This window comes from Heptranchias perlo, chromosome 20 (genome assembly GCF_035084215.1).
Source record: "Heptranchias perlo isolate sHepPer1 chromosome 20, sHepPer1.hap1, whole genome shotgun sequence".
Taxonomy (NCBI): Eukaryota; Metazoa; Chordata; class Chondrichthyes; order Hexanchiformes; family Hexanchidae; genus Heptranchias; species Heptranchias perlo.
In genome coordinates, this window is record NC_090344.1 from 40,761,846 (window position 1) to 40,832,168 (window position 70,323).

At 50.2% G+C, this 70,323-nt stretch overlaps 3 protein-coding genes across 5 annotated transcripts in view; 1 reads left to right on the forward strand and 2 right to left on the reverse strand.

Moving 5' to 3' along the window:
* Positions 1–973: 973 nt before the first annotated feature.
* Positions 974–30,415, reverse strand: LOC137335737 (cytoplasmic polyadenylation element-binding protein 2-like). Its single transcript, XM_068001064.1, has 8 exons — positions 29,156–30,415; positions 21,439–21,529; positions 18,370–18,537; positions 15,279–15,368; positions 12,709–12,827; positions 8,328–8,442; positions 7,296–7,477; positions 974–4,949 (listed from the first exon to the last, which is right to left on the reverse strand). The coding sequence occupies exons 1-8, from the start codon at positions 29,855–29,857 to the stop codon at positions 4,722–4,724; spliced, it is 1,695 nt and encodes a 564-aa protein (XP_067857165.1). The 5' UTR covers positions 29,858–30,415; the 3' UTR covers positions 974–4,721.
* An 11,673-nt stretch (positions 30,416–42,088) lies between these two features.
* On the reverse strand, positions 42,089–54,136 carry LOC137335740 (E3 ubiquitin-protein ligase MARCHF5-like). The gene is made up of 6 exons (XM_068001068.1): positions 54,020–54,136; positions 52,221–52,423; positions 50,106–50,236; positions 47,673–47,856; positions 45,819–45,985; positions 42,089–43,544 (listed from the first exon to the last, which is right to left on the reverse strand). Exons 1-6 carry the CDS (start codon positions 54,052–54,054, stop codon positions 43,386–43,388), a joined length of 879 nt encoding a protein of 292 aa, XP_067857169.1. The 5' UTR covers positions 54,055–54,136; the 3' UTR covers positions 42,089–43,385.
* A 224-nt stretch (positions 54,137–54,360) lies between these two features.
* Positions 54,361–70,323, forward strand: part of LOC137335738 (beta-centractin) — a 25,622-nt gene continuing 9,659 nt past the window's right edge. The window contains exons 1-6 of one of the 3 annotated variants that reach the window (XM_068001065.1): positions 54,361–54,512; positions 61,243–61,307; positions 64,117–64,192; positions 65,704–65,829; positions 69,175–69,299; positions 69,991–70,207. In XM_068001065.1, coding sequence (XP_067857166.1) covers positions 54,465–54,512; positions 61,243–61,307; positions 64,117–64,192; positions 65,704–65,829; positions 69,175–69,299; positions 69,991–70,207 — 657 coding nt within the window. In that variant the 5' untranslated portion in view covers positions 54,361–54,464. Of the gene's footprint in view, positions 54,513–61,242; positions 61,308–61,764; positions 62,001–64,116; positions 64,193–65,703; positions 65,830–69,174; positions 69,300–69,990; positions 70,208–70,323 lie in introns of those variants that run through there. The other 2 variants (XM_068001066.1, XM_068001067.1) reach the window with 2 other exon arrangements.

The window sequence follows — 70,323 nt, forward strand, 5'->3', positions numbered from 1 at the left end:
AGATCGGGCAGGAAAGTGGATTTGAGGTCGAAGATCAGCCATGGACGGCGGAGCAGGCTCGAGGGGCAGTATGCCCGACTCCTGCTCCTATTTCTTATGTTCCTAAGGCATCTGATATGTACTACTCGTCCAACCTTTGAGTTTCACTTCCCCTCCCGGCACAGGCACGGTGGGCCTAATGGCCGCCCTCTGTGCCATACCAGACCATGATTTAATGAAGTGTTTGAGCCACAACACACACCACACCACACTGAAGGAAATTTCTCACAGAAATCAAGCGTTTATTTGGCAAATTTTCATTGTCAAACATTTCACCTTAGGACCTCATACATTTCAATTTTACAGTGTGCATACTGTTTTTTATATATATATATATTTATTTATATATATCATATGTTATCTCCCAACTAAACTAAAAGATAAATTATCTGTCAGTCTTTTGCAGAACCGAAATATACTTATTTTAGAGAAAAAAAAATAAGATTTTAAAATTGAAAAAAAAAACTGAGGTATCTACTAGATATCTACAGAGCCACATGTCCATGTTTAACATTACATACAACCATTAGTAATAGAAAAACATCACTGGACAATAAAGTTGCAATACAAAAATACAAAAATCATGTGACTCTTCAGTAGAAAAAGCAGCATCTCATTTATTGATTTATATATTTTCTTTACAAAACTGCTACAGTCTAGTTCAAGTGTCAATTATACCAAACACTGGTAGTTCAGTTAAGGGGGTCTGAATCATTAGTCAGGTTAATGCTAGAGCAGATGTAACAGCTACTGTACAAGAAATATTACATTTCCCCCGCGGGCCCCCCCCCGCCCCCGCCCCGGTTACGATGTTGCTGCCTCTTCACCCCAGGCCCTCCATCACTTTTTTTTTTATTTTCCGCCCCTCCCTCCCCACCATCCCCCCCCCCCCCACCTCTCCCCCCCCCCCCCCCCCCCACCTCTCCCCCCCCGGCTTTCTCCCCCACTCCCAACGACCACAGTACTTCGAGGGTACCGTCGGGCACTTGTACACACCTCACAGAGGCCATTTTCTTAGTTTCACCATCCACAACTCCAAATTTCTCCTCCTCCTCCCTCCGACACACTCTTTAACTTGTGCTGCAGCAGGTCCACGTGCACCAGCTCCACCTTTTTAAAGTCTCTCCTGTGACCGTTATTCCCCTTTTCAGCGCGTGGAGCCGTAAATGGCCGCACAGTGGACAGTATCACAGCTCAGCCCGGTGTTCTGCTCAGCCCGACTCCCACGCTTTCTACCGCACGTCACTCAGTGCTGCTCGGGATTGAGGAGCCCTGGTTGACGTTTCCCCCCTCTCAGTCTTGAGCGCTAAGGCTGCCTTGAGATCAGCCAACTCGACACGAATGGGAATGCCAGCTGAACCCTTCCTGGTCTGCGCAGCTCACTAACCCTGCTTGGTGTAACAGCCGAGGCCAGTAGAATGCCTCTACCTCGCCAGAGTTAAAACCAGCCGCACTGAATCTTGCGTTGACTCATCACCTAACCAGCAATGGGATAAAAAGCCCTTGGGTTAGAATCTCAGCTGGACTACCATTCATCGTGGGAAAACCAATTGGGCACAAACCAACATGATCCTGTGAACCTTGTTACCAAAAGGAGCCCTAGAAATAGCCTCGATCTTTTTCACAAAAGGACAATGCAAAGCACCTTTTTTTAAAACGGGTAAGGACATACAAATGGACATGTGGCCTCAGCGCACATCCCTTGCTTTGCTTGTTTTTTTTTGTCAAGACATTTAATCAGAAACTTCATTCTAAACTTTGGTATCTGTAAACAAAAATCTGAGAAAAGAGACACTGCCAAACCCTACACAACCACCGCAATGCCAGGGTAGAATTACATACTGTGTGCAGCAAGAAACAAGCCATTTGGACCAACTGGTTTATGGCGGTGTTTTTATGCTTCTCACGAGCCTCTTCCCACCCGACTTCATCAAACCCCATCAACATTTCCTTCTATTCCTGTCTCCCTCGTGTGTTTAACTCGCTTCCCCTGAAATGCACCTCTGCTATTCGCCTCAACTACTCCTCGTGGTTGCGAGTTCCACATTCTCACCATTGAGTTGCGCCCAGCAGAGACCCCGAGCAGAGGCGACGGCGGTGGCTTTACGAGGGCTGGGAGGGTGGACAGAGAACAGGGGGCCATGCCTGGCAGCTTCTCCTGCCTCTTCCTTGGCAGTGTCAGGGTAGTGGAAAGGGGCTGGGGCTGGGGCTGGCATAACAAAAAGATGAGCAATAATTAACCAAGAAAATAAGGAACAAAATCTCATCGACGACAAAAAGCAAGTTGAAACCAAGTGCTTGTGAGTCATTGCACTCTGCCACAGCCATGGGGAGGGGAAGCTTTGATTATTTAATTGAAAAGGGGCAAAAGTGCTATCTGTGCAAATTGAGACCAACTTCGCACTATGTTACCAACCCATCACCTGGAGCCAGACGCTGGGCCAGTGTTCTCTCTGCTCCAGTATCTCCTCCAAGTGACCGTTCTTCAAATGAACCTACAAAAAATGACCAACCTGCTGCTCGACCCTATTTCTCCACCACCCCCCCCCCCCGCCCAAAACATATCAAGGGCACTTTGCATCTCAGATCGGGGAGATGGGAGAACATTTTTATCCGCCCGTCCCTGTCCGAATGCACTGCAACGGTATAATCTCTGGTCAACACAGAACGTTGTCCACTCTCTGTCGCCCCAGGACTTCTGCTTGCTGTCCACCATCGAAGAAGAATCCTTTTGGATTCTGCACTCAGCAAGGTGAGAGATGTTGGTGATGAGGAAACAACATTTCAGGCCTCCCAGCATCAACGTCAAGCACTCCTCACGTCAGGTGTGAGGCGGGAAAGATGCAGAGTAAAACACTCTCTGTTGCGTCACGGAAATGTGCTTTGGGCTCAAAGCTCAAAAGCATCTCTACTAGTCCCAGGGTTCCTTTTCCCGACCAACTATCCTCTGCCAACTTAGTGCCGAATTAGCAGTTTTGTGACTTTGGGAAGACTATCTAAAGACACGCAACAGCAGGCACAAAGCTCATGGCCCCGACTACCTGCTGAGGCAACGTCAACATTCGAGTCTTTCTTGACTACATTCCAAACGTTGGGTCCTTTCAATGAGACAACTGACCTGCCGTCACGTCATGAAACTCACCCCTGCGTACGAGCACATGTCCCAACGCCCACGAGGAACTGGATTGAGACTTCCCCTAACTCACTACACAAGACCCTTCTCACCAAACGCAAACTTTCAACCCACCACACGGAGCTGGAAGTGAAAGGCCAGTGTCTTAGCACACTGCAACCCCCAGTTCCCTCGAAGGTCAGAGTTGAGCAAGATACAGCTGCTGCTTCACTTGCAAGGCCTACTCCCCTTTCCCTGTCACCGCTGCCTTTGGGAAGACTATCTAAAGACACGCAACAGCAGGCACAAAGCTCATGGCCCCGACTACCTGCTGAGGCAACGTCAACACTCGAGTCATTCTTGAATACATTCCAAACGTCGGGTCCTTTCAATGAGACAACTGACCTGCCGTCACGTCATGAAACTCACCCCTGCGTACGAGCACAGGTCCCAACCCCGAAACCAAAAACGTTTGCTACACAAGGGGGAAAAAAAGCAAACATAATATTCCAGAGATGCACAGCAGGTCAGTCATCGAGAGGAAGATTCTCTCCATTCTCAGTTTTACCCAACCTCTCCTGAAGGTGCTGAATCTTGGGTACAGTCTCACAAACTGTGTGTGTGTGACATTGGGCTCCGATGAAGTGTCCCACCCAGAATAGTCACTGTTCTCTCACCATCGGCCCCCCACTGGGTATGCCCAGCATCCCTGGCTTGGCTTTTTAATCTCACTGGCATGTGGAGGAGATCCACCCTTCACCCAGCCATTTAATATTGGGGGAGGGCGGGGGTTACGTGAAGCGAGTGCACAGCAAGCACATACACGGCCTGCACTCTGCCACCAAACCCCCACCCCCCCTCCCCCCCTCCCCCCCTCCCCACAGCGCACGTCCCCACTACACCTGCTGAATGGGCTTGGATTCCCACTGAAGGGGATAACACCACAGCAACCCCATCCAGACGTGCAGCCCCCATCCAGACGTGCAGCCCCCAACCCGAGGAATGGCCCAACCCCAGCCACCCCCATCCAACAAGAATCACCCGAGAGCTGCAGCACAGACGGAGGCCGTTCGGCCCATCGCGCCAGTGCCGGCTCTCTGAAAGAGCTATCCAATTCAGTCTCACCGCCACATTTCCGCACTGCTCAACATACACAGCCTGCACTCTGCCACCAAACCCCCAACCCCTCCCCAAAGCGCAAGTCCCCACTGCACCTGCTGAACACGAGGGCCCTGCTCCCTGCGGCCACATCCTCAATCCCGTCCCCAGATCACGCCTTTCACCCGCTCGTCTACAATTAAATCTAGTGTCCCTGACCAGCGATGGCCAGAAAATTTTCATGGGTGGAAAACCCGAAAACACTTATTACACCTTCATTTTTATACATCTGCAATAACAAGGTGGGCGAACAGGCAAAGTCAGATTTTTTTTTTTTTGAAAACAAAGATATATTGGGTAGGAATTCTGTGCACAAAACACTTCTAGATTAAAAGAACGGCAGGTTAACAAATAGCGACTAAAATATCGATGTGCGGGTCCCAGCTTCACCGACCAAAAGCTCGGGCTCAGCTCAGCTCCACCGAAAGGGCAGCTGTCGCAGCCTCTCCCCGCCCTCCTTCACCAGCGGCTTGTGGTACTCGCGGCCAGCCTGGGAGTGGATGCTCGTCCAGCAGTAGTCGCAGTAGTACTGCAGGCACGTGATGTTGGCGCAGAAGAAGGGGGCAAACTTGCCGTTGCAGTGGGCGCCCTGGCACTCGTCGCACAGCTGGTCGACCAGGACGTAGGGTTTCACCTCCACCTGTGGGGCGAAGAAAGGGAAAGGAACTCGGCAACGTGTCACAGTATGTTGCAGCACAGGAGGAGGCCATTCGGCCCATCGTGCCGGTGCCGTCTCTTTGAAAGAGCTGTCCAGTTAGTCCCACTCCCCCTGCTCATTCCCCCATAGCTCTGCAAATTTTTTCCCCCTTTCAAGTATTTATCCCATTCCCTTTTGAAAGTTACTTCCACCATCCTTTCGGGCAGTGCATTCCAGGTCATAACTTGCTGCGTTTATTTTTTTTTAATTTTTCTCATCTCGCCTCTGGTTCTTTTGCCAATCACTTCAAATCTGTCCTCTGGTTACCGACCCTTCTGCCATTTGAAACAGTTTCTTCTTATTTACTCTACCAAAACCCTTCATGATTTTGACCACCTCGATCAAGTCTCCCCTTAACCTTCTCTGCTATAAGGAGAACAATGCCAGCTTCTCGAGTCTCGCCACATAACATTGACCTCCACTGCCCCCCCCCGAAGGTGCTTAACGCTTTGAAACAGGTCCTTTAGGTGCCACCTGCTGTGCAGTAACTCACCTGTGGCCCATCTCTGTAGTGACATCCACCTGTCCACATTCTGGCGACCTGTTTGTTTTTTTCTAAACCCTGAATATCCCCACATCTGTACTGTCCGAAAGCTGTCATTGGATCCTCTGGGGCAGGGATGGTGCTGGGCATTTTCCTTCCCGAACCACAAAGGGGCAACTGTAGGGGTCCCGGCTGCTACCAGAGGACTTGAGACTCTCCAGAGAGAGCAAGAGAATTGCTGGGAATTATCAGAACGCTGGGATCTCTCGTGCAAAATCTCATACTAGATGCAGGATAGAATAGGCAGCCCTGGTTAATGCACCGTTCTGGAAATAAATCGGTTTGTTTCAATGGACAACCGGGGAGAAATTTTCACCACAAATCCGTCCCCAAGGCTTTCCATCCCCTTTTGATGTTCTGTCGCCCTCGAGCCACAAGCTGATGGCTGAATCGGCCACTGCTGCAGAATTTAGTCCCCATAATGTACGGACCTTTTACAAAGAGGCTTCACCTACAGGTGTCCACCAGAGGGCAGCGTGTACCAGCACAGGACTGAGAGCTGCCAAAAGTGGCAGCAGTGCTCGTCCTGTCTGACAGCACTTTCGCACACACACAGATAGTTCTATTAATATAACACCTTATCTGGACTCGAGTGGTTGGCATATAACGAGTTGTACTGAAGTGCAATAACTGTCGGCTGAGCAAACAGCAGCCATTGTGCTCACGGTACCAACCCACCAACAGCGAGGCGACTGCCTGGTTCATGTGGTTTGAGGGAGAGATGATAACCTGAACTCCCTGCTCTTCAAGTACCACTGTGCCATCCAGCGGTTTAGCATCTCATCCCAAAGAATGGTGCATGGAAGGCAGCACCCGCTCTCTACTGCCCTCTCCTGGCAGTCCACAGTGGGTGCTCCGATCGTGGAACCTTCGACCTTTCGACTCGGAGGCACGATCACGAGTAACTGAGCCGAGCTGACGCCGAGTCGGTGGCCAGCGGAGGATTGTGGCAATACAATCAGGAGCCACAGGAAGAGAGGAGGTATAAACAGGGAGGTTCGGCGTCAAGCTGTGATGGGATTTTAGGAGGATGGAGAATCTTTGCAATTTTGATATTTTCCATTTTGTGAAGGATTGGTATGTGGTGCAACATGACAAGCTCGGGAACCGTGGGAACGTAGAATCATATAGCGGAAAAGGAGGCCATTCAGCCCATCGTGCCTGAGCCGGCTCTTAGAAAGAGATATCCCTGCTGTTTCCCCAGTTCTGCAAATTCCTCCTTTTCAAGTATTTATCCAATTTGAATCTGCTTCCACCACCTTTTCAGGCAGTGCATTCCAGATCAGAACTCGCTGTGTAACAAAATTCACCTCATCTCCCCTCGGCTCTTTTGCCAATGACCTTCAATCTGTGTCCTCCAGTTACTGACGCTCCCGCCAACGGCAACAATTTCCCTGAGACGTCAAACCGAGGCCCCGTCTGCCCCCTCAGGTGGACATAAAAGATCCAATGGCCCTGGCCAATATTTATCCCCCCCGACCAACACCACTAAAACAGATCATCTGGTCATTTATCTCATTGCTGTTTGTGGGAGCTTGCTGTGCACAATTGGCTGCTGCGTTTCCTACATTACAAGAGTGACCACACTTCAAAATGCACTTCATTGGCTGTAAAGCGCTTTGGGACGTCCCGAGGTTGTGAAAGGCGCTATTTAAATGCAAGTTCTTTTCTTCCTTTCTTAATATACAAACTTCTATTAAGCCTCCCCTCTGCTGTAAAGAGAAGCCCAAGCTCGGGGCCCTTACCCGTTTGTCGATGTCCCGATGCTGCAGTTGGATGAACCGGGCACTGATGGCCGCGATGTAGCTCTGTTGATTGGCGAATGCCACCCTGCCCGCTCCTTTGGGGTATTTCAGTTCAGGGTCTGTGTCGATCCCAGCATAGCAAACGCCTCCGTACAGCTGGTCCATGATCATCGCCAGCTCCACTGCAACGGGAAGGGGTGCGGCGTTACCAGGGCAACCCGCAAACTCAACAACCACCATCCCCATACCCCCACCCCCTCTCAAACCACGTCCCACTCCTCGCTCGGGGAGGAAACGAAAAACACACCACACAACAAAAGCAGAATGTGAGACTGAACGCTGGCTTCGTGTGTTGGTGCACGAACGACCCTCAAAGCGAGGGTCAGGTGCCCGGTCCGTACAGTGAGCTCCTTCGCTGTGACCAGCGTTAGGGGGGGATGGGAGCACGGTGGAGGAAGTTTCGACTACCAGCTGCACGAACGGCAGCAACCCGCCAAGCTTGCTGTCGGAGCACCTGCCCTTCCCCCGCGCCCTCGACCACCAAGGACCACCGCCAGCAGCAAGTTCATCGCAACAGCGCCACTTCCAAGTCACAAACCACGCTTGGACGTAGATTGCCGTTCCTTCAGTCGCTGAGGCAGAAGCCCCTCCCTCCCCTCCCCAACACCACCATTGTGGGGGCACCACCGATCACCAGACAATGGCTGGGCAGGATGTCGTAGGTCAATGACTGCGAGCTTCCAGTTCAGAGGTCGCTGGAACCGCGGTGAAGAGGGGAATTGGATGACCAAAATCCCAGCCACGCCTCAGAATTTACTTCGGGGCCTCCTGAGGCTTCGGTTAACGGCAGCTACCAGACCCTGAATCCACGTGACCGGGTCTCGTGCCCTCTTTCTCTTGGGCTCTGCTCTCAACACAAGCCGAGGGTAAAGGGGAAGCTCCTTCTGAGCTAACGGGGTACAGCCTGTTGAGGCAGTCGTGCAAAGGACCCCCCCCCCCCCCCTTAAATAAACTAAACATTCAGTCACCCACCAGCTTTCAGCGGTCTGGGGACACCTCCCACAAAGACAGTCTTCCTGGGATCCAGAGGCTGTGAGCCGTCCAATACAAAGTCACTGTCGCTCAGGCTCCAGGGCCTGATCTGCACCTAAAGCCAGAGAGGAAAGAAAACTGATCAACCAAAGCGCCAGGCGGGGTTCAATTCAGTGTCGTGGTGCTGAGACGAGCAGATCAGGAAGATCCCAAATTTCCAACCCCACCCTGTGCTGAGTTAGCAGCTCGCCGTCGAACTTATAGAGCTTTACAGCGCAGGAGGACGCCACTCGGAGCAATTAAAATCTAATCCCTGCTCGGGTGGGAGCACGGGACACTACGGGGAAGGTGGGGCGGGGGGGGGGGGGGGGGAAGAGGCAAATCCATTAGCAAGGTGAACCAGTCACTGCTCCCCCCACAAAGCCGTGTTCAACACTCGCTGGGTGTGTGTATGAAGAATGCCCACTTCGGGGGGGTTACTGGAGGATGGGACCGTTTCCTGGAGGATGGGACCGTTTCCTGGTACGCTTCAAGAGAGGAATACTGGGGATCGAGGCTGGGAGGCTGGGAAAGGCTCACCATTTCAGAAATGGAATTTGACTGAATTCAGAGCAGAAGCCACTTTCAAAATAATATTTCACTGTGCTTAATTGTTGGATCATACAGCACAGGTGAAGGCCGTTCGGCCCATCGTGCCTGTGCCAGCTCTTTGAAAGAGCTATCCAATTAGTCCCACTCCCCTGCTCTTTCCCCATAGCCCTGCAGATTTCTCCTTTTCAACTATATATCCAATTCCCTTTTGAAAGTTACTATTGAATCTGCTTCCACCGCCCTTTCAGGCAGTGCATTCCAGATTATCGTAACATACTGCATTTTAAAAAAAAAGTATCTACATCTCCCCTCTGGTTCTTTTGCCACTTAACTTAAATCTGTGTCCTCTGGTTACTGACCTTCCTGGCAGTGGAAATGGTTTCTCCCTATCTTCTCTATCAAAACCTCTCATAAATCCGCCCTTCACCTTCTCTGCTCTAAGGAGAACAACCCCAGCTTCTCCAGACTCTGCACGTAACTGAAGTCCCTCATCCCATTCTAGTAAATCTCCTCTGCACCCTCTCCAAGGCCTTGACATCCTTCCTAAAGTGTGGTGCCCAGAGTTGAACACAATACTCTAGCTGAGGGCTAACCAGTGTTATATAAAGGTTTACCATAACTTCCTTGCTTTTGTACTCTCTGAAAGAAAGACGTGCATTTATATAGTGCCTTTCACGACCTCAAGGCATCCCGATGACATCCCTTTACGGCCAATGAAGTACCTTTTGAAGTGTAGTCACTGTTTGCCTCCATTAATAAATCCCAGGATCCTGTAAGCTTTTGTTAAACAGCTTTACTAACTTGTCCTGCCACCGTCAAAGATTTGTGCATCTGAACCCCCAGGTCCTCCCTGTTCTCCCACCCCATTTAATTGTTATTGTCCCCCCCTCATTTTTCCTTCCAAAAATACATCACTTCTATAACGCCCTTAATTCTTACTGCCTGACACTTGCATAGAACAGATGGAAACCACGGGCAGGAAGACTGGCTGGTCCATCGAGTGTGTCCCACACTATCATGGTTCAACCTGTGCACTGCCCCCCAACACACCAGCCGGCCACACCATCCTCAAAAATAATGGGGTAGGGGAGTCACACACCCAGGAGCCAATGTAGGAGGGAAAACTGGGGGAATTCCTCTCGGACCCCCAACGGCCATCAGACAAGTTCCAGGAGCTTGCTCCCCCGATACCCCACCTACCATCTATGCGAGGTTATGTTGGCCACATTCAGGAACATGCAGCTCCCTTTTGAATACTTTTTCAGCGAGTCTGCACAAGCCACTAACTTACTTGGTGAAAAGATGTGCCTCCCAACATCTAGCCTAGTTCTATGCTTCTATACCTTGTACTCGTGCCCCCAGGTCTCCTGCACCCATCTAGCTCGCATCCCTACTGCACCGAGTATAATCCTTTCATTGTCTCGGAAGACCTCAAACAAATCAAAGTCTCGGGTTTTCTCGAGTTTAAAAAGCCCCAGCTCTCTAAACCTATCCTGGTAACTTAAGGGCTTTTAAACTTGGTTATCAATCTCGTGGCACCCTTAATAAAACCCTCCCAGGGCGTTTATCACCCACCATGTGTGAGGAATTAAAACTGGACACAATGTTTCAGATCAGGCCTGACCAAGGTCTTTCTCGAGGACATTTTTTCTTATTTGTCCTGGCAATACATCTTGAAACTCTCTTTGCTTTCGCAATAGCCTGGCACGAATGGTGGTGCCTGCAATCTAACTTTCTCCTTTTAACATCCTTAAACCAAACACAAGTCTTCATATCAGCTGTGAAGTCGCAGACAATTCCCCTCGACTCCTTCATCCAGATCACTGATGCAGACCGAGAGCCACTGTCCCAACACCAATCCCTGCAGGTCGCTGAGTGACCCGTCTCCACTGCCATTAATGACCAACCACCTTCTCTCCACGGGACTGTAACCAATTCCTTCTCCTGAGTGAGTTACTGCAATGTAACTCAGGGGATTGTGTATCATCAAGAAAACAGAGGCTCATAAGAACAGAACGTAACCAAAACAGTCACAAGAACTACGTCAGCAAGGACTGATTTGCGGACATCAAAGTTGGTTCGTTTTTAAAAAAAAAACTTATATCAGGGAGGCCACTATTATCTGGAGTCAGATTTCAGAAAGGAGGAGTCTCCATAAGTCGCACATCACCAGCTGATAAACACGTTCGGCCAAAGGAAGTGGAACGCAATGAAATGTCGAGTATTTCAAAACAAATCCATGTTTTTTTTAATATATATATATAAACAAAAAAGAACAGGCCTTGTGCCCCGGGCCGGGGGGGCGGGCCCCATGCCCGGGTTGGAGGGAGGGAGGGGGGGGGTCCGGGGCGGGCCCCGTGCCCGGGTTGGAGGGAGGGAGGGGGGGTCCGGGGCGGGCCCCGTGCCCGGGTTGGAGTTTGGGGGGGGGGGGGGGAGGGTTCCGGGGCGGGCCCCGTGTCCGGGTTGGAGTGGGGGGGTCCGGGGCGGGCCCCGTGCCCGGGTTGGAGGGGGGGTCTGGATTGGAGGGAGGGGGGGGGTCCGGGGCGGGCCCCGTGCCCGGGTTGGAGGGAGGGGGGGTCCGGGGCGGGCCCCGTGCCCGGGTTGGAGGGAGGGGGGGGTCCGGGGCGGGCCCCGTGCCCGGGTTTGAGTGGGGAGTGGGGGTCCGGGCCGGGCCCTGTGCCCGGGTTGGAGGGGGGGTCTGGATTGGAGGGAGGGGGGGGTCCGGGGCGGGCCCCGTGCCCGGGTTGGAGGGGGGGTCTGGATTGGAGGGAGGTGGGGGTCCGGGGCGGGCCCCGTGCCCGGGTTGGAGTGGGGAGTGGGGGTCCGGGCCGGGCCCTGTGCCCGGGTTGGAGGGGGGAGTGGGGGTCCGGGCCGGGCCCCGTGCCCGGGTTGGAGGGGGGGTCTGGATTGGAGGGAGGGGGGGGTCCGGGGCGGGCCCCGTGCCCGGGTTGGAGTGGGGAGTGGGGGTCCGGGCCGGGCCCTGTGCCCGGGTTGGAGGGGGGGTCTGGATTGGAGGGAGGGGGGGGTCCGGGCCGGGCCCTGTGCCCGGGTTGGAGTGGGGGGGTCCGGGCCGGGCCCTGTGCCCGGGTTGGAGGGGGGGTCTGGATTGGAGGGAGGGGGGGGTCCGGGCCGGGCCCTGTGCCCGGGTTGGAGGGGGGGTCTGGATTGGAGGGAGGGGGGGGTCCGGGCCGGGCCCTGTGCCCGGGTTGGAGGGGGGGTCTGGATTGGAGGGAGGGGGGGGTCCGGGCCGGGCCCTGTGCCCGGGTTGGAGTGGGGGGGTCCGGGCCGGGCCCTGTGCCCGGGTTGGAGTGGGGGGGTCCGGGCCGGGCCCTGTGCCCGGGTTGGAGTGGGGGGGTCCGGGCCGGGCCCTGTGCCCGGGTTGGAGGGGGGGTCTGGATTGGAGGGAGGGGGGGGTCCGGGGCGGGCCCCGTGTCCGGGTTGGAGTGGGGAGTGGGGGTCCGGGCCGAGCCCCGTGCCCGGGTGGTGTGGGAACTGGCGAAGTCACTCACTGATGTAATGGGAAGCACCCTTCTGTAATTGGGCTGAGGCACGTCAATGGGGTCTGTAGTGGAAACCTTTATTCTGCGACTAACCTGTGCTGTACTTGAAGTTGAGGCTGGCACTGAGGACCTGAAATGGGCACGATTCCATTCACCAGCACTAACCTCTTGCTTGGGAGTGGGTAAAACTCATTCTATAAATGTTATAATTGGAACAGCGAGCACCGTTTCAGAGACCCAAACACGCACAGTGCAGGTTACAAACGGTTCCCCACACTCCTTGTGCTCACCGGTTTGTCCTTGACCGTGCGGCTTGAGACACACAGGTAGAGTTTACCATCATCTTGGAAGCAGGCATCGATCAAAACCTGAACCGAACTCTCCTCCTGAAACAGCAAGAAGGCATAACCTGCAAAACAAGAGACTCTCAGTCAATGAAAAACACTCTTCACCTAGCTCATTCCTTCAGCTCCAAACTGACCAATTCCAAACTCTGCAACTGCTTTCCTCTACAGGATTGTATGCTTGACATCACCCACAACCATTTACTTGCTGGCGTATCGTTACTCCTCTCCTATTTTACTCAGCCTCGCGAGGGTCCTGACCTGGGGGGGCCTTGGCTCCTCACCCGGGTCCATAAGAACATAAGAAATAGGAGCAGGAGTAGGCCAATCGTCCCCTCGAGCCTGCTCCGCCATTCAATAAGATCATGGCTGATCTGATCCTAACCTCAAATCTAAATTCATGTCCAATTTCCTGCCCGCTCCCCGTAACCCCTAATTCCCTTTACTTCGAGGAAACTGTCTATTTCTGTTTTAAATTTATTTAATGATGTAGCTTCCACAGCTTCCTGGGGCAGCAAATTCCACAGACCTACTACCCTCTGAGTGAAGAAGTTTCTCCTCATCTCAGTTTTGAAAGAGCAGCCCCTTATTCTAAGATTATGCCCCCTAGTTCTAGTTTCACCCATCCTTGGGACCATCCTTACCGCATCCACCCGATCAAGCCCCTTCACAATCTTATATGTTTCAATAAGATCGCCTCTCATTCTTCTGAACTCCAATGAGTAGAGTCCCAATCTACTCAACCTCTCCTCATATGTCCACCCCCTCATCCCCGGGATTAGCCGAGTGAACCTTCTTTGTACTGCCTCGAGAGCAAGGATGTCTTTTCTTAAGTATGGACACCAAAACTGTATGCAGCGAACCGAAACTGTTAGGAGGACAGGATGAGGCCGGACTGAACAGTACTGGGGAGGTAAAGGTCAAGGGAGGTCAAAACTGCTAAGAGTAATCCTCAACTTGTGTAAGGAGGTGCGAGCATCCTTTTGGGGCAGTGCGTGACACCTTCCAGGTAGTGGCCTGTTTCGCTAACTTCACTAATTGTATGTGACATCAAGTTCAAAAGCTGCCACAGTGTGAACTATTGCAGCATTTACGTGTCCCCCCGCCACCCCCCCACCTCCTGTGGGTTTATTGCATGTGTGCTCAATGGCCCCCCCTAGCACCTCACTTAACCATTATGAGCCTGCAGAGTGAGTGTCACCAAGCTATTTGTTGGTAGAAGCGAGTGGGCAGAAGTGTGGCAGATGGGAGTTCGATGTGGGCAGGTGTGCGGTCACCCACTTGGGACCCGAGAAGGAGAAGTCAGAATGTATTGTTAACGGTGAGACTGTGGAGCAGCAAAGATGATTTCGGTGTCCGTGTACAAAGCGAGTGCACAGGAACAAAAAGGCTAATGGGATGTTGACCTTGATCTCAAGAGGATTGGAATTCGAAAGTGAGGAAGTGGTGCTTCAGTTGTTCAGAGCCTTAGTCAGACCCCATCTGGAGTATTGCGTTCAGTTCTGGGCACTGAACCTCAGGAATGATGCCCTGTCCTTGGAGGGGGTTTAGTGTAGGTTCACCGCGAATTATACCAGGGCATCAAGGGTTAAATTATGACGACAGGTTGCATAAGCTTGGCTTGTGTTGCCTTGAGTTTAGACGGTTAAGGAGTGATCTAATCGAGGTGTTTAAAATGATTAGATTCAATAGGGTAGTTATAGAGAAACTATTTCCTCTGGTGGGGGAATCTAGAACAAGGGGGCATAATCTTCAAATTAGAGCTCGGCCACTTCGCAATCAAATCACAAAGCAGTTTTTCCCACACAAAGGGTAGCAGATGTGTGGAACTCTCTGCCCCAATAGGCTGTGGGGGCCGCGGGTCAATTGAAATTTTCAAGATAGAGATCGATAGGTTTTGGTTAGGGAAGGGGATCGAGGGATTGTAGAGTTGAGGTGCCAATCGGCCATGATCTAATTCAATGGCAGAGCAGGCTCGAGGGGCTGAATGGCCTACTCCTGTTGCTAAGGGGACCCCTGGACTAAGATGAGCGAGAAGTCCAGCTGATTTTTTTTTTGTTGCCCTCCTGATTCCAAGGTCCTCCAGGCCTACCCGAATGGGGATCAACAAACACACAAGCGATCATAAGAACATAAGAAATAGGAGCAGGAGTAGGCCAATCGGCCCTTCGAGCCTGCTCCGCCATTTAATAAGATCATGGCTGATCTGATCCTAACCTCAAATCTAAATTCATGTCCAATTTCCTGCCCGCTCCCCGGAACCCCTAATTCCCTTTACTGCTAGGAAACTGTCTATTTCTGTTTTAAATTTATTCAATGATGTAGTTTCCACAGCTTCCTGGGGCAGCAAATTCCACAGACCGACCACCCTCAGGGACCCAACCGAGACTCTTCCTTCTCTGTGTGGCTCAGTATCTGCATCGGACTTGCCAATCCGTTAGGCCACAAGCTCTGTAAAATCACACAAATGTACAGTTCACGCCAACACGCCAATTCCGTCGAACATAATTGCTCACCTTTGGGTGGAAAGTAGGATTTACTCCCCGACTTGTGCGGCCAGTCAACCATCAGCTGCCCGAAACAGCAAAAGGTAGCGACTATCTCATCTGCACAGAAATAAAGGGGGAAAGCATCAGATATATTTACCCCTCGTCTCCGCTCCTGCGAGTGAACGATTGTACCAAAACACGGAGTAAAACCAGGCCACAGTTAGACCTGCACCTCCTGAGCTCTTCGTCCCCGTGAGTCAAAGGACACGCTGGTCCGCTTTTAGCTACGCACTCACTTTTGATCTTTGATGTGCAGAACACACGCTGAGATTTGCCGGGCTAGAAGCAGACAGTATTGACCCGAGGGTGCTCCCCGAGCCCCTTGCTCGTATAATTAACAGCTCACTGGGGTCTGGGATGGGGGGGGGGGAAGCCCAGGCAATACGAATGATTAGGAAGGGCAGTAATGCCAGATCTGGGACATGTTCTTGGCCCATTAGTTTGACTTCAGTTATAAGCTGGGCGGACGACCACAAAAGTAAAGAAAGAGAAACTGTTCTCGTTGGCGGAAGGGTCGCGAACCAGAGGACACAGATTTAAGGTGATTGGCAAAAGAACCAAAGGCGACATGAAGAGAAACTTTTTTACACAGCGAGTAGTTATGATCAGCCTGAAAGGGAGGTGGAAGCAGATTCAATCGTGGCTTTCAAAAAGGAATTGGATAAATACTTGAAGGGAAAAAATTGGCAGCACTACGGGGTAGAAGCGGGGAAATGGGACTGACTGGATTGCTCTCACAAAGAGCCAGCACAGGCTCGATGGGCCGAAAGACCTCCTTCTGTGCTGTGTAACCATTCTATGATTCTAAGTTGCTAGAAGGGATCCTTGTACATTGCATCTCCTGATCACCTTGAAAGGGAAAGAAGCTTCTATCTCAGGACTGAACTTTGTCGAGGGAGTCACTAGGTTAGTGGTCATAGTTAGCCCGGCTGACTCTGTGCATCTTGATTTTCAAAATGCCTTTTGACGGTGCAGCACAACGTGTTACTAATTAAAAGCAAAATACTGCGGATGTTGGAAATCTGAAATCAACACAGAAAATGCTGGAAAAGCTCAGCAAGTCAGGCAGCATCTGTGGAGAAAGAAACAGAGTTAACGTTTCAGGTCAAAGACGAAAGGTCTGCGTCCTGTTTCTTTCTTCACAGATGCTGCCTCACTTGTCGGGTTACTAATTAAGATGGGGTGCTGTGGGATGAGTGGGCAGATTGTCAGGTTGGATAAGGAAGTGGTTCCATTCTGGTAGAAGGCAGTCATCGATGGTCGTGGTCCTGTGTGGGGACCGGTCACCAGTGGAGTCCCACAGGGATCGGTGTTGGGGCCGTCGCTCTTCAACCATCTGAAGGAAGGCGTCGGAGGAACTGTTTGCGAATGACACAACAATATGTGCGGGTGATGAAACACTATACCGTCCCGGTACAAGGCTTTGCTCAGGCCTCGTCTAGAATACGGTTTTAGTTTCCCTCGGTTGGATTAAGTGCGTGTCTGTGTGTGCTATTCCAGTGATTAAATCACCAGGATATCGGCATTGATTTGGGCAGCAGGGACCCCAGCACGAACCACAGCGTCCCATCACTGGTAAAAATCAGTCCGTTTTAGAACTTAACTGCAAAATTAGTCCTCTGGTTTGTCAAAATCGATTTCCACTTCCCGCCCCCCCCCCCCTACCCCCGATATCAATGCTGCCACATTCTCTTGATGGATGCACAAGTTTCTCAAAAAAAAACTCTCTCTTCAATTTATCAGACGCTACTAAGGGTGAGTTAATTCCTTTTGGAAAGATTGGGCAAACAGGGGACAGATGCCATTCAAAATGTGGACAAGTGTGAGGTGACACATTTTGGGAAGGGGGGGGGAAAACAGGAATGGGAGTCCGCACTCAACGGAAAGGCACAGAGGGCTGTGCATGAACCGAGGGCTCGGGGTTAAATACATAATTCCCTGAAAGAGCGAGTACCGGTACATGAAGATTTTTCTTTTAAAAACGGCTTTAACAGCATTTTACTTCTTGTGGAGCACGAGAATAAATGTGGACGAAACGTTGGCTTGGTCGCAGTTAAAGTACTTCTCCAGTTTTGGATGCCCAGTTACACAAAGGACATTAAAGCTTTAGAGAAGATGCAGCGTAGATTCAACCGGACGACGCCAGCGATGGGCAACTATGACTTGCGCCACCGAGGCTATTTCCACCGGAGCAGAAAAGGCGACAAGAAGATCTAACGGAGGCTTTTTAAAAATTTGGCTCGTGTATAGGAAAAGACACTCTCTGGGTGGAGGGTCAGTGATAAGGGGGTCATCAATTTAAAATAATCACTAAGCGCGGAGAGAGGTCAGAAGGAATTCCTTGCCACGAGGGTTTGTTGGGAGCATGGAATATTTGGACACAGGCAAAAAAAATTACTTCATCTTTAGAAGAAAATTGGATAAGTACTTGAAGCATTGGAAGATATACAGTTATAGGGAGCTAGCAGGGCAGTGTGAGCAATTTTGGATTGTTCTAGCCTGGAGTTTCTGTGCTGTAAACTGTTATGGTTCTAACTGTACACAATCCTCAGGCTCCAGGACCTATGGAAAGGCACATTGACTCCTTGTGTGAGGTGCACATTTTGCTCTGTTTAATACAACGTTCCTGGGCCATAACTGCTGTACATCAAACCTCTATCGTCATGTCGGCATGTGGGAGGTCAAGCATTCCACTTGCTCCACGGAAAACGAGCAGGTCAGAGATGAGAGAGAGATGTCCCACCCTACTCCACCCCAACATCCGTCCCATTAACCAGCAGGTCGAAGAGTTACACTCTGGAGAAACCTGTTGGTGAGCTGCTCTAGGTCGTGTTCTAACGGTCAGCTCATAGCCACAGTATTGATGTCTTGGAATGGGCCACACTCGGCTTACAGTTGAGAGCAGAGAACAAGAAATGAGAAGAACTCTTAAATAATATTGAAGGCATTAGCAGCAAGCCACTCCCACGGGATAGAGATTTCCACCTCACTGTATACCCTCTGGACCCCTGCTAAAAATGGGAAGCATTAGTTGCACGGACCAAAACCATCAGCTCACCTTCGTCAATGTCAGGCGGCAGACCGCCGACGAAAACCTTTCGGGAATATCGTTCTCCTGGTTTCCCGTTCTGACTGAGAGCTGGGGAGTTCAAGCCTGAAGATAAAGACTGATCACCCTGGCTGTTGTCAAGGAAGCCATCTTCAACAGGGAACAGAGCCGATCGACCTGTGGAGTGAGAGCAAGAGACGGGCAGGTATTAACTTTAATAGATTATTCCACATTAAATCGAGTGAACAACACCTTGAGAGAATGTGGCGAGCCAGCATGCAGTCTGAAAGGCCCTCGACATGTTTCTGCAACTCGATAACGAGGACCCCCCCCCAACAATTGTCAGGGCAGGACACACATCTCTGGGCCTCTGCACTCCCCGTCTCGGCTGTGGAAAGAGCCGAGTGCCTCCTACGTGGGATCAGGAAATTGGAGGGGAAGCTGTTGCCTGTTTGGCAGAGTCCCAGGACAGGTTGACCAAACCACCTGATGTCATTCACAGGAAGTGCGTGGCCCAGGAACAGAGGTGCAGGGAGGGGAGGGAAACAAACAGAAGCAAAAAGGACCATAACCACCTATGTAACCACAGTAACTGAGAAAGCTACCAACTGAGCCAAACTGACACAATTACAAGTCAATGCTAAGGTCTTACGATGTACTGGGTCAGACTGCTCTTAAGAGCATGGTGTTCAATTCTGCTCATCAAGCCACAAAAGGGATGCATGTACAAAAAAGAAAAGGATATCCATATAATGCAGAGGGAAGCAGAAGACTGATCCCTCCCTTGTTTGTGTGCTGTGTTGTCAAACAGCTGTTACTGGCAGGTTGAGAGCAGCAGTCAGGAATTTGGCAGCCTGCCCACAACCCTCCTGTCCTATTTGTGATCTAACTAGACGTAGACTTTGCCGCTGTCCTTCGAGAGAAGACTCTGCACTGAATGGCTGCCTCGGGCTCCCTCTAACAAGCAAGCGTTCTGAAGCATCACTCACACACACACACAGAGAGGGAGGAAGATGGAGCGAGACTCGGTGCAGCAATCTCCCCTAGCAACTGTACAAACGGGCTGGTATCTGACACTGCCGCACTGTGCTCTATATCAACAGACATCAGCTGTCCAGATGGCTCTGTGGGCAGCTGATTGTTCTGTGGTTCAATGGTTCGACACGAACTGACTTTTTAACATCACAAAAAGATGCCATTTGACAGATCACGTCAGCACCAGATCAATCCAAACCGAATCCCGCTGCCCCAGCTCCCAGAATCTAGTAACGTGGTAAACTTGTGCAAGTAGCCCACAGGTCGTGCTGGATATCCCTCTCTCCCGAAGGTGCAGACACTTGCTGGGGGGGGGGGGTGGGGGGGGGTAGAGGTCCATGGGTTTGTTACCTCACCATAAGCAGCTATTCTTCACGCGTGCCAGGGGGCTGTTGTACTGCACTGCGGCACTTTCAGCAGAGTGGGATCCTGTCCACACACTCACTTTGCAGCAGGAGTGACTAATTTTTGTTAGGCAAGGGTATTGAGGGTTACGGAACCAAGGCGGGTAGGTGGAGTTAAAGATGCAGATCAGCCATGATCTAACAGACTCGAGCTGAAAGGACTACACCTGTTGAGGTGACGGTGATCAGGAGCAGGAACCCTGGCTTTCTCTCCTGAGACTTGAGGCCAATGGTTCTGGGCCCACTACCCACCAGCCCGAGGTCGGCTAACTCGGCACAGACAGGATACAAGCTCCTGGTCCGTAACGCACCAGAGCGTGCACAGTTTCCCAACAAGTCAATTTACATTCTGAAGGCAGATATCGTTGTCCAATTGCTGTTGAGGGAGAACTGGGTATAATTGAGCCGTATTTTATTCCAGCACTTGCAGGCGCCACAATCATAACGTGGCATTTCATCACATCTCCATTTTGGGGCGGGGGTCAGTGTTCCCCTCAATGACCCATTTACATTACAGCTCTGTTGCCGCAGGGGGCAGCCTCAGCTCAGTGGGCAGCACATTTGCTCCTGAGTCAGAAGGTTGTGCGTTCAAGCCCCACTGCAGAGACTTTTAGTATATAATCCAGGCCGGCACTCCCAGTGCAGTACTGCGGGAGTGCTGCACTGTCGGAGGCGCTGTCTTTTGGACGAGACATTAAACTGAGGCCCCGTGTGCCCTCTCAGGTGGACGTAATAGATCCCAAGACACTATTCAAAGAGCAGTGGAGTTCTCCCCGATGTCCTGGCCGATTATTCATCACTCAACTAACATCACTATAAAACAGATTATCTGATCATTTATCTCACTGTTGTTTGTGGGAGCTTGCCGTGTGTAAATTAGCTGCCACATTTCCTACATCGCAATACTTCAAGTACTTCCGTGTCTGTAAAGTGCTTTGGGACGTCCTGGGGTTGAGAAAGGCGCTATAGAAATGCAAGTCCTTTTGTTTTCCCTTCTTTGTACCTAGCTCCATGGGCAAAGCATTGCCGGCCCTTGCCTTAAGGGCTGCCGTCTTCGTTCAGTCGTGGATGGGATGAATTCCCAGCCAGAAATATATCGGCAGCAAATATGTATTTCTCATTGCTGGTTTGTACAGCTGCTTCTCTCTGCCGTTCACCTCACCTCACCTCCCCCCACCCCGGCCACAAACCACCACCTCCATGAGGGAAAGTTCACCGCTGCACATGTGAAGTCATAAACACAACTCGTTAATTTGCTGATTGTGGGATCTTGCTGTGCACAAATTGCCGAGTTTGTCAATGGTCACCACACTTCAAAAGTAATTTATTGGTTGGCTGTAAAGTGCTTTGGGACATTCCGAGATTGGGAAAGGTGCTACATAAATGCAAGTTCTTCCTTCCTTTGCAGATACAACACCACTTTCTGTCTCCCTGCACGTGCCCTGCATTCTCTTGCAGTGGAATGGGTTCGGTAATATAAATGGTGTTTTTCAGACGACATAGGTGAACAGAGACTAATTCATCCAGCAAACTATATCGAGAGGTCACCACGCAGGAAGTGACTGTCCAACCAAATTGGGGGGGTGGGGTGGGGGGGAACACCGGAAAAGGTGGCCCTATATTTCTGGAAGATTCTCACCTTTGAGTGGCTCCTGCTCGTTCTGTAAGATGTCAATCAAGGAGTTCTCCAATGAGTGCATGTTGAATGTATCGTAGGGATGGGTCCATTCCTGCAAAAAGAAAAAAACTTATTAGGAAAGAGAGATGAGAACAGGATAAAAGTTACAATCACCCACTGAGGTGTAACTGACCGGTGCTGATATCCCATTCCTTACAGGGAGTCTGTACAGAAAGAGTGTTCAGTGCAAACGTTTTATTTTTCAAGGAACTGATTTTCTCTCCTCTCCTCCCCGGGAGGTGCTGACCTTGAGGGTGGAGTTCCATGGGTACCAGAGTCCCTTCAATATGCCCCACAAGTAGCCATTGTAAGAGCCTGGATGGTGAGTGTCAATTCCCCTTCGTGCATGTAGGAAGTGTCACAGGGAGGCCACCTTAAAAATAACTCTTCTCTACTCCACAGTGCAACTTCCTTCACCTTCCCTCCTGCCTTAATGCTAAAGCTTGTGGAGAAAGGAAGAGGGAAGAAATGAAATCCAGCACCTTATGAAACGCACACAGGAGGGAGGTATGTCCTGCTGAGCCAAAGTGGCTGAGTCACTGGTGAAGAATAGAATCTGGCACGGTTAGTGAAGAGGTCACGGTGCACGAGGAGAAGGAAACCCAACACCAGCCAACTCCCTTCAGCAAGGGCCAGTGATGAGAGCTCTCTTCACACAGCCTGTTCTGCAGCTTCTTTTCCCCCTCTGCTGAAAGTGCACATTTTTTTTTTTCCCTCTGACTTGGCATGGTTACACAGCACGCTCTGGTATCTCACCCATTGGTCACGTGTGAGCATACAGGGTGAGTATCAGCTGGCTATTTGACCGTGTGGGGTGGAAATCGTGGGCTATTCTCAGCCTAGATCCACAAGGTTGCACTTTGGAAGGGGGGCTCGCTGGATGATGAGGAGAAACACAAACCGTGCCTAATTCTTTTCCCCTACTCTGTAGCTTCAGTGCCACAGGGCTGGTGGATTAGCGTCTGGAATTGGCTAACTCAACATTAATCAAGGATCAGACCCCTCCTCCATGGTCTGCATGACTCCATTGCAACAGCTAGAAGTTATGTTGCTCTTGCTAATAGATGGTCATTGGGGCAAGATGCTTTATTTATGTTAAAAAAAAGGAAAATGAATTCTACTTTCAGGGGTGAGTTGGACAAGGGCTAGACTAAATCACTGTGGGTGTTGAGGGAGGAAACAGGTTCATGGGAGTAGGTGTCAGCCATGGCTCAGTTGGTAGCACACACCAAGTCAGAAGGTTTATGGGCTCAAGCCACGCTCCAGAGACTTGAGTGCATAATGCAGGCGAACACTCCCAGTGCAGTACTTGAGGGAGTGCTGCACGGTCAGAAGTGCTGTCTGCCCCCACAAGATCCCACGGCAGGATGGGATCCAAGAAAAGCAGGGGTGCTCTGGCCAATGTTTATCTCAACCAATGTCACTAAAATCATTATCTGGCCATATATCTCAATGTTTGCGGGAGCTTGCTGTGCGCAAATTGGCTGCCGTGTTTCCTACATTACAATAGCGACTACACCTCAAAAGTAAAATACTTCATTGGCTGTGAAGCACTTCAGGACATCCTGAGGTTGTGAAAGACCCGATATAAATGCAAGTTTGTTCTTCCATAACCAGTCATCCCATCCATGTGTGAACCTGGTGAGGGAACGACACTGGCAGAGACTGCAAAAGAAGCCTCTGCTTGTCCTCTTGGGTTGGGCAGCAATTGGCGGCTTGGGATCAGAGAACAGACAACCGTGCAGTACTCCAACCCAAATCACAAGGTTCGGGACCTACTGCCCACCCATGACCGTTCACTTGGCATGTTTCCCATACTGACGGAGAAGCACCAGGGCAGAAATTTAGAGGCCTAGTCCCTCGGGCTTCTCTCCATTCAGATCAAACTCTGTGCTGGCCAGAGTTCAGGAGAAGGCCATGCGACCTGGCAGTGGGCCCAGGAAATCTACAAAAGGGAAGGCAGAGGTTTTAGCCAAGCTATGAGCTCACCTAGTAGTAACAATGAGATGCAGAGATGGGTTTTTTTTTAGTGCACAGGCAGTGCAACCAAGGTGTCAACCCTCCCCAAGGAAGCAAGAGAACACCTTAATGATGGGAGTGGGGCGATCCCAGCAATCCCAGTGGCAGTGAAAGCCCTCTATCAAACTTACTGAGTTTGTCGCTTTCGCTACTGGGACAAGTGACCCGGGCACGGCAGCTGTGTTTCACACTCCCAAGAGTCAGAGCAAACACACAAATCACATAGCCCAGGGAGGAAGAAACTAATGGGCAAGAGAGAACTGGCTGTCCCTGGAACCACACAAGTTCATAGCGCAAAAGGAGGCCATTCAGCCCATCGTGCCTGCACCAGCTCTTTGTTACAGCAATGCAAACTAATCTGAATGTCCTGCTTGTCTTCCACGCCCCCTCCCCGCCCCATCCTGTATCTTCCTCTGCTTCAAATATTTGTCTACTTTTTCCATTTTAAAAGGTTCAATTTGCTGACTCAATCGCTCTGTGTGAAGTATTCCATGGTCCTACAAATCCTTGTGAAGAAATTTCTCCGAAGCGCACTCCTTACTGCCTCGGTCACTGTTTGAATGAGTTACCCCCTCGCCATTGATTCTTCAAACACAGGAAATAGTCTTTCCCTATTCACCTTACCAAAACCCCATGTAATTATAAAAAAAAACTCTCAGTAAGTCCCCTCTCGACCTCTCTGCTCCAGTAGAAATAGTCATGGAATCTTGAGTCTCTCCTTATAATTGGCCTCCCTGCTCTGGCATCTCTCTGGCTTTCGTGTCCTGTCCATATGGGGTGTCGAAAACTGCACACAGTACTGTGACTCCGACTCTGGTCCACTTTGTACAATTTAATCATCACTACTTTCCCCTTCTGCTGTCTACTCCGATTGATGAAACCTAAAATGGGGTTGGCCTTAATGGCTTTATCTACGCTTGCATTTTCAAGGAATTTAAACACCTCTGTCTCCGTGCTCATCCGCAACATTGAGGATATATTCCTGTTCCCTTTTTCCTCCAGAAACTTACCAGCTCACACTTTACCACACTGAATTGAACCTGTTTGACCATTCCACCAATAATCCGCCTTGCCATTTTACTTGCATCGGGTGAGAACAGGATTAAGCTTTGACTGTTGCTGCCGTCTGGTTGAATAGCCTGCGTCTATATGAACGGTGGACTGACCCCTGAGTTGTACCATTTCTAACCCCTCCCAAGCAACACCCATTTACCCTAACTTCGTTTCCTGTCTGCCAGCCAACTTTCTTCCCATGCTACTACATTTCCCCTCGTGCCATATGTTTCAGTTTTTGCAACAAGCCTCCTGAGAGACACCTTCTCAAACACCTTCTGTAAATCAATATACACCTTTTTATTACATTCTCCTTAACAATCCAAAGGGGCACTTCTTCAAAAATAACAACTTCAAACACTAACCCTTTATCTGTGCTGGCTGTCCTTGATTAACTCTTGCAAATTCTAAATACCCTCTCCGATTTTTTTTTTTTGGGTTGTTGCTCTCATGCGGCTGCCACATTTGCTGCTGTTAAAAGTCTTTGGCTCCAATCTGTGTCTCGGGTATGCTGCTGACAACTGAAAATCTCACACCAAGAATTTATCCAGTGTTGGCAGCACCATACAAAGCAGACATTTTGAGCAGTTTTAGCACAGGAAACTCGACATGTTTTATTGTGAACACCAGCAAAATCTTCATTTTAAGGCCCAAATTTAGGCTGCCTAGCCTTGGCTGTGAGGCCAAACACCGATCAATGCTGTCGCTACCTCCGAGAGTTTGCTGCACTGGGAAGTTACGGAACAGGCTTCATTTGAGCTCAATAGGTGAGCTGCACCTGATCTAGAATTAGTCCGCAGTCCATGCTCTTGAGTTACAGACTGGGAAATTGAAGCCTCAGTCTATGGGGGGGGGGGAAAGTTCCGAATTAAGAGGTGATACCACCTCGCCCATGGGTACGTGCACTAGATGGTGTAGCACTGATGCATGCAGATAGAAAGAAGTCTTTAGCTAGAACCTTGAACGTAGTCAAGTGTCCCGAGGCACTTCACAGGGGCGTAAATCAGACAAAATTTGACACCGAGCCACACAAAGGAGACTTTAGGACAGGTGATCAAACGCTGGGTCAAAGAGGTCGGTTTTAAGCAGTGTCTTAAAGGAGGAGGGAGAGGCGGAGAGGTTTAGGGAGGAAGTCCCAGAGCTTAGGGCCCAGACAGCTGATGGGACGGCCGCCAATGGTGGGGCGAAGGAAGTGCGGGATGCACAGAGAGAGAGCAGAGTTGGAGGAATGCAGAGTTCTTGGAGGGCTGGAGGAGGTTACAGAGATAGGGAGGGGCGAGGCCGCTTCCACACGAGGATAAGAGTTTTAAAATCGAGGCGTTGGCAAAAAATGTAGGTCATCCAAGTTGGCACCTTGGTCTGTGCGGAGTTATCTGGACTCAGCTGGAGTAACAGTAGGATGTTCCAACTGGCCTCAGCAGTCCCTGTGTTGAGGGGGAGGAAGAGAAAGGGAAGAAACCGGGGTCTGGCCACCAGCTTGTGCAAACGATCATTTTCAAACGTGGGCCTAGGCTATTCGCCCAGCGAGGGCATCACGGCCAAGTCCAAACCTGTCCTCGCCCGATACTCGTCACTCGCGGTAGGAGTCACTGGGTCGAGATCAGAAGCAGGAAGCGTTGCCGAATTTCCCCCCTCCCTAGCCCAGGGACGCCAAGGCCCAGTCTTAGACTGGAACCACTAATTCAGCTACCGCGGCACAGACAGGAGATGGAGGCTGTGACCTTTCTGTACGATTCACTCTGCAAAGCAGTCCTCCCTCACCTTGAGCCGCACATAAAAGAGCACCTGTGTTTCCGACTCCCCAGGTGCTGTTCAATTTAGCTGTGGAATAGTACTCTGACCTTCAGATTTCTATCGAGATACTGCATACAATAAACAGGCAAATTGTCCAGAGGCGCTTTTTAAGTTTACTTTTCTCTTCTACTTCCCATTTTAGTTGTCCTCAATTTCATACCTAAATTACCAACCTCATCCGAGAGGTGAGTGGGCAAGCAAGCTCTCGTCCTTACTCTCCTGCCTCAACTTTGTTGTTCCTATGAATATGTGAAGCTGCATTTTACTGGTCTGGTCAGCTGCTGCCTGTATCCTAACACGCACTCAAGTCCTGTTCACCTCTCACCCCTGTGCTCGCTGACCTACACTGGCTCCCGGTCCGCCAAAGCCGCGATTTTATATTTTTGAAAAAAAAATTCTGATCCTTTTTAAATCCTTCCATGACCTCTCTATCTCTGTACCCTCCGCCAGTCCTACAACTCTCCGAGATCTCTGCACTCCAATTCCGGCCTCTAGCGCATCCCCGATTTTACTCGCTCCACCGATGACGGCCCTAAACCCTGGAATTCCCTCCCTAAACCTCTCTACCCCTCTCTCCTCCTTTTAAGATGCTCCTTAAAACCTACCTCTTTGACCAAGCTTTTGGTCACCTAATATCTGCTTATGTGGCTCGGTGTCAAATTTGCGAAGCGCCTTGGGATGTTTACTACGTTATAGGTGCTATATAAAAGCAAGTTGTTGTCGAGTGCCGCAGCACCATTAGTCTACAGGGCTCTCCCTCCCCACCCCCATCCGCAGGCCTAACTAACGGCCAGACACCAAGACCATAAACCCCCTGAACCCCCACTACTCCCAGTGCAAGCACAGTAAGACCAGGAAACCTGTAGTTACCAACACACCTCTCCCACAAACAATGTACAATCAAAAACACACTGGCTTCAGAAAATATAAATGTAAATCTACTTTCTTAAGAATTTTGATGTACTAACTGAGTCATTCAGCCCAGAAGGTCATGGGTTCAGTCCAGTCTCTCCTCACTGGGGGGAGGGGGGGGGGGGTAGCGGTTGGTAACTTTAGGTTGACCTCTGTGCCCATGGACTAGGGACAAGGGGCGGGGGGGGGCAAGATATTCGTTCCGAATCCTTATCCGGCGACCTGAGCTGCGGAGATAATTGGCCTTGGCAGTGATGCCCCCCCCCAACCCCTCTCTCTTTCCCCCCTGCCCCCCGGGTTGAATAGGCTGTGAGCTGCAGTCTAGACTTGGACTTGGACATGAAGAAAGGGTGTTTGGGTGAGGTAATGGACAGCTGACGGTGCCCGTGGAATCGCACCCAGCAAGAGTCAGCACCTTCACATCTGGTGGCGAGGCACGCTCACACAACGAACAATGCAACCAGCGGTGAAACGATGAGAATCGCAAGAGACCAGGTTCACCTGAAACCCACTCCACTCTCTCACAAAAAGCATCACCACTTTAAAGTCTGAAAAAAATCAACTGAAAATGGCTTTTTTTTTGGCCAATTTTAACCAAATCGGCCAGTTATAAGCAAAGCTTCTGTTTTCATTTGACTTGGAAGATATTAAAGCAATGAGGAATCAAATGAAGAGCAGGTTTTCACTTTAACAGGAGCACGTGTCTTGTCGGCTACGTGCTCTGTAAATTAGGAGATTCTTTTTCTCCCCTTATTCCTCTGCTAATAAAAGGGCTGAATCGCACTGGGGTACAGTCCCTTGACTGACACTTCTCCGTTTGACAATCACTTTGACGTCAAAACGTCACACCTCTCAATTCTCCCACTTCTGCAGGCGAATTTCAGTTCTGTTCCTCTGTCCCAATTTCAAAGTGGCCTTGCTGAACTTGAAAATGGCTCGCACGCCAAAAAAATTATTGGCCTCCAGACCTCTGCTTGATTTGTTCCCCCACCATCTCGGAGGGCTTAACACCATATTCTATTTTTAATGATACGTTGTTTAAGGCCTTCGAAATGCAATATGACATTAATCCCTCCTGATACAGAAATGTGAACAGCACACATCAGGCAAATAACAGTCATCATCTCATTCCCACGGACTTCCAAAAAACAGAATGCTGCAAATGGTGAAAGAAATCCAGAAAATGTTCATCAGTAACAGGAGAGAGAGAGGTTCGTGTTTTGGGGAGAGACCCTTCAGCAGAACTGGGCAGGCTCTGCTAAACCATCCCTGCCTGAAGCATTCGACCTAGCTTTTCTCTTACAGGCCCGCTGTATATTCCCAGCCACTTCTATCCGTTGAAACTGCCTTAATTTTTATTTATGGAAACCATAACAGTCTAATAAATCCACGAGCTGCAAAAATGATCCTTTCCTTTTTTTAAAAAAAATTAATCATATTAAGAGTATTTGAACATTCGCTGCACAGTAAAATAAAACAAACCTGAATTTTCAAGTTGGCAGGAGAGTTATCATTTGTCGGGGTGGTGGGTGGGTAGGTAAACATAATGACAGCAGAGCCCCAAATCCTGTCCTCATCTGATGTTCACACACTTGTACTTTTCAGGCTGGGGAGGGGGGGTGGGGTGCTGATGTGGGAATCCTGGCTGACCCCTACTCCTCCACAGGCACCCCCCCACCCCCAGTACTGCCTTGGCTGAAATAGGCCAACTCCCCACGGATGGGGGATGGAACCTGTGACCTCTGGTCTGTCGAGGCTCATTACCACACCGAATGGTACTCAGTTGTGGAGGGGTGGATTATTATTTTTCTGGAGTCATGAACAGCACAAAACATCATCCACCATAAAACATCATCCACCATACTATTAAATCTACACAAATGATATAAAGGAGCTTTACCTGATGGTGAGGCAGCCAGTTGCTGTTGCCATCTGTCCTCAATGGGTTGTCGTCCATCCAGGATTTGGGAGTTATGGTAGGGCGGCCTCGGTTTAGTTTTGGAGGCACCATTACGTGACTGGAGTAGGACCTCTTGGAGGAGCAGGAAGGAATTGAGTTCGAGACGCCCATTACTCCGACTGATCTTCTCAAGCCCCTACCGCAGTTATTGGTGACGCTGCCCCAGCCTCCTCCTCCTCCTCCTCCTCCTCCGGTCTGGTGTTGATGGCTGCCCCAGTTCAGAGCCCTGAAGGTTTGCTGCTGAGGGCTGAAGCTGTTCCTTTGTGAGAAGCTCCCCTGGTGAGGGTGGTGGCTCAGTGGTGACCTCCTGTGCTGCTGTGACAGCCCTATCTGCTGCACTGAGGGGAACGTCCCTCCAAAGAGAGGTCCCAGATGGACCATCTTTGGTAACAACATGGCAGTTGGCAGCACCCCTTGTTGGAGAAGACTTTCATCGCCTGTCTGGCTGGTTGACCACCCTAATGTGTTAAGAGTCGAGGTGGTGCCTCCTTGATCTTGTAAAACCAAGTTGGCAGGGGCAGTGGGGCAGTCCAGCTGGGAGATCCCATCCCCACTACTGACCTCTGGGCTCTTCAAGGACTCCAGACTTTGCTCCAGATACGGGCTGCAAACTGATTGCCTTTTGGTTTCATTCTGGAGCATGACTGGATTCGCAGGGGAGGAATTTTGTTTTTTTTAAAATAAAAAGAAAGGGTGAAGAGGAGGAGGAGGAGGGGGGGGGGGAAAGAGTAGGGGGAGGCGGGGAGGGAGGGGTTGCAATAAAAAAATAGTTGGTGGTGTGTGTGGTAAGGAAAGTGGGGGGGGGGGGGAGAGGCAGAGAACGATCCCAGCGCAGCGGCAGCGCAACCCCGAAGATGTTTAAAAAACACAGCTTGAGAGCCTCTCGTCTCCACCGGAGTGGAAATGAACAAAAAAAAAACAAAAATACGCGTCAGTTTCAGCCAAAATGCAAAAAGAAAAACCACAAAAAAAAAACACAACACACACGGCAACCAGAACTAACCCCGACAAGAAATGCAGCCACCTTAGCTCTCTCTCTCTCTCTCTTTTTGTGTGTGTGTGTGTGTGTTGTGTGTGTGTTTTTTTCCCCACTCTTCCCTTCTTAGTTCCTCATCGATCGCATCAAAATGGAACAAGCAAGATCACAAGATGCTGTTTAATGACCTGCTCATCGCCTCTTTACTCCGGAACTGAAGCTCTTACACTCTGAAGCATTCTGGTTGCTCTAGATTTTTTTCTCTCTCTCTCTCTCTCTCCCCCCAACTTGTTTTTTTAAAAAAAAATCCCGCACCTGACTTGCGCAGGGAACTTGTATAAACTAAAGGCAAAGGGTTGCCTTTAGTTTATACAATAACCCAAGGAGCAGGGCACAGCAGACACGATTCACAATTGCTTGCATTTCCTCCCCTCTCTCTCTGTAGCTTTCGTTGCAATTTATTTTTTTTGTTACTTGCATTTCTATTCGGTGCATTAAACCCTCCTCTCCCCCCCCCCCCGACCCCCTGAAGCTGTGTTTGTGGGCGGACACTCAGTCACCCACATAGATTTGTGTGACAAGTCACTTATGTATAACGCGAAAAAAAAAATGCCACAATTTCTCTGGGCTGCAAGATGCAAAATATCTTTGAAGTGTGGACGTGGTATCTCGACTCCCTTATTATAATAATAATGATGTGGAGATGCCGGTGATGGACTGGGGTTGACAATTGTAAACAATTTTACAACACCAGGTTATAGTCCAGCAATTTTATTTTCAATTCACAAGCTTTCGGAGGCTTCCTCCTTCCTCAGGTGAACGTTGTTGGAAAAATGTTCCTGACATGTCCCTTATTATACATGGAGGTTGAAAAATCACAGCCATCGATGTCACATCTTGTGACATAGAATTTACAGCACAGAAACAGGCCATTCCACCCAACTGGTCTAATTCGGTGTTTTATGCTCCACACGAGCCTCCTCCAACCCTATCAGCATAACCTTCTGTTATTTTCTCCCTTGTGTTTATTTAGCTTCCCCATAAATGCTTCCACGCTTGTTGCCTCAACTACTCCACGTGGTAGTGAGTTCCACATTCTAACCACTCTTGAGTAAGGAAATTTCCCTTGAATTATTCTGCGGTATTCTTACAAAGTAAGCCCAAGTGTTGCTTTCCCCCGTTTATTCTCCGGGTGTGGGCGACACTGGCAAGGCTGTATTTATTGCCCATCCCTGATGAGGGTTGTGTTGCCTTGTACTGCTGCAGTCTTTTCAGGTGAGGGTGCTCCCATGGTGGTGTCTTGCGTGTTGAGGTTAGTCCTCAGCGCAGACGTCGCCCTCTCAGATAATGTCGGGGTGGTTTCCTGCACTCGCTGTGCGCTCAGCACACCTGGCAAAATGAGCAGGACCACCTGAGTGCCCCTCAGCCGCTAGGGGTGAGTGGGAGAGCCCGTTAGTGAGTTCCCTGTCTCGGTCGTGCTGCCTGTTCAGATAGAGGTCGTCTGCTTCCCAGACTTGCAAACGCTGCCACTGAGCTGAAGCCACGTCCCAGCAGTACCGCTATTGCTAGGTAGTCGGCCTCGCCACTCGGGCTGCTCTATCACAGCTGCACTGACAGGCACCATCTTCCACAAACTAGCACATGGCAAACCTTCCCCCCCCCCCCCCCACCCAATCTCTCTTTCTGCTCCTCTCCTGAAGGTGCTAACTCTTGCCAGGCTATGTTTCCATAAGCACCTGGCACTCTCCATAACTCTCCCCCAACCGACACTCGAAGAACATGAGAAATAGGAGTCGGGCGTACGGCCCCTCGAACCTGCTCCGCCATTCAATAAGATCATGGCTGATCTTCGACCTCAACTCCACTTTCCTGTCGTGTTTACCCTGACGGCGGGACGACGGCCGCGTTCACCCTGACGGCGGGACGCCGGCCGCGTTCACCCTGACGGCGGGACGCCGGCCGCGTTCACCCTAACGGCGGGACGCCGGCCGCGTTCACGCTGACGGCGGAACGCCGGCCGTGTTTATCCTGACGGTGGATCCTGCTTCTCCTCGGGATTGTGAGGGCTGACAAGGACACCTGGCACCATGCTGTCAGGGCAGCTGACTAACCTTTCTCTTACCTTTTTGGTAAGACGGACAAACTTGTGCGCATGATTTTTTTCCCCATCATGTCACGGTGCCCCATTCACGCACTTTCAACACAACTCATGCCTGGTGTGCTTTGCAAACAAAAGATTTGCCCCCAAAAATTTCTCAAGCCGAGTGTCCCTTTAAATGTTGGAATGCATTATATATGTGTTTTCATGTTCTTGCCATTCATGTCTCTTGAGGGGGTTAATCCTAATGCTTGTGGCTCCCCCACGGGTAAATACACCATTGGTAATAGTGAGCTGCACAGAAAGGAAAGCTCCCACGATTGATGGCTCTGTTCATTGATCGCGGCAGGGGCGGCTGATTGGAGGTCTCCCTGTGGACTTCGGGTGAGGATGGTGTCGGACGATGCTGTGCAGGCCCCCGTGGTTGAATTGTTCCGCTGACAGTTCCTGACTGCGCTCCCACTAAAGAATGGCTACTTGGGGGGGAGGGACAGGAGGTTAACTGGCACTTGTGCAACTGTATCCCAGCCATGAGTCAGCATCCAGAGAAGAGGCGACATGCCATAAATACAGATCAATTACACCCTGTGCAGCGTCCAAAGATTTACCACTCTCTCCACTTGGTATATGCAGGTGCTCTGTGTGGCATTGGGCAATGGGCAATGGTCTGTTCCAGCAGTTCCCTTTCATGCTTTGAATGTTCTTCAGGCACCCTTTTGCTCCCCCCACTCCACCAATACAGGATGATGGTTCAGCCATTACTCTCCGAGCTGGAATTCTCGACCCAATTCCCTCAATCTTCACAACTCCTTGATTATCATATCCTCCTAGCCGATTTAATTCCCCTCCTCCCCCCCACCCACCCCTTCTTCGTGCTTGGTATTGACAAACCCATTTCCTTCTTCGTTATAATGACCTCTCATGACATCTTGCTCCACATGGTGAGCTCCGTACAAACGCAAGTTGTTATTGTTGAGTGACATAATGATCTGTGGTGTGGGGGAGTTTGGTGAGGAAGAGGCTCGAGAGAGAGAACTCCCACCTTACATCAACATTTCTAATAAAAGAAAATTAGAAAGAGCCAGTCAATCGATGGAAGCCTGCAGATTGTCTGCCACATAAACTCCAGCTCCTGCACTACCTTCTGGGAGTTGCAGTGTTTGTGCTCCCAACACAAGGGAAGTGACAGAACCATCTTATCAAACTACAACTCCCAGCAGGCATCTGTGCGACACCAAGGATACCATGCAGTTCCTGGCTATCTTGCACAATGATTAAACTGAATCATTTCCAGCCCACACCTTATTTGACACTGTGTCTTTTAAAGGGCCATGCCACTGTGAATTTCTGCCTTGCAAACCGAACTTTGCTGCAGATTAGTTGAAATACTGTATGTAAAATGGCAGCGAAGACACTCCACTCACACAGGGGCTTCCAATATTTGCCATGGACTTTTTTTCCATCCCACGCTGGCCTTTTCTCTCCTGAAGGTGTTGACTCTTGCTCACATGTAGTTCTCCAGCCCCTTTTAATACCATTGACTGTATCCCTTTGCTCTGAGACAACTTCCTGCACACAAGGTCTATATAAATGTACGGTGTTGTGGCATCACGAGAGAAAAAAAATCCTTTTGCCTATTTAATCACATGACGACAACTTTTGTTGATAGTGCTCCTCAAGTGCAGGAAGATGTCCTACGACTTTTTTTTTTAAAGATTTTTTTTTTCATGCCTGAACATTTTCCATTTCAAGCCCTCCCAAGTCAGGTGCATCTAAATGCAGAGTAAAGCTCCCTCTACCCTGTCCCAAGAACATTCCTCAACCCCACTGTACCAGTGTCACATTTTATCGACACCAGCCATCCTGTGGCCGGCCCCTCTAGTGAGATTTCCAATTTAATTGGGGCAATTTTGCATTGTAGGCCCATACCCACTAAAACTGAATTGAGACTGCATAAACTTATTTTATGTCGATCTTATTTCATGTAGAACACAGGTTTAAGGTAATGAGCAGAATTTTTTTTACACAGCGAGGTCTGATCTGGAAGGATGGTGGAAGCAAATTTTCAAAAGGGAATTAGATAATTTTCAAAAGGGAATTAGATAAATACTTGAAGCGGAGAAAATTGCAGGGCTGCGGGTAAAGAGCAGGGGAGTGGGACTATTTGGACAGCTCTTTCAAAGAGCCGGCATAGGCACGATGGGCCGAATGGCCGTATGATTCGATGAACCCTTGCAGCCCTCAGTTAGAGCAGACTTTCAGTCTGGTCTGGGTTTGAATCAAGGTCCCAGAGGTGAGATCAACTCCACCATTCTTCATGTGGGAATCTATATTGAGCGGCAGCGAGCTCTTTGGTTCTGGAAGGCATCGCAGCTGAGCCAAGCCTACCCTCCCCTAAAGTCCACACGTGCACTTTCCAGCAATGCTCATTGAATAGCAATCTGGAACAGGCACCTTGGTGAATTTTGTTCTCTGCTCAGGCCCAACTGTAGCAGTCTTATTGCCATCCTAGCTGAGGCCCTAACTGACTCATTCAGTCTGGAAGTTGTGTGCTGTTATTAGCTGATGTCAGTGGGGTGATATTCATGGTGTCACTGTGCTTTATCATCCTGGGCTTGGGAGGGAAATAAAGTCACTCATGGTTCTACTGGGAGGATACTGAGGTGTGGAGAAACAAAGGGACCTTGGAGTGCATATCCACAGATCCCTGAAGGTAGCAGGACAGGTAGATAAAAAGGCATACCGTATGCTTTCCTTTATTAGCTGAGGCATAGAATATAAGAGCAGGGAGGTTATGCTAGAATTGTATAAAAAATTGGTTAGGCCACAGCTTGAGTACTGCATACAGTTGTGGTCACCACATTACAGGAAGGATGTGATTGCACTAGAGAGGGTACAGAGGAGATTCACGAGGATGTTACCAGGGCTGGAGAATTTTAGCTATGAGGAAAGATTGGATCGGCTGGGGTTGTTTTCTTTGGAACAAAGGAGGCTGAGGGGAGATTTAATTGAGGTATATAAAATTATCAGGGGCCTAGGTAGATTGGATACAAAAGACCTAATTCCATTAGATGGGTGAGTGACCAGGGGGCATAGATTTAAAGTAATTGGTAGAAGGATTAGAGGGGAGCTGAGGAGAAATTTTTTCACCCAGAGGGTGGTGGGGATCTGGAACTCACTGCCTGAAAGGGTGGTAGAGGCAGAAACCTTCAACTTGTTTAAAAAGCATTTGGATGTGCCGTGACCAACAGGGCACGGACCAAGTGCTGGAAAGTGGGATTAAACTGGATAGCTCTTTCTCGGCCAGCACAGACACGATGGGCCGAATGGTCTCTTTCTGTGCCATAACTTTCGATGATCCTATACTCTTGGTTACTATCCAGTCACTCCAGTTGGAAAGTGCGAGGCTCTGGGCATTGGGTGAATACCGGGTCACCCTCAGATACCTGGTTAGACTACACTTGGAGAACTGAGCACAGTTCTAGTCTCCACATTATAAAAAGGATACAAAGGCATTGAAGAACATGCAAAAAAGCTTCACAAGGATGATACCAGAACTGAGGGGATATGCTTATCAGGAAAGGCTTAACAGGCTGGGGCTCTTTTCTCCAGAAAAGAGAAGGCTGAGGGGTGACCTGATAGAGGTCTTTAAGATAATGAAAGGGTTTGATCGGGTAGATGCAGAGAAAATGTTTCCACTTGTGGGGGGAGTCCAAAACTAGAAGTCATCAATATGAGAGTCACGAATAAATCCAAAAGAGAATTCAGGAGAAACTTCTTTACCCAAAGAGTGGTAAGAATGTGGAACGCACTGCCACAAGGAGTAGTTGAGGCAAATAGCATAGATACGTTTAAGGGGAAGCTAGGTACGCACATGAGGGAGAAAGGAGGATAGGCTGATAGGGTGAGATGAAGAGGGAGGAGGCTCGTTTGGAGCATAAATGCCAGCATAGACAAGTTGGGCCAAATGGCCTGTTTCTGTACTGTAGACTCTATGTAACTATGTACAATGCCCACTGTGGTTTTTTTTATTTGTTCATGGATTGTGGGCGTTGCTGGCAAGACCGGCATTTATTGCCCATCCCTAATTGCCCTCGAGAAGGTGCTGGTGAGCCGCCTTCTTGAACCGCTGCAGTCCGAGTGGTGAAGGTTCTCCCACAGTGCTGTTAGGAAGGGAGTTCCAGGATTTTGACCCAGCGACGATGAAGGAACGGCGATATATTTCCAAGTCGGGATGGTGTGTGACTCAGAGGGGAATGTGCAGGTGGTATTCCCATGTGCCTGCTGCCCTTGTCCTTAGATAGCCTGCTGACGCTCGGATATGAAGAACGGTAACTTGGGTGAGGTGCCTGTACCCCTGGAATCATACCCTAGTAGAGTCTGTCTTCAGGAGGCGGGGTGGGGGAATAGGAGAACCAAGAAAAATCGCATTCAAGTAACAGTTTCAGAAAAAAATCCACTTCAGTGAGCTGGTGTTACTTGCCATTGTACAACTCTGCGTGTGGGGCACGTCTTTCGAATGCTGTTGACACTACCTTTGAAAAATACCTGTTTGCCTTGTTGTGCACAGATGAATAGGCTGACCCTGATGTGAGAGATTTTCAGCATCACTGTGAATTCTTTAAGGATCCCAGCTTTTGCCCACAATCCCTGTTCTATAATGACTCATCCAAGTGCAGAACATGTTCCAAGCCACTCAGGTGAGTGTGTGAGTTGTCCATATTCTGTGTTCGAGTCCCAAGGTTATCCTTGTGTGTGGGTATTTGTATTATGTGCAGAGAACTGAAGTCCCTGTGTAAATATATATTCTTCCTTTACCTTTTTAAACAACAGAAAAAAAAATTGCCACATACATCTTTTTTTGAGCTGGCAGCTACAATGTCATTGAGAATCTACCAGCTGAGGAATGCATTGATTGTGCCTAGGTTGGCTCAGTTGGTAATTGGTTGGGGTACTGAGCGAGCAAGGTGCCATCCCCCGTCTGTATTGTCGGCTACAATTATCTTCACTGTGCCTTGGTCTGGAGGGGAGGTCAGCGGGCGCTCCCGCTGAGAAGTGCAGGTGTGGGGACATTGCATGAGGACAGGATTGGTGTTAAGGGGGTGATGCTTATTACACTGGTCTGTTGAAAACAAATGTAATGTTTCTGTAATAGTACCTAGCTCAATGCTGAGTCATGGTGGAGGGAGTTATTTGAATATGAAAGATTAAGGTCCACAGAAAGAGTTGGTGCTCCTTAGAAATGGAATTCCTCAAATTGCCTCTCCCAGGATATCACATGGCTGCGATGGGTAGGGAGAGGGAAAATGTCCAGTCATGATGCTTCAGCCATCATGAGTGTGGGGCAGGCTTGATGAACTAGCTGGTCTTTTCCTGCCCGTCAATTTTTGTATGTTCGTCTGTAAATACTGCCATTGTACCGGTGCCCACTCATCCCGCTCTGTGTCTGCAACTTGAATGAAACACAATCGATTTTTAAAAAATACTGGATAGTTATTACTGTAAAACAACATTTGGTTTCAACATCAACTTGCATTTATATAGTGCCTTTAATGCAGTAAACGTTCCTAGGCACCTCATAGGTGCATCATCATACAAAATTTGAGCCCGAGTCTCGTGAGATATTAAGATAGGTGACCAAAAGCTTGGTCAAAGAGGTAGGTTTGAAGGAGCATCTTGAAGGTGGAGAGGAATTCCAGAGCTTTGAGCCTAGGCAGCTTGAAGGCATGGCCACCAAAGGTGGAGCGATTTAAAATCTGATGTGCAAGAGGCCAGAAGTGGAGGAGCGCAGAGATCTTGGAGGGTTGTTGGGATGGAGGAGGTTAGAGATAGGGAGGGTCGAGGCCATGGAGGGAATTGAAAACAAGGATGAGAATTTGAAAATCAAGGCATTCCCGGACTGGGAGCCAATGTAGGTCAGCAAACACAGGGGTGATGGGTGAATGGGACTTGGTGCGAGTTAGGATACGGGCAGCAGTGTTTTTGATGAGCTGAAGTTTATGGAGGGTGGAAGATGGGAAACCGGCCAGAATAGTTGAGTCTAGAGTTAACAGAAGCACGGATGAGATTCTTGTAAGCTCTTTTTAATTCATTCGCTGAATGTGGGAGTTGCTGACACTTATTGCCCATCCCTAGTTACCCTGAGAAGGTGGTGGTGGCGGGGCCACTTTCTTGAATGTTGCATTTGGTGGTTTGATACAACTGAGTGGCTTGTTCGGCCACTTCAGAGGGCCATTAATAGTCAGCAATATTGTTGTGGGAGTGGCGTCACATAGAGGCCAGACTGGGTAAGGACGACAGGTTTCCTTCCTTATAGGGACACTGATTAACTGGTTGGGTTTTTGTGACAATCCAACAGCTTCTTGGTCACTTTTTTTTACTGACAGTTTTTTTTTTATTGACAGCAGTTTTTTTTTATTTTCCAGATTTTTAACAAAAAAAAATGAATTCAAATTCTCAAACTGCTATAGTGGGATTTGAACTTGCGATCTCTGGATTATTCATCCAGTAACTATCACACTCCATATTTAATTTGGTTAGGGCAATGGAAGCCAGCGCGGGTCAGTAAAAACCAGTGATACTTTGTGTGGGGTAAGGCATGAGCGGTGTAATAAGTTGAAGCTTACAAAGGTTATCAGCAAGGAGGGTGTTGGAGCCATCAAGTCTGGACAAAGGCGTTTATAAGATTGTAATTGCTTTCAATAGCTACATAATGTGGATAAGCAATTAAACAAGCAAACAGAATAATGGGAGACGTAACCAATATCTTAAGAGTCCAAGTTTTTGGAGGCATACTGAGGCTTTGCAAGGCACTGTTTGGACCAGAGTTCTCAGAACTGTTCAATTCTGGCTGATCTGCCACAATAAAATACAGGGAACAGCAGCAAAATTGATCTCTTGTGCAAGGGAGATAAACGACGACAAAAAGTTGGAGAAGCTCAAGTTGTACAGCAGGTGTGGTGAACCTTTCAAAACTGGAAAGCCAGAAAAAGACATTGTGTACCCACGAAGACTCAGCAGTTTTAAATATAGTATTAATATGCACATTGATAGTTCCCCTGCAACCACAAGTATATCATGCAAATAATTTTGAAACCTAGCTGTGGATGAGACTTGTAACCTGTCTTTGTTTCCAATCATTTACTTGAAATTATATTTGTACTCCCATTCCTTCTTGCTGTGATGTATTTCCCCTCATTCTTTCTCTATTTCCCCATTGAGTGCAACTTGAAAGGGGGTAAACAGACACTTCACACGCGTGATCAGTCAAAATAGACATCGAGGCAAAGAAGGAGCTATTAGGAGGGGTGAGCGAAAATTTGGTCAGAGGTGGGTTTTAAGGAGGGAGTTAGAGGGGTTTACAGTCGAAATTCCAGAGCGTGGAGCAGAGACTGTTAACGGTGGGGCGAAGGGAGAGGGCTGGATGCACAAGAGGCCTATATCGGAAACAGAGAGTTCTGGGGGGAGACTGTACGACTGGAGGAGGTTACAGATTGGAAAGGGAAAAGCTACTAAGGGATTTAAGCACAGGAATGAGAACATTAAATTGTCAGTGTTGAGGACAGGAGCCCAAGTTGTCAGCAAGGACAGAGGGTGATGGGTGAGCAGGACTTGGTGTGGAATGGGATACAGGCAGCAGAGTTTTGGTACAGTTGAGTACAGAGTAAGGGTTTGATGGGGTTATGAAGCTGAAGAGATAGTAAAAGGAAGGGGTTTAGGAATAGAATGCCAGAGGGTCAGGCTATGATGACTGAAGGCTCTGCCACTGATAGTGGAGTTGAAGGAGGTGGAGGATGTAAAGAAATCCAGACTTCGATGGGCCAGAAGTACACACTGGCGTATGGGACTGAAGGACGTTGTAGAGGTAGGGTGGAATGAGGCAGTGGAATTTGTAAATTAGGGTATTAAATTCAACAAGAATGGGGAGCCTGTGAGGGGTGGGGCTGAGGAAGGACTGAGGTGTTGAGTGAGTGGGATTTAGTATGGGATAGGACATTGGTTGTGGATCCCTTGATGAGCTGGTGTCTGTGTAGACTGGAGGTCAGACAGGAGGGGGTTGGAAAGTTGAGCCAGGAGGTGGAGAAAGATGTGGATAAGGGTTTCAATGGTGGTGGTTGGTGAGGACAGAGGCAGACAATGTTGCCAAATGTGGAAAAAAGATGTTGGTGACAGACTGAACAAAGGGCTTGAAGCTAATCTCTTGAGTTGAGCAGCACGTCATCGGGTTCAGCTTAAGCTGGCAGCCAGGGAGGAGGAAACAGAGTCAGGGCAGAGAACGCAGAGCGTTTGAGAACGGAACAGGATGGCGTTGAAGCGCCTTGGGAGGCTTTGCTACGTTGAAGGTGCTGTATAAATGCAAGTTGTTGTTGATCTTGTTCTTCGGGCAATAGCAGACTTCCAGTATCTCGGCTAAATGACCACTCTTTACTTAGAACACAAGAAATAGGAGCAGGAGTAGGCTATCCAGCCCCTCTAGTCTGCTCCGCCATCCCTGGAATCAATCTAGTGAATCTTTGTTACCCCCTCTAAGACAAGTATATCCTTCCTCAGGTAAGGAGACCAAAACTGTCCACAGTACTCCAGGTGTGGTCTCACCAGACCCCTACATAATTGCAGCAAGACCTCCTTACTCTTGTACTCCAACCTCCTTGCAATAAAGGCCAACATACCAAATGCTTGCAAATCTTGACACTGTCAGCAAGATGTTTGACCAAGGTGGGCATCAGATCCAAGTGCTATCCTTTCATCGATCAATGTCCATTCATGCCCACTTTCCAGCAGGGGTCACTGGATAGTACATACACTTTTCTGTTTGCAATCTGGATGTAAAATTCAAGGTTTCATCAGAGGCTGATGCAGCTTGCTGCCACAGGCAACTTTCAGTACGTGGTAAATATGCTTAAATGGTTGGCATTAAACTGAAGGAAATTAGTGCAACATTTATGCATCATGATCCACTCACTCACCAGCTTTGGAAATCAAAATTTGTAAACCAATACCTCTCTTCCATACTTAACAAAAGTAATGTGCAACAACCACTACAAATGATAGCCCTGCTAACTTGAAGTTTCCAAAATTTAATACAACCATCTTAAGAAGATGCTGTAGCTCCAGGGAAGGTAATTGAAAAGAATATGTCGTAATGTCATAGAACAGCAACTTGCATTTATATAGCGTAATTAACAGTAAAACGTCCCAAGGTGCCTCACAGGAGCGTAATCAGACAAAATTTGACACAAAGGGAGCTATTTGGACAGGTGACGATAAGCTTGGTCAGAGGTAGGTTTTAAGGAGCATCTTAAAGGAAGAGAGCGAGGTGGAGAGGTTTAGGAAGGGAATTCCACAGCTTTGGGCTGAGGCAGCTGAAGGCACGGCCGCCAATAGTGGAGCGCTGAAAATCGGGGATGTGCAAGAGGCCAGAATTGGAGATCTTGGAGGGTGTACGACAGCAAGACTCTATATGCGCATCACTCACCTCTGTGCAGACGTGTTCATTCTCTTCCTGCAGTGTCATTGCCACACACCTTCTGGCTGTGTCCCCACATTCAGATATTTTGGGAGCAGTCCAGGAGGCTACAGAGAACGTGACAGGCCTTGTAATTCTTGCAGACCAGGAACACTTAAGTTTTCACAACTGTCATACCAGCCTCGGGGAGGGGAGGGGAGGGGAGCTGAGCTGAAAGTAATTCGCAGAAATAAAGCAAAAAAAGACTGGAACTGTCCAGGGATTAGACATGGCCATGATGGCAAGACTCCCTCTGACTGACTGGAATTTACCAGAATCACAAACAGGCAACAATTCAGAGGTGGCATTTTTATTAAATGGAACTTAATATTGATGATCCGATTTTCCAGCTTAATTATTCCAAACAGCTAAATATGAATAAGAAAAAAAACACATTTCAGAGCAATCGTGACTGTTGCCACTGCAAAGAGCAAACCAAATTTCATTAAAAATAAATTATTTTCTGCAGATTTTAAAAAGAACAATTAACGAGGCTTCAGCAAGTTTTCTAATCTACAATATTCTACTTTTAAAACACATACACAGATATATATATATATTTATTTATAAAATCAAGTCACTTAATTTGATGCACAAACTCTATTGCGGTCCTCACAGGGTTAAAAGGGTCAACACGTGAGGTAAGCCCAGGCTGCTTTAACCTTTTTGTGCTGCTTGTTTTAGCTACTGCAGCGAGCATGGAAAACTTTCTCTCTGTGGAGCAGAAGCCTGCGAAGCTCCAGTTAAACGCTGACTTCAACCTCTTGTCACCATGTTTCCACTCTTCCTTATGGCCTGATATATTGCAGGATCTGGCAAAGATTTTTCACTTAACACAAAAATCGCTGGGAGTCCAAACTGCTGACGTGACCTGGGGACCACTCACGTCCCCACCTCCCCTTTACGCCGGTGGCTGTTGGCAAATTTGCTGCTCCGAGTGCGTCCGTTTGTCGGCTGCCCAGCTGTGGGTTGTTGACAGAGCCGACAGTCAGTGCTGTCCCCTCTCCAGCCAAGGGCATGAAAATGCTAATGGGAGACAGGATATTCCAGCTTTCACACAGCCACTGAATGGGCCCTATGGTATTTCTCCTCTGGTGAGGAGGTGCCTCATCTCCCTGGGGAAACTACCCACAGCGGCACATTTGAAACCAGGAGCTGTGTGTGTGGCAATCGCAGGTGCAGACCCACGTCCTCCCACTCCATGGTGCAGCACTCCTTAGAATAGTCCTTGAGCAAGACACTGGTTGGGCTGGTGGCCTTTAGCAGAAAGTTACTGAGTGGCAGTAGTCTAAAGTTTTTTTTTAAAAAGGAATACCTAAATTAACAAAGCAGTAAAAATAATGAAATAAGGAAATGCCAATTAAGAAGGTGGGGGAAATATTCTGTCCTGCAAAAACTGACTCTTGTTGGATAAACCCAGCAATGAGCTGGATTCCAAGCCGGTGCTTGGCTGTCTGTGTATTTGGTGATGGCCCCTTAGTAGGATTATGCTGAGTGCCAATTCTAGTGGGCCAGAGAGTAGGAAGGAAAAAAGTCTATCCCAACGCAGCACCTGCTCACATCTCAGCTGATGATTCCCTCCCTCTGTGCTTCAGTCACTCCCCGAGTCTTCGTTGCCTGCTTGCAGTTCTTCTTGTTCCTCACCCCGCTCAGGGTAGTTGAGAATCCGCCGGTTTGCTTGGATGAGATATTGCTGTTGTCTGAAGTAAACTTTTAAAGCCCCTTTGATAGCAACGAAGGCAATCCCGCCCTACAAAAAGAGAGAAATTAAAACAGAAAATCCTGAACATGCACAGCTGACCAATCTGCATTGGGAAGTGAAGTGCACCATGGACAGGCAACGTTAGAATTAAAAAACCCATTACAATCATAGGATTTTACAGCACAGAAGGAGGCCATTCGGTCCGTCATGCTAATGCTGGCACTCTGAAAGAACTCTCCACAGTCCTATTCTCTTACTCTTGCTCCATCGCCTTGATTTTTTTTTCAAATATTTCTCCCCATCCCTTTTAAAAGCTATTATGAATTCTGCTTCCTGCACTATTTCTGGCAGGGCATTCCATGTCATAACACATTTCTCCCTACCTCTCCCTTCATTTTTCTGCTTTGGTCTTAAATTTATGCCCTTGAGTTACCAACTCACCAACCAGTGGAAATAGCTTTTGCCCATTTACCACCTTTTTTAAAAACTCCTCATAATTTTGAATTCCTAAGCATATTCTGTGGCTGAAGCTGTCCCTCAGCTTTGAGACTGTTTTTAATTGATGTAACATTAGGTTTAGTTTGATCACTTAAAGAAACCATTGGCCCAGGGATACAGAGATTCCTTGGAGCTGTTGGCCAGTCTAACTGATTTCACTGAGGCCTGTCTTAAGTTTAATTTAGGCTCGACACTTCCACCATCAGTCATAACACGTTCAAAGAAAAACACAGCAACTCTGCTTCTCCTTATTCCCTCTTCCCCTCCTCCCCTGAAGGCGTTGACTCTGAATGGGGTACAGGTTCCGCAGGCATCAACCACCCTCCAGTACCTTGCCCCAAGTTGCCGTACGTCATGCGAGGCTGGACAGTCAGTAGCAGCAGGATATTCGACTGTGGGGACTTTACCAATGGAGCCTCACCCAACCCCCCACCTTTCCAGCAAGAGTCACTAGAGAGCCATCAGGAGCAGGAATCCTGGCTGATTTTTCCTCTCCCTAACCCAGCACCCCTACTCCTGCCCCAGCTGAGGTAAGATGATTGAGCACAGACCAGGGATGGAGACAGGGACCTTCCTGGTCTGTATTGGTCAGTATCACATCAGGCCAGAAATTTACCACTGATACAGTGGGGGGTTGGTGTTGGGAAGGAAGCTCAAGAGATTGGATTTCGAACAGACATCCTCGATGTACTGAAGCTTGTGACAGACCCTGTGCCTTATCCCCCACCGAACCCCCAAGGGATTCAGTCTCGGTCTCTCTCTGAGGCAGGCTACTGCTTGAGGGAGATTCGAAGTGAGTGGGGTTAGGAGGCAAGCCAGGGATGTTTGAGGCACTCTGCTGTTGGAGCTCACTTCTCCATAACAAACTGCAACATTGAAACTGTGCAGCCAGCTCCAGTGACCACTCGTACCTCTCCACCAGAACACCACGTGAGAGCCTATATAGGGAGTATGGACAGGATATTCAACCATAGAGAGCATCACAGTCAAATGCGACCCTATGTTTACATGACATCTAAGGCACTTCTCAGCAAAGGTTAGGGGACAGTGATCGGGAACAGATTGCTGGTTTTAACTGTGCTGCTTTTGATGCAAGGCGATACCCCAAGCGTGTGACTATGTCGCAACTACAAAAACATCTCCATTTGGATTCCTGCAATCTTTACAGCTCTTGTTGGGCCTGATAGTTTCTTCCTAAAACTTGCAGTGTTCTAAATTACCATTCACGTTTTTTTTTTAAAAAGTGCAATCCAGAATCCAAAATTTCAGCATTTATATCGTGCCTAATCACATCCTTCAGGAAAAAGTCAAAGCGCTTCACAGAATGAACTGCTTTGTGAGTGAACTCAGCAGATCCCACAAGCAGCAGCGAGATGAATGACCAGCTAATCTATTTTTGGTGGTGTTGGTTGAGGAAGGAATGTTGGACAGCAACCGAGAAAACTATCAGCTCTCCTTCCAGGAGTACCATGAAATCTTTTAACATCGACTTGAACTGAGACATGTAGATAGGGCCTTGGTTTAAGGATTTTACCTGAAGGACAGGACCTCCAACATTGCGCTGCTCCCTCAGCATCAGTTTAGATTATGTGCCGAAGCTTTGAAGTTGAGCTTGGACGACTCACACCAGTGGCAAGGGCACTACCAACAGAGCTCCAATCGCACAGAAGGAATGCAAGGCCTTAAAGCCAGCCTCATTCAAGGTCACTGTTCAAAGCTGTAGATGATGCAGAGCAATCACAGAAACTGTACCCCAGCATAAGTCACCACCTTAAGGAGAGGAGGGGAGAAAACTGCAGGAGAACAGCGCGCGCGCACACTCACCAAAATAGTTCGTTGTAGGTTGGAGCTCACACTGCTAAATATTAGTTTCCCAACCATGCTGGAGATTGTGGGAAAGACGAGCGCGCCACACAGGATGCGAGAGACGGACATGTGATCACTCTGGTAGCTGGTTTCAGCTGGTATACGAGGAATGGGGCATCCGAAACCTACACAACGCAAAAACATTAATAGCAACACAACCTGAATGGCCCACACAAAAAAACACTCACACTCTCTCTGGTGGGGGGGGGGGTCTGTATTGCTTGATTCTCGACGTAGTTTGAAACAATTTAAATCAACTACCCTCCGGTCAGGTATAGCACATGACGCTCCTTCCACTCTGCCCAGCAATGTGCCTCAGACCCAATCTGAGACTGGGACTTCTGCTGTACCTGTGTATTTCCCTCACCAAGCTGTCCTTTGACCTCTCTAAGTAAGATTGCTAATTAATATTTTTAAATTCTCATCCTTCTTTCAAATCCCTTGATGGCCTCGTCCCTCCCTATCCATGTAACCTCCTCCAGCCCGACAACCCTCCAAGATCTCAGTGATCCTCCAATTCTTGCCTCTTGCACGTCCCTGATTTTAATCACTCCACCACTGGCGGCCGTGCCTTCAGCTGCCTTGGACCTAACCACTTGAATTCCCTCTCTAAACCTCTCTGGCCACCTTTAAGACGCTCCTTAAAACCTACCCCTTTGACCAATCTTTTGGTCACCTGTCCTAATATCTCCTTATTTGGCTCGGTGTCAAAGTTTGTTTGATAACGCTCCTGTGAAGCGCCTTGGGATGTTTTACTATGTTAAAGGCGTTATATAAATGCAAGTTGTTGCTTCATGTACAAAAGTAACTTGCAAGACCTTGGATTTTATTTGCCCCATGTACTCTTTTTTTTCCCCAATCCCCCCATCACCAAGTCCTGGGTCAGGTCTCCAGTACCACTTTCAAGTAATCGTGGTGCCATCCTCCACCTCTATTAGAAAATGATTGCTTCTAACGTCACACGACATGAGCACAATGGACGGGTCGGCCCTTCACCACACCCACAACACGACAGAACAGTGTCATATGAGCCATTCTACCAGCCACAACTAACCTCCCCACAACCAGACTAGTGTTGATTTCCACCTACAATGTGCATGTTCACTCCAATGTCACTTCCTGTTGGGATGTGTCGGCTCGCTTTAATATTCAATTTGTTTGTTTTCACTAATGTCATTTTTTTTTCTTTAGTTAATTTTCACTTGGGCTCCCAGTCCCAAGCCCCACCTTCCAGTTGATCTCTTTCATGTATGCTGCAGTCGCTCCCGAAAGCACCAGTACAACAGGGACAGGATAACGATTGTATGAGGTAGACCTTTACCCCAGCTCAGATTCCGACCCATTGCTCTCTCCCTGGCCCCCCTCCATCTCCCATCCCAAATGCAGCTCCCACCTTCATATCCAAGGTGAGGAAAGACCAGCTCTACAACCATCACAGGGCCAGAGTCCAAAGTGTGGCTCCAGGTCATAGTGTGAGAGAGTGTGAAAAAGATGTGTGAGAGGCATACAGAAACAGTGGGAGACAAACACGAGAACAGACTTATAGAAAATGAAAGGGAATCAAACATAGAGAAAAGGAAAGAGAAAGTGTTGGAGCCACAGAGATTGTTTTGTCCGTAAACACCACACGAGATCAACTACTTCCAAAAAAAAATTATACAGGTGGCAGGGAAAATTAGCAATGAAAAAGGAGGGGCTGAAAAGGATAATCTCAAATCTCTTGGCCTCCAGTCTGTTGTGAGTGCCCTCTGACAGCACTGCCATAGGGACCAACTCTGGGCAGTGTTACTGGGAGACAGGCTGGGGTCTCACCTGGGAAAATGTTGCTTAGAACCTGCAGCTTGTTGGAGTACTTGCGCCACATGCGAAGCACGAAATCCTCCCACCGGATCATCTTGGCCAAAATAAGCATCACTGGAATGGTGGGCAGCCCCATGAGCAGGAAGAGTGGGTCTGCCCGCTCCATCAGGTCCAGACCTTTCTTGTGTCCAACAACCTGCAGATAGATCAAGGCAGACCGAGTTACTCAACAGTGTTCCTCACGACCTGTTTGTTGACAATCACGAAGATTAGTGCAGATGAGGGCGAGGTCGTTCAGCCCCTCTCGCTCATCCTTCCGTCCCCCCACTGCCTCTTGAATGGTTGCAGAGTTTTTGCCTCCACTGCTCTGCATCCCACCCAATGCTGACAAAGAAGTTCACAAGACTTCCCATCTATTGTTGTTTGTCCTTCTCGTGATATTGCTCAACCCGCTGAGCAAATAAGAAATACCTCAAGATAAACCCATTTAATGTTTCATTTGCAGAAAAGATTTCTAAATAGATAAAACTTTTGGTCCTCTTATCTGCAATATTTCAGTATTTTTTCAACTGCTCACATCTGAAACTTGGGAACTATATTTGTCTCACTTGAAAGAATGATTGCCATACATATACATGCAATGCCTTAATGCCTAGGAAGTTACTGCAATTGCATAGAACGAATGAGCATGAAGAACTGTTTTTGATGTTTGACTTGTGCCAGCCAGATACCTATTTAACAAATCCATATCTTATCCCTCACCAAGTCCCACTCACCCATCACCCCGTCCTCACTAACCTACATTAGCACCCAATAACCCAATTTAAAATAGAACTTCCTTCATAGCCTCGCCCCTTCCTATCTCTCTAACCTCCTCTAGCCCTAGAACTCTCCATTCCTCTGACTCTGACCTCTTGCGCATCCCCTCCTCCCTTCACCCCGCTATTGGCGGCTACGCCTTCAGCTGTCCAAGTCCCATGCCTGGCAATTCCGCTCCGCCTCCCTCTCCTCCTATAGGAGCATCCTGGCCCACCACTCTGACCGAACTTTTGGCCACCCTTCCTGATATCCCCTCCTATTGCTCATCATCCATGTTATGATGTCATTCCATGTGAAGTGCCATGGGGATGCTTTTCTCCATTATAAGTGCTATACAAAATGAAAGTTGTTGTGCTAGTTAAGACATTCATTTAACAAACCCAACACCCCCCCCCCCCTCCACCAAGGCAGGGGCTGCTGCTTGGCAATAAGGTGCTTGGAACAGTTCAATGCAGCTTACAGGCTATGTAATGACCCATAGCTGGTTCATGAATTTTCTTGTGAATTTGATGCTCACGGGTGAGGAATGCCAGTGCTCATGAAGGGAACTTTGCCATTGCAGTCATCCAGTGTAGTAACCCAGAGTTCCCAGCTCAGAAACAGCATGGTGAGATGCAGTCAAGCTCCCTCTAGATTGCCCCAATTTCAGATCACCAACTGAGCGAGGTTGACAATTTAATGTAAATTTTCAGCTATGGGCCAAGCCCACGAGGAACTGGGCTGACAATTGGCCCAAACCCATGTCATGAAGATACTCTTGCAGTCAGATGGCAGTGGAAACTTTAATCTCAGTCTGGGCTAGATTCAAAACTAGGTCCCAGAGATACAACACCCGAGTCTTAGCAACTGTACCAGCTACATTCAGAAACACTTTTTCCCCTCTCTGCACGTCACCCCACGTTTTTGTAGCTGAACATTAGCTCAAAGTGAATCTTGCAAGAATTTACTCATCATCTCTATCATTCAGTAGAAAGTTCTGATTTCAGCAAGTCATTGCTTTAGCTGGAATGGAAGTAATTGTTTGCCTGCTTCAGGAATGCCACCAATCTGCACTGGCAGGATAGTGGATGTGCAGGTTCCTGCTCTGATCTACGATATGGGGAAAAGAGCACAGCACATTTATGAAGCTTTCACATTGGAGTCTGAAGATCAGATTGATTGACGTCTATCAACAACACGACACTCAAATTCTTTGTAAATAACAGTGGAGGCACAAATTTGCTCCATGATTACAGGACTTGCAATTTATTTGGGTGAAAGGATTGGGAACTTGTTGTGACGTGTCCACTAATGACGCTGACAAATCAGCATAGCTATCCAGCCATGTGGGCATCAGACTTAAGTTTGATCTGGTTCTCACCCGACAGCAAGAGTCACCAGCCTCGGGACATGGAGATCAACTGTAATCCCCAGCTGCACTCCGCTAACTCAACACTGGCCACCTGAAGCATTCCTTGTCTACACAACGGGTGCCTTTACCAACTGAACTGGCCAAAGACCAGCTTTTTGAAGGATTCCCTGTGTGGGGGGGTGCGGGTTTTGCGTAACGATTACTCGCATGAAGTGGGCAGTAATGTAACAATTCTTGGCTCCGGAGAAGGTACGTTTGACGGTGTGTCGGCGAACCTGCATCACAGTCACTGCTCCGTAAGTCACTGCCGACCAGTACACAGTCCCGACCACGATGCTGGCTGCTGCAAAGGGGCTGGCTTTGGACAGAATGCGATCAACTTGGTGCAAGGAGTACACAACTGGACCTGAGGAACAGAGTCATAGAACCAACGTCAGAAAAATCTTCAAAATAACACCCATTGCAAAATACACCATACTACACAAATTTCCCTTCCTCCGTGCATCCTTATTGCTTTGAAAGCAAGGCTCATTTTGCTGGCTCCTGTTGTGAATGCTTAAACTCTTCAGGAGTTTGGACAGTATAGAAGATCTTTATCTCACCATCTTTCTCTCTCTTTTTCATCACTAACTTATTGGCGCTACTGTGCTCAGCGCTTTTCTGGACTTTCTTGTACTTCTTGAGATTCAATTTTGCAAGCCTAAACCCTTCCATTTCTTAGCAACTTCACTTTCTGAAATTAAGACTCACCACTGCAGAGTCTCCTACTCTAACTCTCGAATTCCCACACTTGAATTCCTCCCTAAACCACTTGGCCTCTCCACCTCTCTCTCTGACTTTAAGACCCAGCTCTTTGATCAAGCTCACCCCTCCTAATATCTCCTCCTTTAGCTCAGTGTCCATCTTTCCTTACACCTTGTAAAGTGTCTTGAGATATTGTTCTACATTAAAGGCACCATAAAAATGCAAGTTGCTTTAGAAATATCAGGGGGCAGCCAGAGCCTCTGTTTAATGCTGCCTCTGATGGATGACACCTTCAGCACTGCAATCGTGTGTTAGTTTAGATTATACATGCAAACCCCGGTATGGAATTTAAACCTAGAGGCATCCTGCAGTGTAAAGGTCTTTACAACACAACCTTGTTGTCACCCAATCACTCCTTAATTTACCTAATCTCTTGCTCTTTTTAAACTTGATGGGCTGACATCCAGAGCACAGAACCATCATTCAAGTTTATCTTTGAAAAAATGCGTGAACTATGGCCGTGTAACACGACACACAGCCACATGTAGGTACACTACAACCAGTGGGATATGAAAGCCGATCCTTTTAAAAACAATCTACCCCGAAGGAATAAAACCCGTTCTCTCGTGGGGTGTCCTCTGTTAGAATTAAAACTACACTCTATACTTCAGAAAATGTCTTTTGGATTTATTTTTTAAATGGAGAAATGTGGGTTGAAGGGCCCAGGCCCAAAGTGCAGGCCACCATCATGGCTGAATAGAGTAGAAGAGAAGATGGAATTAGTCAAGTGGTGATGATGTGGCGACAAGATTGGGTTGCCCTTCCCCTGCCGATCTCTTCTGCTAAAGGTGGCATCTCTTGCTGAAGTACGTTTCCACGGACTCTAGCACCATACCAGTAGCCGGTCAAAGCAGCCATTCTTCAACTGTGAACCCAGGCAGTGAGTGAAAGGCTATTTAACCATGGGGACCTCCCAATGAGCATAACCGATGTTCACACATACTTATTTTCTAGTGGAGTCACTGGATGGGGACCAGGAGCAAGAACCCTGGTCCAGTCCCCACCACTTATACCGTCCATGCTAAACACTGGCAGACACCTATAATCGAGCAAACAGTATTAATTACAAAGGCGTCACTTATAAAACATTAAGCTCACTAGCTGTTTCTGGAAGCTTTGTCATAATGTTCACAAGATGCCACCAGCCCTTTTTAATGCTTCTGAATTTATTAGCTCTATAACGAAGACACGTAACACTTACTGAATTACTCCGATATGTTGCAGAGGCAAATCAAGTCCAGAGCATTCGGGAAAATCACAATGATCCAGAGATAGAGACCCGGGGACAAGCCACGATTTCGCTTTTTGTGTACATCACGCAGAAGGGACTGTATTACTAAATTGGTACCCTCTTAGGTTGGTATGTGTAATGGAAAGGTTGCTATTTTTTTGAGGTTGGAATGAAGCCACCTTTTTGGAGAGATCTTAGGCTTATGCAAGAAGAATGGCCTCCTAGGCAAGGTACCTGAGCGTGCATGGCACCCATAGAACCTGGACAGGAGGGGTCAAAATAGGTACATAAATACATTATGAATAGAAGAAAAAGTAACTCTTTAGCCTTTTAAGGCAAAAGTCTCCTTACGTACCTAACTTTGGGAAGACAATTAAGTACTCTGTATTGCACTGTGGACATGCCACCCGGCCTGTGCTGTTCCCCTTCTGCTTCTCATCAAGCCATCGTTGTAAGCATGCCTGGTGGATCCATTTTGTAGATCCCTTACATCGACAAGGGCTTACCCATTCTGCAGATCGATCATCCAGGTCGGTGGCAAAGCACACCCAACAATTCCTGCAGAAAACAATTAAGGGAAAATACTGTCAAACAAAGAAATGAGTTACTGTGGTATTTCATCAACAGAAGCAGAATCCATAATAACTTTAAAAGGAAGCAGATATATATTTTTTAAAAAAGGAAAATTTAAAAGGGAACAGGGCAGGGTTGCCAGCTGTGGTTGGAAGTGTTCCTGGAAGGTTGCATCATAAGTTGGTTGGTTTGTGTAATGGAAAGGTTGCTATTTTTTTCTGAGATTGGATTTTAAGACACAGTCGCAGCGAGATTCACTATCTTAGACCTCCTGCCTCCAATAAAGGTTTCAAGAAAATAAGGTGGAAAAAAATTACACTTTTTTTCTTGTAAGGAATCTTACAACACCAGGTTATAGTCCAACAGTTTTATTTGAAAATCACAAGCTTTCGGAGGCTTTCACCTTCGTCAGGTGAGTGTCGGATTCCTTGAAAATTACCGCATATATATGATGTGGAGATGCCGGTGATGGACTGGGGTGGACAAATGTAAGGAATCTTACAACACCAGGTTATAGTCCAACAATTTTATTTTAAAATCACAAGCTTTCGGAGATTATCTCCTTCGTCAGGTGAGTGAGTGAATGAGAGGTTCTCAAATTGCATATCTTATATGTAACAAATTTACAACACCAAGTTATAGTCCAGCATTTTGCTGGACTATAACTTGGTGTTGTAAAATTGTTTACAATTGTCAACCCCAGTCCATCACCGGCATCTCCACATCATATCTTATATTAGGCTGGGACACCATCACACCAATCAAAGGTGTAGTTGGTGTTCAGACAGGTTAGCCACGGAAAACAGTATGTCCCAGTATGCTGAATACACAATGGGTCAAATTACACAGACAGAGAGAAAGAGACCCGAAAGGCAGAGAGAGAGAGAGAATGTCCAGTTGTATTAAAAACAGATAACTCTTTTTTCGCTGGTGGGGTTACATGTAGCGTGACATGAACCCAAGATCCCGGTTGAGGCCGTCCTCATGGGTGCCGAACTTGGCTATCAATTTCTGCTCGACGATTTTGCGTTGTCGTGTGACTTTTTTTCTTAAACGCTGCTGTGATTTTTTTTCTATCAGGTTGCTCATCTTCCTAGAGATGAATGCCGGAGACGGCAGGGGAATCCTGGAGGGCGAGTAACACTAGAATGGGGGCTGGGGACCGAGAGGGAGGGGGGGAAGGGGACCGAGAGGGAGGGGGGGGAAGGGGACCGAGAGGGAGGGGGGGAAGGGGACCGAGAGGGAGGGGGGGGAAGGGGACCGAGAGGGAGGGGGGGAAGGGGACCGAGAGGGGAGGGGGGGAAGGGGACCGAGAGGGGAGGGGGGGGAAGGGGACCGAGAGGGGAGGGGGGAAGGGGAACGAGACTGGTACAGGTAGACCGGACCTCCTTCCGTGTTTAAAGTGCGGGGAAGGAGGATCCGGTCACTTGCAGGGCGAGAGGGCCTCGCTGCCTCCCAGTCAACTCCATACTGGGGGAGGCCCGCCCGCCCGCTCTCTCTCTCTCTCCTCCGGGCCTCGCTTCCCCTCCCCCGGTCACCTCCGGACCGCGGGAGGCTCCCCCCTCTCCTCCTGGCACTCACCGTTCCAGACCGGCTAACCCCTCCCCCGCCGCCATATTCCCAATCAGCGAATGTGGATCCGGCAAAATCCAGGCCCAGGCCCCGGGCCGACCGACACCAGAAACCAGCACAAACCCCGCCCCCACTCGCCAGCAGCTTCGCGGATTCGCAAACCGATTGGCTGGAGGAGGGAGCGGCCGTCCAATCACAAGTCGGTTTCCCTGACGGACCTATCCGTCTATTGGCCCCATTCATCTGTCAATCGCCCCATCCGACCCGCCCCGCCCACTTCCGGTTGGGAGGCGCGGGGACGTTCGGGGAGTGCGCAGGCGCGGTGGGCCGGGCCGCGAGGGGTGAAGTCCGTGCGCAGGCGCAGCGAGGACGGGCGTTCTTTCGGCTGTGCGCAGGCGCCCGACGAGCGTTTGGTCTCTGGTTGCAGTGAAAGGAAAATAAAAGCCAGTTTGCCATGGAGGCCTACGATATCATCGCTAACCAGCCCGTGGTCATCGACAACGTGAGTGTCTTGGCTGCTGTTCCTTGCTCCAAAAGTGTCCCGAGGCCGCACCCGGGCACCGCCACCAGTAGCCTTTTTAAAGGGATGGGCATGTATACTCATTTAATTTAGCCGATGTAAAAAGGGCAGAGAGTTAAAGCCCTGTTGCACCCATCCACTTCCCGGGCATCCAGACCTCTGCATTTACATTGTCCTGTGGCATTTCATTGCAAATCTCTTATTTCACCCTCTTGGAGGCACCTCCCACCCGGTGGCCTGGTACCATTACTGAGAGTTTTGGCTGGGTTACAATACCTGGAGCCCGTTCAATGCCCCGAGCTGGGGATTTACCCGAGGAAGGAGGAAGCCTCCGAAAGCTTGTAAATTTCAAATAAAATCGTTGGACTATAACTTGGTGTTGTAAAATTGTTTACAATTGTCAACCCCAGTCCATCACTGGCATCTCCACATCTGAGCTGGGGAGGGAAGGAATCCGGGGGAGTCAGAGAGCAAGGTTAGGCAGGGTCTTCACTCCTGAGCAACTGAGAACAGCAACTCCTGTTCTATTCCCACCGTGGCACGTTGCGAGATTCACTTTAGCAAATCTGGTCATTTGTGGGCTGGCCCCAGAAAAAAATTAACCACAAAGTTCTCTAGATTGGTTTTTAATAACAATCAGGTTCTTGAATGTTCTCTGAAGCAGCCTAATAAGCAACTCAGTTATTCAGGACAACCATGGATGGGCAATGAATGCAGCCTTGCAAACATCCTGAAAACACGTACTTTAAAAAGAAAGTGAGTGTGGATGTTGGGTGATTATTTGGTATAATGGCTGTGATATTCATCTCTCATCCTCCTCCTCCCCCCCCTCTCCTCCTCCCCCCCCTCTCCCCTCCCCCTCTCCCCCCCCCCCCCCCTCTCCCCCCCCCCCCCCCTCTCCCCCCTCCCCCCTCCCCCCTCCCCCCCCCCCTCTCCCCCCCTCCCCCCCCCCCCCCCTCTCCCCCCTCCCCCCCCCCCCCTCTCCCCCCTCCCCCCCCCCCCCTCTCCACCCCCCCTCTCCCCCTCCTCCCTCCCCCCTCCTCCTCTCCCCCCTCTCCTCTCACCCCCCTCCTCCTCTCCCCCCTCCTCCTCTCCCCCCTCCTCCTCATCCCTTCCCCCCCCCCCTCCTCCTCATCCCTTCCCCCCCCCCTCCTCCTCATCCCCTTCCCCCCCCCCTCCTCCTCATCCCTTCCCCCCCCCCCTCCTCCCTCATCCCTTCCCCCCCCCCCTCCTCCTCATCCCTTCCCCCCCCCCCTCCCTCCTCATCCCTTCCCCCCCCCCTCCTCCTCATCCCTTCCCCCCCCTCCTCCTCATCCCTTCCCCCCCCCTCCTCCTCATCCCTTCCCCCCCCCCTCCTCCTCATCCCTTCCCCCCCCCTCCTCCTCATCCCCTTCCCCCCCCCTCCTCCTCATCCCTTCCCCCCCCTCCTCCTCATCCCTTCCCCCCCCCTCCTCCTCATCCCTTCCCCCCCCCCCTCCTCCTCATCCCTTCCCCCCCCCCCTCCTCCTCATCCCTTCCCCCCCCCCCTTCCCCCCCCCCTTCCACCCCCCCCCTTCCCCCCCCCCCTTCCCCCCCCCCTTCCATCCCCCCCCCCCTTCCCCCCCCCCCCTTCCCCCCCCACCCTTCCCCCCCCCTTCCCTTCCCCCCCCCCTTCCCTTCCCCCCCCCCTCCCTTCCCCCCCCCCTCCCTTCCCCCCCCCCTCCCTTCCCCCCCCCCCTCCCTTCCCCCCCCCTCCCTTCCCCCCCCCCCTCCTCATCCTTCCCCCCCCCCTCATCCCTTCCCCCCCCCCCTCATCCCTCCCCCCCCCCTCATCCCTTCCCCCCCCCCTCATCCCTTCCCCCCCCCTCTTCCTCATCCCTTCCCCCCCCCCCCTCTCCTCATCCCTTCCCCCCCCCCTCCTCCTCATCCCTTCCCCCCCCCCCCCCTCCTCATCCTTCCCCCCCCCCCTCCTCCTCATCCTTCCCCCCCCCTCCTCCTCATCCCTTCCCCCCCCCCTCCTCCTCATCCCTTCCCCCCCCCCCTCCTCCTCATCCCTTCCCCCCCCCCCTCCTCCTCATCCCTTCCCCCCCCCCCTCCTCCTCATCCCTTCCCCCCCCCCCCTCCTCCTCATCCCTTCCCCCCCCCCCCTCCTCCTCATCCCTTCCCCCCCCCCCTCCTCCTCATCCCTTCCCCCCCCCCCTCCTCCTCATACCCTTCCCCCCCCCCCTCCTCCTCCTCATCCCTTCCCCCCCCCCCTCCTCCTCCTCATCCCTTCCCCCCCCCCCTCCTCCTCATCCCTTCCCCCCCCCCCCTCCTCCTCATCCCTTCCCCCCCCCCCTCCTCCTCCTCATCCCTTCCCCCCCCCCCCCCCTCCTCCTCATCCCTTCCCCCCCCCCCCTCCTCCTCCTCATCCCTTCCCCCCCCCCCTCCTCCTCATCCCTTCCCCCCCCGCCCCTCCTCCTCATCCCTTCCCCCCCCCCTCCTCCTCCTCCCTTCCCCCCCCCCTCCTCCTCCTCCCTTCCCCCCCCCACCTCCTCCTCAACCCTTCCCCCCCCCCCCTCCTCCTCATCCCTTCCCCCCCCCCTCCTCCTCATCCCTTCCCCCCCCCCTCCTCCTCCTCATCCCTTCCCCCCCCCTCCTCCTCCTCATCCCTTCCCCCCCCCCTCCTCCTCATCCCTTCCCCCCCCCTCCTCCTCATCCCCTTCCCCCCCCCCTCCTCCTCATCCCTTCCCCCCCCCCTCCTCCTCATCCCTTCCCCCCCCCCCCTCCTCCTCCATCCCTTCCCCTCCCCCTCCTCCTCATCCCTTCCCCTCCTCATCCCTTCCCCTCCTCATCCCTTCCCCCCCCCTCCTCCTCATCCCTTCCCCTCCTCATCCCTTCCCCCCCCCTCCCTCCCCCCCCCCTCCCTTCCCCCCCCCCCCTCCCTTCCCCCCCCCCTCCCTTCCCCCCCCCCTCCCTTCCCCCCCCCCTCCCTTCCCCCCCCCCTCCCTTCCCCCCCCCCTCCCTTCCCCCCCCCCCTCCCTTCCCCCCCCCCCCTCCCTTCCCCCCCTCCCTCCCCCCCCTCCTTCCCCTCCCTTCCCCCCCCCCTTCCCCCCCCCTTCCCCCCCCCCTTCCCCCCCCCCTCCCTTCCCCCCCCTCCCTTCCCCCCCCTTCCCCCCCCCTTCCCCCTCCCTTCCCTCCCTTCCCCCCCCCCTCCCTTCCCCCCCCCCTCCCTTCCCCCCCCCCCCTCCCTTCCCCCCCCCCCCTCCCTTCCCCCCCCCCCTCCTTCCCCCACCCCTCCCTTCCCCCCCCCCTCCCCCCCCCCCCCCTCCCTTCCCCCCCCCCCCTCCCTTCCCCCCCCCCCTCCCTCCCCCTCCCCCCCCCTCCCCCCCCTCCCTCCCCCTCCCTCCCCCTCCCCCCCCCTCCCTCCCCCTCCCTCCCCCCTCCCTTCCCCCTCTCCTCCCCCTCCCTCCCCTCCCTCCCCCTCCCTTCCCCCCCCCCTCCTCATCCCTTCCCCCCTCCTCATCCCTTCCCCCCCCCCCTCATCCCTTCCCCCCCCCCTCCACCCCCCCCTTCCCCCCCCCTCATCCCTTCCCCCCCCCTCCTCCTCATCCCTTCCCCCCCCCCTCATCCCTTCCCCCCCCCCTCATCCCTTCCCCCCCCCTCATCCCTTCCCCCCCCCTCATCCCTTCCCCCCCCCCTCATCCCTTCCCCCCCCCTCATCCTTCCCCCCCCCCCTCCTCCTCATCCCTTCCCCCCCCCCCCTCCTCCTCATCCCTTCCCCCCCCCCCCTCCTCCTCCTCATCCCTTCCCCCCCCCCTCCTCCTCCTCATCCCTTCCCCCCCCCCCTCCTCCTCCTCATCCTTCCCCCCCCCCCTCCTCCTCCTCATCCTTCCCCCCCCCCTCCTCCTCCTCATCCCTTCCCCCCCCCCCTCCTCCTCCTCATCCCTTCCCCCCCCCCCCCCTCCTCCTCCTCATCCCTTCCCCCCCCCCCTCCTCCTCCTCATCCCTTCCCCCCCCCCCTCCTCCTCCTCATCCCTTCCCCCCCCCCCCTCCTCCTCATCCCTTCCCCCCCCCCCCTCCTCCTCCTCAATCCCTTCCCCCCCCCCCCTCCTCCTCCTCATCCCCTTCCCCCCCCCCCTCCTCCTCCTCATCCCTTCCCCCCCCCCCTCCTCCTCCTCATCCCTTCCCCCCCCCCCCCTCCTCCTCACCCTTCCCCCCCCCCCTCCTCCTCCTCCTCCCTTCCCCCCCCCTCCCCCTCCTCCTCCTCATCCCTTCCCCCCCCCTCCTCCTCCCTTCCCCCCCCCCTCCTCCTCCCTTCCCCCCCCCCTCCTCCTCCTCATCCCTTCCCCCCCCCCTCCTCCTCCTCATCCCTTCCCCCCCCCCCTCCTCCTCATCCCTTCCCCCCCCCCCCCTCCTCCTCATCCCTTCCCCCCCCCCCTCCTCCTCATCCCTTCCCCCCCCCCCCTCCTCCTCATCCCTTCCCCCCCCCCTTCCCCCCCCCCCTTCCCCCCCCCCCCCCTTCCCCCCCCCCCCTTCCCCCCCCCCTCCCTTCCCCCCCCCCCTCCCTTCCCCCCCCCTCCCTTCCCCCCCCCCCTCCCTCCCCTCCCCCCCCTCCCTTCCCCCCCCCCTCCCTTCCCCCCCCCTCCCTTCCCCCCCCCCCTTCCCCCCCCCTCCCTTCCCCCCCCCCCTCCTCATCCCTTCCCCCCCCCCCTCCTCATCCCTTCCCCCCCCCCCCCTCCTCCTCATCCCTTCCCCCCCCCCCTCCTCCTCCTCATCCCTTCCCCCCCCTCCTCCTCCTCATCCCTTCCCCCCCCCCCCCTCCTCCTCATCCCTTCCCCCCCCCCCTCCTCCTCTCATCCCTTCCCCCCCCCCCTCCTCCTCCTCATCCCTTCCCCCCCCCCTCCTCCTCCTCATCCCTTCCCCCCCCCCCTCCTCCTCCTCATCCCTTCCCCCCCCCCTCCTCCTCCTCATCCCTTCCCCCCCCCCCCCTCCTCCTCCTCATCCCTTCCCCCCCCCCCCCTCCTCCTCCTCATCCCTTCCCCCCCCCCCCCCCTCCTCCTCCTCATCCCTTCCCCCCCCCCTCCTCCTCCTCATCCCTTCCCCCCCCCCCCCCCTCCTCCTCCTCATCCCTTCCCCCCCCCCCCCCTCCTCCTCCTCATCCCTTCCCCCCCCCCCCCTCCTCCTCCTCATCCCTTCCCCCCCCCCCCCCTCCTCCTCCTCATCCCTTCCCCCCCCCCCCCTCCTCCTCCTCATCCCTTCCCCCCCCCCCCCCCTCCTCCTCCTCATCCCTTCCCCCCCCCCCCCCCTCCTCCTCCTCATCCCTTCCCCCCCCCCCTCCTCCTCCTCATCCCTTCCCCCCCCCCCTCCTCCTCCTCATCCCTTCCCCCCCCCCCTCCTCCTCCTCATCCCTTCCCCCCCCCCCCTCCTCCTCCTCATCCTTCCCCCCCCCCCCCTCCTCCTCCTCATCCCTTCCCCCCCCCCCCTCCTCCTCCTCATCCCTTCCCCCCCCCCCCTCCTCCTCCTCATCCCTTCCCCCCCCCCTCCTCCTCCTCATCCCTTCCCCCCCCCCCTCCTCCTCCTCATCCCTTCCCCCCCCCCCCCTCCTCCTCCTCATCCCTTCCCCCCCCCCCCCTCCTCCTCCTCATCCCTTCCCCCCCCCCCCTCCTCCTCCTCCTTCCCCCCCCCCCCCTCCTCCTCATCCCTTCCCCCCCCCCCTCCTCCTCCCTTCCCCCCCCCCCCCTCCTCCTCATCCCTTCCCCATTGGTAAGATAGTTTGCTGTTAATTCCTCTGATGGTTCACATGGGAAGAATGACCCCTTTGGCAAGGTACTGAGCCTATTGAATTGTAGCCTGGTAAGAGTTTTGGCCTTCAGAAGAGAGAGAGAAAATACAACAGCTGGTGGTTTTAAATACACATTTTTAGCACCAAAGAATTTTTGCATGTAGTGTTTTCAGATGTGGCTTTTTGGTGCCACTAATTATACGCTGACCAGGTAGTAGATAGCATTTTCGGTTTTATAAAAAGCAACATAGAGCACAAAAGCAAAGAGGCAATGATAAGTTTGTAGAAGGCAATGGCTCGGCCACAGTGAGAGAGGCGATTTGGGCACCCCATTATACAAAGGATGTTAAAGTCATAGCGTACAACAAAACAAATTTTTTCGTCATTCAAATATTGTAATTGCGAGGATTCTGCCTCCACAACTTTACCCAGAAGTCTATTGCGTTGATCACACTTGCTCTAAAGAGCTTCCAGATTTTCGTTCTATATTTGATCTTTTGCCAGTTTGAATCTGTGTCTCTGTCCTACTGTCACAGTTTGATGTGTAGTGTTGCAGATTTACCTCTTGTGTGCCATTTACTATATATTACAGGAATTACAAGACGAATAAAGACCATGATCCATCTTGTTCGTCTTAGACTATCCTGGTAGTTGCATGATACACATGATGGTTTACTTAAAAAACTCCATTATGGTTGTGTGTGTGTGTGTCCTTCTTGAGAAAGGAACTCATGGAGATGTATAAGGTAGTTAGTGGTAGAGAAAAGGTGTTGGTGCCTCTCCAGATATGGGAGCAGTGTTCAAGCCTTGGATGGACTTGGGTGTGATAAAAATAATTCATAAAATTGCTCACAGGTTTGCTTGTACAGCTGTTCTTGGGTGTGGCTATTGTGTGTCAAATTTTGCTCCTTGTGTACTGTTCGTGCGGTGCACTGTGTGACTTTTACTATTTTTTCTCTTTCTATCCAGGGTTCTGGGGTTGTCAAAGCTGGATTTGCTGGTGATCAGATACCCAAGTACTGTTTCCCCAATTAGTAAGTATATACATATACACATGTCCTGTTCATGGTATGTGTGACCATTTAGAGGAATTGGCCCTGCATCCCTCTATTTACTTTGTTTTTAATGAATGTTTGTATTCATCGAGGTGTGGGGCATTACTACTAGGGGCTGTCTGGATCATACTTGGCACGAGGTGGATGTAGAGGAAGCGCCTTCTACTCTCCTGCAAACATGCTCCTTAGCTCCAGCGTTAGAGCCCCCACAACTGCACCAGGGTTTCATGTTTCTGTTTCACACACCAGTCATCCTGTGGCCCGTCAGAATGCCATTGCTAATTAGCTGAGTTAGGTGCAGTTTTGTGCTGTCGACTCTGATAGCTCAGTTGATAAAGGCAGCATGTTAAGAAGCAATTCAAGGCAGAGGTCCCAGGTTCCACCCCTGGCCTGTGTGCTGTTTCTTAACCTGTGCAGTAACCGCCTTTCTCTACAGAGGAATAAATCAGTCTGGACTCTCAGCACAGGCCATCGTCGGGTGACTCCTGCTGGAAAATTGTGTGTGGGTGAATATCAGCGGAGGACAGGATTAGGTTCATTACATAGAGTCTTGCATGTGAAAACGGCCATTTGGGTAAGTTACCCAAGGGCACCTGTGGAACTGTACCCAGCAAGAGTTTGTGCCTTCAGAAGTGGACAGAGAATTGGAGGGGAAATGGTCATTAAATACAGGTACGTAGCATTGAGATTATTGTGAGTACGGGTAAACTAGAAAACACAATATGCTGTATTCAGTATTGTACAACATGGAGTATCAGAGTGACACCAAATGTGACTTGTTTCATCCATGATAAAGTCTCATTAACTGTCTGTGCCATCACTAGGTTTTCTTAGCATATTACCAATACAATATATCAATGCATCTTTTCTTAAGCCAATTATAATTTAATATATGATGCAGTTGGAATCATACAATTATATAGCACAGAAGGGAGGCCATTTGGCCTGTCGTGTCTGTGCCGGCTCTTTGAAAAAGCAATCCCATTAGTCCCACTCCCCTGCTCTTTCCCAATAGCCCCTGGAAATGTCTCCTTTTCAAATATATATCCAATTCCCTTTTGAAAGTTGTTACTATTGAATCTGCTTCCACCACCTTTTCAGGCAACGCATTCCAGATCATAACTCGCTGTGTAAAAAAAAAATTCTCCTTAGTTACCCCTTGTGTTTTCTGCCAATTATCTGAAACCTGTGTCCTCTGGATACCGATCCTTCTGCCAGTGGAAAGTTTCCCCCCATCTACATTATCAGATCCCTTCATAATACTGAACACCTCTATCATATGTCCCCTGAACCAACTCTGCTCTAAATAGAACAGTCTTAGTTTCTCCACAAACCCAAGGTTGAAAGGGCAGGCTTTATTATTGTACTGCTGTGTGATTTTCACTGTTAAAATAGGCACAATATGAACAACTGCTATAAACTTCACTCTGCAGGGCTGCACGTTGGACCGTAAACTCCATTTGCAGCAAGACATTACAGTGTACTTTTTTAAAAGATCCTCATTTTCTCCCCATAACTTTTGAAGGTGTTGACTTGAGCACTAACTGCCCTCTGGTACCCCACCCATTCTGGTGCTCCACAAACTCTGTTCCCTAGCCACCAACTCCATTCCTCTCTCTGGCCACTGTCTGAGACTGAACCAGACCGTTTGCAACTGTGGCATCCTATTTGACCCCGAGATGAGCTTCTGACCATACATCCACTCCATCACCAGGACCGCCTACTTGCACCTCCATAACATCACCCGTCTCTGCCCCTGCCTCAGCTCATCTGCTGCTGAAACTCTCATCCATGCTTTTGTTACCTCTAGACTTGACTATTCCAATGTTCCCCTGGCTGGCTTCCCATTTTCCACCCTCCATAAACTTGAGCTCATCCAAAACTCTGCTGCCCATATCCTAACTTGAACCAAGTCCCATCCTCCCATCACCCCTGTGCTCAATGATCTACATTGACACTCGATCCAACAAAACCTCGATTTTTAAAATTCTCATCCTTGTTTTCAAATCCCTCCACGGCCTGGCCTTGCCTTGCCCCTCCCCATCTCTCTAACCTCCTCCAGCCCCACAACCTCTGCGCTGCTCCAATTCTTGCCTCTCGTGCATCCCCAATTTTCATGGCTCCACCATTGGCAGCCATGCCTTCACCTGCCTAGGCCCTAAGCTCTGGAATTCCCTCCCTAAATCTCTCCACCTCTCTACCTCCTCCTTTTAAGATGCTCTTTGAAATCTACCTTTGTGATGAAGCTTTTGGTCACCTGTCCTAATATCTACTAATGTGGCTCAGTATCAAATTTTGTTCATGTTCCTGTGAGACGTTTGGGACGTTTTACTACATTAAAGGTGCTATATAAATGCAAGTTGTTCATATGTCGGCCTAGACAGTGAGTATTGGCGGGCTGGTTGGCTGTTGCCCGCATAGTAACTCCTGCAAGGACAGGACTTCGGCGTCGCATCTGGGTTGTCTGACTCTGGGAAACGGTGCTCTAAGCTGGAAAGTTCACGGTTGCGGTCTGCAGCACAATTTCCTGTGGTCACGCAGCTCGGCTGTGAGGTTGTGCCTGTGCTATTTGTAATGCAGGTGCGGGGGATCTCCTAGCAATTGACCGCACTGGACTAGCCCAACGATAGGGACACTACTTGAGGGGTTTTAGGCCAGCAATAAAATTGACACTTTTCAAGAGGAAGGACAGATAAGTTTTGGATGACTTTACCTTGTGAATAAATGAAACAGTCCCCAGGACTTTCCTGCCCCTTCAACGTTATAAAATCCTTCTGTTTTGAACCAGTGTGGGACGTCCAAAGCACATTCGAGTGATGGCGGGAGCGTTGGAAGGGGATCTGTTCATTGGACCGAAAGCTGAGGTATTGTGTTGGCTCATTTTCCAAATGTTAACTTTGTTAATTAAAACAGCGTTCCTTGTAGGACAAGCACAGTGTGTGGCCACTGAAAGTTAATGGGGCTTAAGATCTTGGCCTGCGCTGTAACTTCATTTTTTGCAGGCGATCCCAGTCCTTGGCAGAGACTTGCTGTAGTTCCATGCCCAGTAACTCTATGTGCTTGTAGAATTTTCTTGTAAGCTTTGTTTTAGTTCTTGTCTTTTTCTCTCCCCTGAATACCAGTGGTGAGCTGTGGATTGAAGCCCAAAACCACAGGAAGCAGCTGTTCTGCTGAGGGACATAGGAACAGGAGTAGGCCATTCAGCCCCTCAAGCTTGTTCCGCTATTTAATTAGATCGTAGCTGATCTGTATCTTAACTCCATTTACCCGCCTTCATTCCGTAACCCTTAATGCCCTTTCCTAACAACAAAAATCGATCAATCTCAGTTTTGAAATTTTCAATTGACCCCCAGCCTCACCAGCTTATTGGGGAGAGAGTTCCAGATTTCCACTACCCATTGTGTGACAAAATGCTTCCTGACATCATCCCTGAACGGCCGAGCTCTAATTTTAAGGTTACGCCCCGTTGTTCTGGACTCTCCCACCAGAGGAAATAGTTTCTCTCTATCTACCCTATCAAATCCTTTAATCATCTTAAACACTTCAATTAGTAAAGGAGACCTGGGTAGCAGGAGGTCCCCGGACACTGTTACGAGTGACACTGCTTTCCAAGAATATGTGAGATTATTTATCAAAATGTTACATAAATCATTCATTGCCATTTCAGCAAGCTTTTCAATTCAATTTTCAGAGGTTAAGTGGCCTTGCCAAGCGGCAGGAACCAGGACAGAGCTGCATTCAGAACTCCTCTCGCACTGAGAGGGGGGCCCCCCAGCGCCCATTCTGCACCAGGCCCCTGGCTGCAAGGGCAAGATGGACAGCTCGCTACATGCAGATACAAACCAACGTTTCAGAGTGGCTATTGTGCCACTTTTACTGTTGCAGTTATAGTAATTAGTTCTTGTTTCTGGACCTTGGCTCCAAGTGCTGTCCTGGAAACTGCATAAGGATCCTCATTGTGTTCCACTGATAGCTCACTGGGTGATTGTAGCTCCTGGCGTGGTCCTAAACTGTACAGACTTGGGAAGTCCCATGTTTTATCACTGGCCCCTTGCTGAGTTAGCTCAGCAATAAGAATGTTCCAGTTAGTGACCGTGCTCCTTCCTGATCCAGTGACTCCTTCAGAAAAGCATGCTGATGTTGGGTGAGGACAAGATTGGGCTCTGCTGTGATGTCATCTTTGATCGAATGACCCACCAACACTCGCACGTGAATGACCACTTGGGCGAGATAACTGAAGGCAGCTGGCACCCAGCAAGATTCAGCGCCTTGGGGAGAGTCGTTGTGGGGGGAATAATGTTTTAGTGGTGTGTTTATTTATGTGTAATAACTTTGTCCTTCTCATCCTCTTCCCTCCTACCCCCTCCCACCTTAGGAACACCGAGGCTTGCTCTCGATTCGTTATCCTATGGAACATGGCATTGTGCGAGACTGGAATGACATGGAGAGAATCTGGCAGTATGTTTACTGCAAGGACCAACTGCAGACTTTCTCCGAGGAAGTGAGATCATTGCAGTCATTTTATTTGTTGTGCAACAGCCAAATGTATTTTTTTTCCCCCCAAAACGATTCTGCTGATCCAAAACGTCAAATCATCCACAACGGGGTTCTTTGAGACGGGAAGGCTGTTTCCATTGTGGTTCCGCAAGGCTCAGTACTTGGTCCCTTGCTTTTTGTGGTATATATTAATGATTTCGACTTGAATGTGGGGGGCTTGATCAAGAAGTTTGCAGATGATACAAAAATTGGCCGTGTGGTTGACAGTGAGGAGGAAAGCTGTAGACTGCAGGAAGATATCAATGGACTGGTCAGGTGGGCAGAAAAGTGGCAAATGGAATTCAATCCAGAGAAGTGTGAGGTAATGCATTTGGGGAGGGCAAACAAGGTAAGGGAGTACACAATAAATGGGAGGATACTGAGAGGTGTAGAGGAACAAGGGGTCCTTGGAATGCATGTCCACAGATCCCTGAAGGTAGCAGGACATGTAGATAAGGTGGTTAAAAAGGCATACGGGATACTTTCCTTTATTAGCCAAGGCGTAGAATATAAGAGCAGGGAGGTTATGCTAGAACTGTCTAAAATATTGGTTAGGCCACAGCTTGAGTACTGCGTACAGTTCTGGTCATCACATTACAGGAAAGATGTGATTGCATTAGAGAGGGTACAGAGGAGATTTACGAGGATGTTGCCGGGGCTGGAGAATTTTAGTTATGAGAAAAGATTGGATAGGCTTGGGTTGTTTTCTTTGGAACAAAGGAGGCTGAGGGGAGATTTCATTGAGGTATATAAAATTATGAGAGGCCGAGATAGATTGGATAGGGAGGACCTATTTCCCTTCGCAGATGGGTCAGTGACCAGGGGACATAGATTTGAAGTAATTGGTAGAAGGATTAGAGGGGAGCTGAGGAAAAATGTTTTCACTAGAGGGTGGGGGGGGTCTGGAACTCACTGCCTGAAAGAGTGATAGAGGCAGAAACCCTCAACTCATTTTAAAAAGTACTTGGATGTGCACCTGAAGTGCCGTAACCTACAGGGCTACGGACCGAGTGCTGGAAAGTGAGACTCAGCTGGCTAGCTCTTTTTTGGCCCGTGTGGATACGATGGGCCGAATGGCCTCCTTCTGTGCCGTAACTATTCTATAACTCACAATTCCTGCGTAATACCTCTCACAAAAGTCCCACTCATCTATCACCCCTATGCTTGCTAACCTCTGTGTCCTCAGGGCATCAAATTCAAAATCCTCATCTATTAATCCCCCCTTTCCCCTGCCCTTGGACTGGCTTCTCCTCAACTCTCCAACCTGCAACATCTCTACTTGCACCCTGTGCTCCTCCCACACTGGCCGACTGTGCTACCCTCTACTATCAGTGACCACCGAGCTTTCAGCCATCTCGCTTTCACTCTGGAACTCTGTTGCTCAACACCCCCACCCCCTCCATCTTGCTACATCTTATCCCTATCTTCCTTCAGAGGCCTCCTTAAAACCTAACTCTTTGACCCTCCCACCATGTCCCTCCTACTCCTGCTCGGGTCTGATTTCCCCCCCCCCCCCCCCCCCCCCCCAACACTATGAAGCACGGTAAAGATATTGTATAAATGTAAGTTGATCGGAGTGGAATTTTCGTTTCAATAAGGTGGAGTGTTTTGGAAGAGGCTGCGGGATGGGTGTCATAGGTACCAGTCTCCGACCCCATTTCTACTCCTGGCTCCACCATGGCTCATAGGACAGTTTAACTCGAGCATCGCACTCTGCTCCCCAACGTCTGAATGCTGGTTACGTTTTAATGGACGGATACTCTGCTGTCCGCTCTTTGCAAACAAAAACTTTTCAAATGAAGTTTAGAATTTTTGGAATCGGCACCCAACCACAAACGTTCAAAATGTCATGCTGGTTGCAGTTACACTGTGGGGTGAGATGAGGTCGGGGGGGGGGGTGGCGGCGTGAAAACCATGTGGTGTCAAACTACCTCCCGCAGGGGGTTCCACACGTCTTAAGGGTCCTAATCTTGGCTTATTTTGGCCACAGCTGAGACGTGAACATGACATTGGTGTCATTCCTGGGCTGCTGCTTCATGGCAGCATTGACCGATACACATAGTCACGTGCCCTCTGGGACTCTGATGGTGTGTTGGTCCAAGGAGACCAGGCAGGAACCGGGGAGGGATGCGATTACCTCATTGGAACAAAGCAAGGTCGGAGGAGCAGTGTTATAATTTCAAAGTTGCATTTTTAGGTTAATTTTGTGCCCATTAATGTGGGATGTTGAAACACTTTCCATTTCCATTAAAGGTGGCCAGACAAGTTGATACTGCTGTGTTTTTTTAAAAAAAACATATGGGATCCTGGGCTTTATAAGTAGAGAACAAATGTAAGGATGTTAAGCTAAATCTATATTAATCACTGGTTAGGCCTCAGCTGGAGTATTGTGTCCAATTCTGGGCACCACATTTTAGGAAGGATGTCAAGACCTTGGAAAGGGTGCAGAGGAGATTTACCAGAATGATACCAGGGATGAGGGACTTCAGTTACATGAAGAGAGAAAAGAAGCTGGAATTGTTCTCCTTTTGAGCAGAGAAGGTTAAGGGGAGATTTAATAGAGGTGTTCAAACTTATAAAGGGTTTTGATAGAGTAAATAAGGAGAAACTGTTCCCACTGGTAAGAGAGTCAGTAACCAGAGGGGACAGATTTATGGTAATAGGCAAAAGAACAAGAGGGGAGATGAGGATTTTTTTTTTATGCCGCGAGTTACAATCTGGAGTGCACTGCCTGAAAGAGTGGTGGAAACAGATTCGATGGTGACCTTAGAAGGGAATTGGATAAAGACTTGAAAAGGAGAAATTTGCAAGGCTGTGGGTAAAGAACAGGGGGATGGGACTGATGAGATAACTTCTTCAAAGAGCTGGCACTGGCGCGATGGGCCGAATGGCCTCCTGCGCTGTCTGATTCTATGATTTCAGACACCAGTGTCAACATTAAGTACTTGGCAGGTCAGGTACGGCATGGGTTAGATACAGAGTAAAGCTCTCTCTGCACTGCCTCATCAAACACACCCAGGTCAGTTATAGTGTCGTGCAAAGCTCCCTCGACTCTTCCTCCCCAACAGTGGATGTCAGCCCCAACCTCAAGAGTCCCTCAAATGTATCTGTGTGTCATTCTTCCACTTCTCACCTCTGTCGTGTCTGAGTGAGATTGCTGTGGGCCCTTACCTGCTAGAAGCTGGAATGAGATTGTCCTAAACTCGTTTCATGTAGGACCCTTACAGCAAAGAAAAATTTCAGAGCATTGCCGTAATTCCACGGGCAATGTGGATAATCCAGGACACAGCTGATTCTGTTTCCATTGCAGCATCCGGTGCTCCTGACAGAAGCTCCACTAAATCCAAGCAAAAACCGGGAGCGGGCAGCAGAGGTGTTTTTTGAGACGTTTAACGTCCCTGCACTTTTCATTTCGATGCAAGCTGTTCTGAGTCTGTAAGTAGCAACAAGTAAACTATTAGCTCCTTTCATAAATCATCTTCATATTTTACGAACTTGTTATGGTTGGGGTTTTGAACTGCACAGCAACAGCCACAATCATGTAGGAAACCTAAGTGACGGAATTTTTTTTGAAGTAAAGCCTCAATGTCATACTCTTTGATTTCTTGTTCCCAATTCTTTCTCCCTCCTCTCCTGAAGAAAGGGACTCTTGCTGGGCTACAGCTCCATGGGTAGCAGAAGCCCTATAGCACTGCAGCAAAGTGGTTAATCTTCATCTCGGCAGGCCAGTCAATCGTGCACGGTGCCACAACCGAACCTGACCCTGTCCTCACCTGACGCCCACGTGCATGCATTTCCAGCAGGGGGTCACTGGATGGTGATCAGGGCAGAAACACTGCCTGATTTCTGCCCCCCCAACCCCGACCCCATCAATTGTGGGGTTCCAGCTGCTACCCGAGTTAAGATCGGCTAACCCTGGCACAGACCAGAGGTTGACTCCGAGGTATTCCTGGGTTACATGGCTCAGTACAAACCATGAATTAGAGCCTAAGTTGTCATGGAGCTGGATTTTTAAGTCACTCTTGCAACTACAGAAGCCTTTTTATTGCAGTGAAGTCTTCCTTTCGATGAACAGTGTGCTACGACCCTGCAGTGTTACTAAAACTGTCTTCCACCTTTGCTGCAGATATGCCACAGGCCGCACCACGGGCGTCGTGCTCGATGCTGGAGATGGTGTCACTCATGCTGTCCCAATCTACGAGGGCTTTGCCATGCCGCACTCCATCATGAGGGTGGATGTAGCTGGCAGGGATGTGTCTCGCTACCTGCGCCTGCTCCTCAGGAAAGAAGGGTACGACTTCCACACAACTGCTGAATTCGAGGTTGTCAAAACAATTAAAGAGGTGGGTGCATTTTCCTGTTGAGGAAGAGTTGTAAAACTTTCATAAGAACATAAGCAATAGGAGCACGAGTAGGCCATACGGCCCCTTGAGCCTGCTCTGCCATTCAGTAAGATCGT

What these genes read in the sequence shown, in the direction of transcription:
- LOC137335737 (XM_068001064.1), bottom strand. Translation starts at nt 29,857, where the DNA reads ATGCTCCAGAATGAAACCAAAAGGCAATCAGTTTGCAGCCCGTATCTG. An exon ending in ATCCTACTTTCCACCCAAAG is followed by an intron (nt 12,828 to 15,278) that starts GTGAGCAATTAT and finishes CTTGTTTTGCAG; the next exon opens with GTTATGCCTTCTTGCTGTTT. An exon ending in ATCGGGACATCGACAAACGG is followed by an intron (nt 4,950 to 7,295) that starts GTAAGGGCCCCG and finishes TTCGCCCCACAG; the next exon opens with GTGGAGGTGAAACCCTACGT.
- LOC137335740 (XM_068001068.1), bottom strand. Translation starts at nt 54,054, where the DNA reads ATGGCGGCGGGGGAGGGGTTAGCCGGTCTGGAACG. An exon ending in AATTGTCTTCCCAAAGTTAG is followed by an intron (nt 50,237 to 52,220) that starts GTACGTAAGGAG and finishes TCTGTTCCTCAG; the next exon opens with GTCCAGTTGTGTACTCCTTG. An exon ending in GAGCAGTGACTGTGATGCAG is followed by an intron (nt 47,857 to 50,105) that starts GTTCGCCGACAC and finishes ATCTATCTGCAG; the next exon opens with GTTGTTGGACACAAGAAAGG.